Raw genomic sequence first — 72,089 nt, 5'->3', positions numbered from 1 at the left:
CAGAGCAGGCCGAAAAGGGAGGGGCCGTCCCATGAATCACTGCCCCCACACACACACAAAATCAATATTAGGGAGGTAGCTGTATAGAGCGGAGGGCTGATTCCTCTTCAGAGTGGTTACCGGTTCAGCTAATATAACACAAGAGTGACAACTTAGTAAAACTGAGAGACTTGATGACGTCCAGACGTCCTTCAGGACTGAGACTATAACTCACCACATTACTGCCCAGAGTTCAATACTCCGCTTGCTCACCATTGCCACCCCTGCCCTTCCGCTAGCTCCCTCTGCCCTGCATGCTCCGATTCTGTCTCTAAATTCCTTTTATTCTTTCTTAATGCTCACGACAGGATGAAGCAGGCAAAGCAAGTACAACCCCCAAATCTGGCCATGTTCCTGGGCCCCCGGCAGTAGTGTCTCTCTCCTTCCCCTGCCCCCCAAATTGTCCTAGTTAGAAGCAATGCCTGTGTTTCCCCCAAGCAGGGTCATCAACTCAAACCCCAACCAGACCCAGATAGAAGAAACTCACACAGCACAAGGGAGCCAGGGCGAAGATTCCTGCTTCAGGAAACTCCGCTCCAAGCGCTGCTCTGTAATTATCTTCCACAGTGGACCCCGGACTCTTAGGAGCGGCAGCTCTTCATTCTTCAGCCTCCAGCCTGCTCAGCAGCCAGCTTTCTCTGCTTTTTCCCATTTCATTATCATAGAAAACAACTCAAAACTCTTTTCAGGTCTACCAAGGAGCTAGTGAGTGGTACTTACTGGCTAACCTCTAACCTCGAAAACCAGTGACTTTGCCAGACCCGACAATTAGGGGAACTAAGATTTGAACGGCAGCCAGTAAATTCTCCTGCATTATTGATTTTCACTAAGCAGGTGGCACATTGTATTTTCTCAAACCCAGCAGAGATACTTGTTTTCTTAACACTCCAATCGATGTCTCCTGCATCATTCACAGGGCAGCTGTGAATCTGCTCTATGGTTGAGATATATTTAAGCGAAACATCCAGAGTTTGCATCAGCCAGCAGTATCTCTGCTAACTCCATCATTAGACCACACTTGGAGAAAGTCCAAGATAAACGTCCTGCCATCCCTAAGTCACTTTCCTTCCTGGCTGGTAAACATGCCGTCTGCCAAGGAGGGTAAGCTTTGCCTGCGGACTGCTTCAATGCCTTGGGGCTAAGAACATCAGTGAGTCAATGCCTAAAGAATGGAATTATTTGTGATGTTCCCCCCTTTTTGATTTGTTGCCTATTAACCACCTCTCAAAATGGCAAGAATTCCTTTGAATTAGTAAAGCCTGGTTAGACATCAAATTCACGTGGGGAAGCCGATCCCAGATGGAGTCAGTATACTGATAAGGGGGCATTCCCTGGGGCTGTCCAAGTAAACTGAGAAATGACTGGAAATAAGGGGAAATTCAAAAAGCTGTCTGATTGCTGTCTCTCTGCCCCAAACATCCACCTGCCCAAATCCCACAGGATAAACGATCTCTCTGAAGACAGGCTGATGTGTACCATGGTTTCAGAAAGTGTCCATCACATACAGCACAGTCCAGTTACATGAATATTCCACACTTGAATAATTGCCAATATGATAATCACTGTTTGCATGGCCTCTAGCCTCTAATAAGCATTTTAAATTTTCACCTAAACTTTCAGGTCTGAATTCAGCTTAAACTTACCATTTTTGTTCCAAGATCTCAGTTGTAAATGGTCTTCTGTGGCTAGTGGCCATCATATTGGGTAGAGCAGATCTACAATAAGAATCTTCTTTCAATGGTAATAAAATCGTCAAGGGAATGGGATAAGAGCAATGATCATCATTGCTCCTCTGTTTTCAACTACTAGCAGTTGTTGACATGGACTAAGACCCATCTAACCACTTAGAACTGCTACCTGGCCAACTTCCTTGTTCTAGAACCCTGGCATGTGACTAGCAACTGTCAGTGATTCAGTTGGACCAACAGATGCATACTGTTTCCTCTCCAAGTCATTGGGTCAGGGAGATTCTAGGTTGTTGAGTGTCTCAGAAGTCTCCCCACAAGGGCCAAAAGATGCTGGACAAGATGCTGTCATTTGTGTGTACAGAGCAGTCTAGTGGGTTTGTAAAGAGGCCAGCCTGTCTTCGGTTGATCAGAAAGTCAGAGTTGATTAAGTGGGCTCCTTGCCTCTTCCGCTCCTCCAGCAGTCTCTCTTGGGGAACCTCTAGTTCATTGCTACATCAACGGGGGAGGGGAGGGAAGAAGGGAGGAGGGAGAGGAAGGTGATGTCAACAGGTCCAGTCAATCTTCTTCCTCTCTTCACATTTTTGTTGTTGTTGTTGCTGCTGTTGTTTCATGACAGAGTTTCTCTGTGTAGCCCTAGCTGTCCTGGAACTCACTCTGTAGACCAGGCTGGCCTTGAGCTCATAGAGATCCACCTGGCTCTGCCTCCTGAAGGCTGGGGTTAAAAGCATGCACCATCACCACCCGGCACTCTCTTCACATTTTTAATGAAGATTTTGAGAAAATCTGGTGGTTGTTGTATTGTTTTGCTTTCACATTTCCAGACACAAACATAGAGAAAAGATACATAATTGTGTAAATCTAGAGTACTGTTCTAGGTAATCAAGACTAAATAATTACTGTTTTCTCTCTCATTTTACCTGGCTAGCGTCTTAAGCATTTTCTTTACAAATCAACACACACTCATTACTCTACAGCTTTCTGCTCACTAGACTTTGAAGCACCACACAAAAGATATTAGATATTATTAGATATTATTGAGTGTGTTGTTGAAAAATTTTTAAATAGCATGTTTTAGGCCTCTCAGCCTGTCACCAAGCTCCTGAGGCCTGTGACGTCCTGGACGTGTTGCGAACACTCCTGAAATTCAAGGATGGTGACTTGAGTTGTCCTTTTTTTCCATCTCACTTGGTTTCACATAGAAATGTGCACTGTGTGCTTAAATTCTGCACCTTCCAGAAGTGCTGTGAGTTGTATCAATGGGGAAAAGTCTTGGTGCCCAAGGGGGAACCCTGCCAGGCAAGGAGCCTGCTGGCTTCTGACCACTGATTTCCCACGCTCTCTCCACTGCACAGAAAACAGTGCTCTGCCTTTCTTGCACTCAAAGCCAAACCTTCTGTTTGCCATTGAAGCTCACGGCAGCACTCGGCTTCCACTGATGGTCTGGTCCTGGATGCAGGATGCCCTTCACATCCAGACCACGTTGACCTCTGTGATGCTAATTGCCTGTCTGTGCTGCCGCCCCTTGCTACCCATCATCTCGGATGGCCTCCTTGCCTAATTTTACTACTCTTTCAGAAACAATTAATTGAGATTGGCCTATAAAGTCTCCACATAAAATGGGCAATTATCGATTACTGACACTTCCACAGCTCCACCCCTCTTCGAGGAAAGGACGCACAGGCTGCTTCATCACCTGTCATAGCTTCCTGCCAAATACAGCTGCAGCTGCGGCTGATCTGCCTGAGCGCTCTCGCCATTGTCTGCCCTGAACTTACACAGGCAGACAAGAAGCCAACTCAGTCTGAACTATAGCAGATTGGCCTCCACTGTGCCAAAGCTCGTCCCAAGCGCCCGGGAACCCATTCTCGGGTCTGTGGGACATTGCCTGTAACTTACGGTAATGGTCAAGGAACAAAAGAGATTCCATTAGCACCTGATGAGCAGGATTCAGTCAGTCAGCAAATACACAAATGCACCCAAGCTGCACTTGGGATGCCAGTGAACAAGGCAGACAAGACCTTCAGGAAAGCGATTTCACCTTTGGGAGACGTGACCCACTTGTACTCATATAAAGACGCAAAACGTTAAAATTTGATCCAGGCTGCAAAGAAAGGGCAATAAAGAGCCGTTCTAGCAGCAGCAGCAACAGCAGCAGCACAGCACTGTCAAATGTACATGCAAAAATTAGAAAAAGCCAGGCTGAGTCAGGCATGGTGGCGCACGCCTCTGATCCCAGTACTCAGGTGTCAGAGGCAGGCAGATCTCTGAGTTCAAGGCCAGCCTGGTCTACAGAGTGAGATTCAGGATAGCCAGGGCTACACAGAGAAACCCTGTCTCAAAAAACCAAAGAAGAAAAAGAAAGAAGAGGAGGGAGGGAGGGGGAGGGGAGAGAGAGAAGGGAAGGAGAGGCAGCAGCTGCCACCAGGCTGGGGAGTTGTCTCAGTCATAAGCATGAGGTCCTAAGTTCTGGTCCCAGTACCTGAGTATAAGCTGGGTGCAGCAATATGTGTTTGTGACCCCAGCACTGTGGGGACATAGAAATAGGCAGGTCCCTAGAGTTCATTGGCCAGCAAGCCTACCTTAGCCAATGTATTTAGTAAAAGATCCTGCCTCAAACATAAGGGTGGTAAGTGACTGAGACAGACACCTGGCATTGACCCCAGACCTGCACGTGGTGGGGGAGGGGAGAAGGAGAGAACCACAACTCACTCCAGACCCCCCACCGCCATTTGCAGCAAAGTTGTCATGGCGTGTTCTTATAAACTTGCAATGTCCGTTAGGTGAACAGGACCCACGTCAGTTGTGCAGACTATGGACTTCACTGTCCCTTTTGGTGACCACCTTTAACAGGAGAGCCAATGAAGGTATCTCTTGGGAGGGGATATTGGAGCTGAAAAATCACGGTCAAGAGGAAGCAGCAGGCTTATGGTCCAGAAATGTTCCAGATGGCCAGGACCAGGTCAAAGCCTGGGATGAGGTGGAACCAAGTCACACTTGTCCTACCCTTCAAAGCAGAGTATTTTATTTACAGTGAGACCCCCCCTAGCCTCATTCACAGAGACTGATCAGTGAGGCCTGGGAGTCAGCATTTTTCAAAGCTTCCAGGAAAATCTAAGGGGCAGCTATGGATAAGAACACTAGCCCAAAGACAACCCCATGACTCCCTACAAAATATACAGCGCTCTCCACAGGACTTCAAACCGGCACCATCTGCTTCACCTGAGAGCTTGCTGGAAATACAAATTCTTGCCCCTCCCCCACTCAATCAGGAAATTCAGGGTTGATGTGTGCTGATCTGTCTTAATAAGCCCTCCAGGTGACACTCAGGCTGTGAAGGTTTAAGAACCTCTGATCAAAAGATTGTGTTTCTAGAAATGTGGCAATATTCCAGGGCTGGAGATCCCAGTGGTGGGAGGGATGGCCATGTCTTCCAGGAGGAGATGGTGGGAACTCTCAAAACGACACAGCAAGGCCACGGCCATTCCTCACTTACAAACATAAGTCACACGGGTTTTATCGCCAAGAGGTGCGCTCACAATAGCTTTTCAACAGTAGTCAAGGACTCTCACTGAATCAGCCACGTATGTCATGGTGAGTTGCCAGCCCAGATTTGCAGGATAGCAAGTCTATTCTAGGTGATAACTACAAAGCAAAGTGACACTCTTCCATTCTATCTTTTCTTGTCAAATGCCTTCCATGCACACCCCAATTTATACCTCTCACAGTAGACACCGCTATTCCGATTTTATAGATAAAATTCTGAGTTCAGACAGAGTAACATAGCCAGAGATTGGTTTTGTGGCTGCTTTAAACCTTCTGTCATACGTTTTCCCACCCAAGAGGCACGAATCTCAAAGCAGATCTATCCAGGCTGAATCTATCCAGGGTCTGAAGTTCAACTTCCAGGTATACCACCAGTGCCAGGCAAGAGCATACACACCCAACTGTGTGGGAGCAAAGACTCTGGATGTCAAGCTTGGGAGTGACCAAAGTGACATAACCAGTCCCCATATAGCCCAGCCTGAGGCCAGCATCTGGTCTATACCTCGTGGCTGTGGGGCTCACCTCCAGCAGCATATTAAAGTCACCTGGAACCACCCCGTGGGGTACTGTTTACATTGTTCCAGGGTAAAATACAGTTCTCAATATCTAGTAAAACCTGATTAAATGACTCCACAGTCCCCACCTTACCTGAGTAAAGAGAGGCAGTCCAGGAGACATGCAGGCCTGGCTTCTGGAAGGGCGTGAGGAAGTCCTAGGCGCACATAGGCTGCCTATGGCGGGAATTGATAGAGAACTCTTGGGCCCTCAGCTGGTCACTGCCTCGGGATCCTGCGGACCGAGGCAGGAGAGCAAGGTCAGCACAGAGAGAAAGTGGTAGTGGCAGAAGTGCCTGTGTGGCTGGACCAAGCGACTCCTTCCTGTGTCTCTTTGCACTGGAGAGGGATGTGTTTTGAGCATGCCTAAGTAGTGCCCAGGGCCCAGAGAATTAGCAAGTAGGACTCCCGAAGTCAGTGTGCACAGGTGCCCGCCATTGACATTTGGTTAGCAGCATTGTTCTATCTTCTGAAATACTGTGAATGCAACCGAGCTTGCCTTTCAGGGTCCCCATCCAATTCTTGCCCATTCCCTTCTCCTTCATCCAGTTCTTCCCTCTGCTTGCTTCTTCCCCACCTCTGTGTGAGAACACTTTAGAACATTCCTCCTGATTCTGAGAAGTAAGCAGTCCCCTAAGATTTGGCCCTTAGGGATGGATGGCAGAGAAGCAGATCTCCTGGTGAGAGCCTAGCACAGAAATAGTCACAAAAGCCCCTTCGAAAGTTGCAGCTCTCTCTCCCATGGAAACCTGTGTTTCTTAATTACACCAGGAGTCCATTAGGAGAGGTGTCTCTGGAGTTAAACACCTTAAATGAGGCTCCAGGAACAACCACTTTCTGCTGCAGGATTTAGCCAAGAGCCCAAGACTGCAGCTGAATGCAAGATGCTAATGAGAAACCTTTAGATTATACAGGTTGCCCTAGAATCTGTAATAGATGCCGCCTATCTCCAAGCCACTATGGGTAAGGAGGCCCAGGGCAGCGTTTCTACATGTAATTACACTCCCATTCTCACCTTGCCACTAAGGGAACATGAACTTTACTGCACCGTTCACCACCGGTTTTCATTTTACTTCACAAGCCAAGGTGCATCCCATCAGGAAGATGGAAGAGTTCAGCATCCGAAGCTGTCAGCCATTTCCACTTAGGAATTTAGTGGGGCTCCTAAATCATGGCAGAAGCTCGGCGTCTGACACCTTGCACCTCATGGGGGTTTCAAATATTCCCCTGCTCTCCGGGTATCTTGGTGCAGTCACACTAATAGGAGCCATTTAATGCAGTCTTGCGGAGGTAGAGGTTTGAAGGATTAAATTTCAACACACAGCTCCTTATCATAGAGAAACATCCCTTCATTGCAGATTTCCTGGATTCGACACATGCTCGCCTCCCTCCCAGTAGAACCCGCTGTCCCTGATAAAGGGTGAAGATTTAGAAATTTTGTTGCTGCTGTTTTTTAATCTCAGTTCCAGCTAAGATGGAGCCATGGGCAAGATCAATGCTAATTCCAGATTAGGAGTCATGGTCACCACACAAACACCAGTGAACCCTGTCCCTTGATGCTCAGAATGTCTGGCTTTAACCAAGGCACAGCCTTCTCCCACAAACCCTGGGTATATCACTACCTTCTCCCACCCACCACAACTAGTCAGAATGCAAATTCTCTTAAAGTTCTTTGTTAGAAGGTAGGGTGGTGGCTCATTTGGGTAAGTGCACTTGCTGCACAAGCGTGAGGACCTGAGTTCAAATCCCCAGAAGCCATGTAAAAGGCTGTGCATGGTCATGCATACACCATCACTGAGAGGGGCAGAGAAAGGAGACGTGTCGAGTCTGCTGACAGCCTAGTTCTAGGAATAGTGGAAGACCCAATATTGAGAGAATCAATGGAGAATGATGGGACAGGATACCTGATGTCCTCATCTAGCCTCCGTGCACTTATGTTCATGCTCAGTCCACACACACAAGTCCACATGAGTACACATATGTTAGTGTGCGCATCTGCATGTACACACACACACACACACACACACACACATACACACACACAATTCACAAAGTTCTCTGCTAAATTTCCCTGATCCTGTGCTCGTTTATCCGCATTACCTGCACTGGCTCTGGTGGATTAGCACTATTGGATACCATTACTATAACACCAAGGCTATCAGCTTATGTATCAGAAAGGTTCACTTGGGCTCACACTGAGGATGCTTCAGTCCACGTCTGGTTGGTCCTATGCTTTGGGTCCTGTGGGAGCACATCATGGTGGAGATGCACTGTGGAGTAAGCCCTTCACCTCCCGACCAGCACAAAATCCAAGAAGAGAAATCAGATGCTAATATGACACACCCCCATGACCACAAGACCTCTCCCTGGGTCCCACTTCTTAAATGTTGGTGGACCCCAGTCGGTGAGAACCATTTTTGTTGCGCGCTACAATCATCGCCCACGCCGTGTGTAGATCAATATGACGCCTTCCTCCACACTCTGAGTGTATGAGCCGGGATTGGGACGGGCTCACTCCTCTCAACCTGGATTAATCTTCATTTGAGCTTGAGATGAGTAGTCTCTACATTTGATCTAACGCTTATCCTGGTTCAGACCCTCATCATCACCTGCCTGATACATTTTTAAGAACTCATGAATGATTTATGGCTCTAGGTGAGGTTACTAACTGCCAAGTGGCTCTGTAATCCTGCGTGCCTCTTCTGTACGGCAAGCTTACCTTCTGCATTCCTGTTATTCATTGGCTGAATAATCAGAAGACAGATTTGGTTAGGCCTTTCATCGTGCCGAACAACTATACCTGTAACCAGGGAATTGTTGTTAATGATAAAGAAACAGATTTTTAAAGGGTCTGTAATCAACTCCTTCAGGGTTTCTTGGTGGTGTAACATGCGCTCAGATAGGCTCAACAGCTTTGCGAGGTTTTGAGGCAGGATGCGTGGTGTTAGAGTCGTGACAGGTTCAACAGTGAAAGGACCTTATTAAACTAGACTATCGGCGCTCCGCTGCGGGGTAACTGGAGTCCGGGGCGCTCGTATCCTTTTTCCTGCAGCTCTGATGTTTTTGCTCACTCCACGGTGCGCCTGCTGCACATGTGCCACTTGATGTGTGCGCTGCAAGGTGACTATGGAGGCTGTGCTGTTTTCACCTGATAGACATATGTGTACGTGCGCCGTACGTGCCCTGTGTGCCCTGTGGAGTTGGGATTTGGTAGGATTTCTCTGATAGAACGCTCCTGCCCCATAGGTCCAGTTCAGTCTCCTCCATTTCTCTATTATCCTCATATCTTCTCCTCTTCTGCCTCTCTTTTCTCACTCTCTCATACATACTCTGTGTGTGTGTGTGCTGGTTGTGTGTTGTTAGGGTGTGGTGTTGTGTATGATCCGTCATGGCTTGTATAGCTCCTCGTGCGTGCTGTCTTGTGTCTGTCTCCTCTCTTTTCGTTGTGCTTATGTCCGAGGATATTCTTAATCTCTCAGTATTATCTTGCACATGTGCTCCTCATGTGCAATTTGTCGTGCTTGACCTATTTCTTGCACTTCAACGCCATGATTTCCGCTCTCTTGTTCACCCCCTGAGTCTATAGTGTAAGGAATGTAGCTAAACCTCTGAAACTGCTCGAGCAGCCCAATGAAATGTATTATCTTATTTAATTCTTAGTAGTTCGCCCATGCGTCATTTCTGGCAACCGTGTTGCTTCTCCTTCGCCTAGGTTTCTCTCTTACTCTAGGGGACGGCGCTCTATGCAGCCACTGGGCTGGCTCTGGAACTCTCTTCTATGTAGACCAGCTGAGGCCTTAAACGCACAGAGATAGTCACACACCTGCCTTGTCTTGACAATTCTGCCATGCAATTCATCGTGCTTTATCAGTGCCTCCTCACGTAAGACCTGGTCCTGCATAAGAAGTCTTCTCTTATAGCTATTGTGCTGGGTATAGGTCACTCGGTCTAAGACTGTGAGCAGATTCTCCTACAGACCCAGGTTGAACCACATGGGCGTCCCTTCAGTACATACCAACTGCTTTACAAAACTGTCCAGGTATGATGAACACAGTGCTCATTAGATGAAACCACAAGCAACTATATATCGCAGCTGACCGAGCATGATCGCTCAGGGACAGTTCACTCCGTATCAGAGCAAGACCCATGCACTGTATAAGTTGTCTAAACGCAGTCACTGTGTGTTATGAGGTTATGTAATGAGGAACAACATTCTCCTGCATGATGCTGCACGTCCTCTGCGCCTTAGAGCCCCAGGCAGCCGAAGTCAGATGCAAAAAGGTGTGAGGGCACTGTCACTGTTGGGGGCTTGCCAGAAAAAAAATAGAAAACACAATGAACCTGTTTCTGCCCCAGACTGTTTAATTAACACATCCTTTCTAATTTGTATAGATCAATAGCAAATGCTAGGTTTTGTTTAATAATAACGAACGTCAAAACATTGTGTGATGCATTACATTAATTAGAAGAGAAGTGCTAAATCTCACCGATTTGAGCCACATATTTCAGGTATTTTGTTCTTAATTGTCTCTATAGACATGTTTAGCAGAGGATGCCCTAGTACTTGTTGAAAACACTGACATTCTCAAGCATTTGAATTTCCTATGTGCTCTCAACGTGACTATACTTCTCTCTCTCTCCAGATTCAGGAGGTGATATCTGATAAACAGTGGTGGAATCAAGAAAATAAATTCGAGTCCTTATGCTCCTTCATTAATTGTGATTATTGCACTCATCAATGTTGGTGTTTTCATTCAATTTCTCTCATTATACTTTCTCGTGCCTTATATTATATGCTTCTAGCTCCTCTGGGCTTCAAATGAGAGTACATTCAGTTTGAGAATCAGCTTTAGCACTATTACGAATCATGCCAACTTAGAGTTGTTGCAGGAATATGCGGTACTATGCACGAGTAAGGGTATGCACTTACTTTGTGCTGATAAGTGAGACGTTTTCTTGTTTGATAGGTTGATTTTTTTTTTTTATCCTCCCTTCCACCGGGATAGCGATATTTTAGACATTTTCATAATGTCTTTATAGTTCCTCTTTATGTCTCGGTTTTAAGGTTTCTTATGAAATAGGGGGGATGATTGATTCAGCGACTTGTTGAAACCCATAAGTAAGCCTTAGGGGCTTGATACCTTTGCCCTTTATAACCTAGATATAACCTAGGACTTTTGATTCCAAAGCCAGGGCTTTCATTTACTTAATCAAATTTGTTTACTCGGATTGAATGATTGTTGCCAGTAAAAACAGTCTGGATCATTGTTTAGAAATTGTGAGAATTATGCAACTGAAGGGATAACACAGTGGCTTTTTTTACTTTTCAGACGGGTTCTCCCATGTGCTTATTGCTCCCTGGAACTCACTTAATGACCAAGCTGGCCTCGAACTCAGAGCTCCTGCCTGTCTCCTGAGTGCTGGATTAAGTGTGACACATGCCTGGCTCAGTGACTTTTTATGTCAAAAGTTTTACTAGTATGTTGAGCACCATATTTGCTCAGAAGGGGACTCCATTTCTTTGCCATTTGTTGTTTAAAGAACAGGTTTATAGTACTGAATTTGGTGGTAAATTGAGGTTTTATTGTTACATTTGAGGTTAATGGATTTATTTGCTTTAGAGAATTTATACATTAAGCTCCCTGAGATACAAGTCTTCAGGACTATTATCAGTGCTGGGTTTTTTTGTTTTGTTTTATTTTGTTTTGTTTTTTCATAAGAGTAGTAATGTTGGAAATGCTTGCAATTCGTAGTAAATGGCAAACATGTTTTAATCTTGTCAATAATATGCAAACGCTACACTGATGGGTTACAGAGTACAACAAGTTCCTATTGTGTGTTTTTTGTGAAGGAATCTGTCTCCTTCGAGTGCATACTTTCCTCAATTCCTATAACGAGTATAATTTTTTTCAGAGACAGGATCTCACTATGTAACCCACTGGACTTGACTCACAGCCTCGCGTGCCTTAGCTCCAAGTGTGGTCCACAGACACACACCATCCCTGGCGGCTTACTTCTGTAACCACAGAGGACATTGGTCTTTGAATTTTCTCGCCACAAACTTCATAGTACATTATTTGCTTGTGTTTGCTGTTCTCATGTATTTTTAATTTTAAAGATTTGTTTTGAGGGGCTGGAGAGATGGCTCAGTGGTTAAGGAGCACCGACTGCTTTTCAGAGGTCCTGAGTTCATTCCCAGCAACAATGTGGCTCACTGCCATTAGTGATAGATCTTGGCACCTCGTGTCTGTACAATAATAAAAAATAAATCTTTAAAAAAAAAAGATTGTTTGAATTTGTATACATCTGTCTGCCTGTCTGTCTGTCATGTGAAGAGGCCAGGCTGGATTCTACAGGCAGGAGTACGCAGTGGCTTAACCACTGAGCCGTTCCAGCCCCTGTTACACTTAGGTCTTCTGTAGGTTAGACCTTTGTTTGTTTGTTTGTTTGTTTTTGAGAACATGGTTTACTGTGTAGCCTTGCTGGCCTGGAGCTCACTATGCAGACTAGGCTGGCCTTGAACTCATAGAGAACGGAACTACTTCTCGGCTCCCAACAATATGCTGGACGATTGTAAAGGCAATGTGTTGAACTCTACGAAGTGATGCCTCACCAGGGGCGCTCCTTATAAGTGATAGTGAAGCGTGTTGTTGAAGTCATAAGAACTGTTGCCTTCAAGCCACAAGAGGGATTATAAAATCTATTTAGATCCGACGACATTCTCCTTGCGAAGGCCTCAGGAAGAGATCGCAAAAAAAGGAACTCCAGGAAGCCCTAACATAAAATCCAGGATGGAAACCACCCACAATTAGCGGAACAGAGGTCTGTCTTCACATTCTAGAGCAACAACAAACCCCAGCTTTTTCATGGCGTAACCACTAAGTTTGCGCACTTTCGTCATCCCTATGAAACTTCCAAACCTTACTTGTACTCATTGCCTGCACAAGTTTTAGCCATACATCCAAATTTCTATTCTAGCACGCGGATGTCTTTTAAATTAAAAGGAAACCCCGTGATGGGGGATGCATCGAGAGTGGTATGCTCCTTGAGGGCCTCCACCCCTAGCTAAGGAGACATGAAGAGTTTGATGTCTTTCAAGATTGCAGTGGAAAAGATGAGCGAGTCTGCGTTAAGGTGGGACCATGCTTGCCGGGCTGTGATAGAAAGGCACACGTCGGTAAATGATGATGATACAGCAGGCCACAGAAACTGAAAGTCAGAGAGTGAACTAAATACACGGTAAGTGTTAAGTGTACACTAAGTTTAAGTTGCCGGGGAAGAACAGAGCCCGGAACTTGCCTTCTGCATTCGGGGAGGAGTTGGGGGATAGATGGAGGTAAATGCTAGTCAAAATTATCACCTCTGAGGGAACTCCTTACTCGAGGCCTGATTCTGAAAAGAACAAAAACATGCTTTCAAAAATGTATTTGTTGTCTAACTAAATCCTAAGACAACTAATAATGTTTTACCTGTTCACTTTGCCCAAGCCATCAACTCCTATACTTTCAATTGAATAGTGCTGGGATACGGCGCGTTTGGCAGTTATGGTTTCGCCCAAGGATCCTGGGATTATAATAGTCTCAGTATCGTGTAGCCTACTCGTGTGAACGCTTAGTGCTCTGGTTTCGTCCCTGGATACTGGACAGTACCCGAAATAGCGCTGTGGATCAATTCCGAAGAGCAGGATACGCCTATCTTTCGAATTCATGTTCTCCACAAAGTCCACTGTGGGATGCAGTCCTCCCGGGTAGTTCTGCTCTTCCCTCACGTGTGCCGTCCATATGCGTTCTACTTCCCTGAGGAAGAGGCCTACTTAAGCTGACAGCTACCAGGAGATTGTAGGATTAAGGTGATGATCGCATTGGCACCCAACTGCCGGTCACACTTTCCAGTCTTGTTTATCTCGCATTGTCTGTACTCGTTTAGCCTCTGATTCTCCTTGCTATGGTTTAGCAGCCTTCCTAGTGTAATCCTGGTTCACTATACAATTGTGGGATTCTAACAATATTATCACACCCCATTGTTTAATTGGGTCTTGAGTGTAGCTTAGAGTTATTTCCTCTTGCTCTATCTGCTTCTCTCAACAGTATACAGGAATCTATGTCTCTGTTACTCTCCGCCATCCAGTAGCTACAACAGGAACGTCAATATAGCAAGCCCAATCAAGTCCTAATTGGCTGCGTCGTGAGACTTATTATTGCTTACAAACTGATTATGGCCATGGCCAGGCTTCTTGCTAAATTGCTCTTTATAGCTTATGTGTGATTTCGATTTCCTAATAAACTTCTAAAGCTGTGATTTACCTTTGCCATGTGGATTATTCTCATTTGTGAATTTTGTTATTGTATCTGTGCTTACCAGTTACGTTGCCTTCATAAACATAGTGCGTGTATGTCCCTTGTTTTTCTATCTTTTGATGTACTTCATCTAAACACATTACTGAGCCTGTGTAAGTTCCTTCAGCTCCCTGTGGTCTGTGGAATGTCTGAGCACTTGAAAATTTAGGCCGCATTGGTGTGCGATGTCTGCTTTGTGCTAGTCCATCTCCCCTCCTTACCCACTGTTACTTCGGTACGGCTTTTTCATACATCCATGTACCTCCATGTTATTTGGATTGTTTTTCTTCTTCCTGACTTCTACCAAATGTGAATAAAAGAATATTTATTTAACCCTCCAACGTATCTCTTTTGTTCTTTGGCCACTGGCGCATGATCAGTGTATGTATTTTTATTTTTTATAATAGTTTGTAGCCCTCAATCAGTATCGTAGAATTTGATCAATGCAGGACTATGCCCACAGCGAACGGAACAATAAAAAACTTTGTATATGAATTCCCGTATTTTGCGTTGGTGTTATTTGGATCAAGTAAATTAATTTTTTCTAAAGTGCTTAGAGCTGCATTTACCTAATAGCATTTACTAAATAAAAACTATGTGGAAATTATTCTAAGGAAACAATCAAATGAAAATATTCACCAAAACATATTAATAGAAAAAAAGAAATGACATCACCAATGAGAGGTTGATTGGAATTTCAGGGTCAGAAATCAGACTGCATGGGATCACAGCCTAGCCCAGTCACTCACTCGCTGGGTGGTCAAGTGCCTTAATTCCTCTGTGCCTCCAATTTCTCATCTGTAAATTAAGGCAAAAGATAGTGCCAACTGCACAGTTACTTAAGGGCCTCTAACACTCTCAGTCAGCATCTAGAATACAGGATGCTCTGTAATTAAATGTCCATTCTTGCAGCAGGATGTTGCTATAGCTGCCGTGGTATACCTATGTACAAACGAACAAATGTCAGTCAGTGGGTAAAAGCATTTCCTCTACAAGCAAGAGAACCTGAGTTTGAATCCTCAGCACCCATGTAAAAAGCCAGACATGGATGTGTGTGCCTGTGACCCCAGCCCTGGGAGGTGGAGACAAGCAGATCCTACAAGTCTAGCCTGAAAAGGAAAGCCACCAGGTCAACAAGAGAACCTGTCTCAGGGCAATGAAGCTGCACGTGATAGAGGAAGCCACTGATGTCCTGTCTGGTCTCTGCATGTGTGTGCACGAGCATGTGTACCTACCTGTACACTCACACGCATGCAACACACACATACACCAGGTGGTATATACACCTGTAGTCTCCGCACCCAGGAAACTGAGGTAGGAGAATCAGGAGGGTTCAATGACACCTTGGCTGCATAGCAAGTTCAAGGCCACACTCTGGTGCATATCAAGACCATGACTCACCAAAAGAAAAATATGTAAATAGGTAAGCGAGTAAGTAAGCAAACAACTAAATAAATAAATAAATAACAAGACCTACAACAGCAAGTTTGTTGCTCTGTTTGAGCAGTCTGAACCTTACCAAAATCTAAGGGGCCAAATGGGAGCCGTAAGTTCCAGGAAAAAGATGTCTCTCCATATTTCACCCAATAGCACAATGCAGGTAACAGCAGCTCCCTGAATTCCTTAGAATCCCATTCTGGTGGGGTTGAACAAATGGCTAGGCATGTTGTTGTTTTGTTTTTGCTTTTGTTTTGTTTTGTTTTGTTTTGTTTTGTTTTGTTTTTGAGACAGGGTCTAGTGTGTAGGCAGGGCTGGCTTGGAACTCTGTATGTAGAACATGTTGACCTTGAAATTACAGAAATTCACCTGCTTCTGCTGAGATTAAAGGCATGCAACACCACACCCCGATGGGTGTGTGTGTTTTAAGTGCATATCTCAGTGAGTATATATGGTGGGCCTGGGTTGTTATTGTTCTCTTTCAGAGAAAATGATCCTTTTCTACCCTTCCCAATGTGCCTTTTCCTAAAAGCCAATCGAGTTTTGTTATGCAATATATATAGGGCTGGTCAGCAGTTCAGAAAGCAGACTGTGACAGAATATCAGATAGGCAGCATCCCACTAACACCCATGGATACATGCAAGAGTCTTTGGTAGAAGCTGGGACTTGTACATACAAAGCAAACCATCTCTGTACCACACATTGGATGCTGTTTCCATGGCTTTCTGTATTCACACGAATCTTCCTAAAATGTTTAAATGTTAGTAACTTGAAGAGGAAACACAGCCAGTGGCTATTTCTTGGTGGTAATACTGTAGATCCTTGTTTTCATTACAGTATACTCTGTAATGAATGCGTATAACCCTATACTCAGAAAATGTCCATTTAACCTATACATCATTCATCCACATCCTTGGTTATAGTCTATTAAAAAACAAGGTCAGTAAAATATCACATTTATTGAAACAGTTTGCAAGTGAAAGTTTTACACACCCTCTGCCTTCTCCCTCACCCACATAAGCCAGTGAAAGGTTTATTTCCAGCAAACAACTCAATTTCACCAGGTAGCCACATACATGCCTCTGGCACACTCATCGCAATAAGCTTCTGCCATGGTCCCGAGCTTCGAGAACCTCATTTCCAAGTTTCAGTTCTGCCACGTTGCCAATGTCCCTCAGGAGTGCTCAGGGAGGCCACTGTCTTAGTCACAGATTATTTTTACTCCTTACATTCCCCCCTGGGATGCACGCCAATATTTTCATATCTAGAGCAGAGCAGGAACACACACACACACACACACCACACACACACACACACACACACACACACACACACACACACACACTGCAGAAATACAGTCCAGATATTAAATACAGATCATACCCTCCAGACTGTCAGGCTGAGAAACGATTAGGGCAAGTGTACCGTCCCACAATCTCCAACGTGTTAAAATAATTTAATTGGGTATTTCATGGCACATTTTGCATTATTATGGCTCCCTTTGGAGGCAACAAATGATTTGCTTCAGTAATATAGAGTCCCAAGTAGTAGCATTATGTGATTAAGTAAGTGGAAACATCACCCATTAAATTCAGTTCAGTCATGCTTACATCCATCTTATTTCTTTCTTTATCATTTAAATTTTCCTGCCCGTACACATATTCACCTGAGACCATTTTTAAGTCATCTGTTTATGAGACTTTCTCTTCTTGCTTTTTATCCAATTACTGCTGACTTTCAAGTTTCAGGACTGCAATTTAATTCTCCTTTGTTAAGTGGATTGACCGTTAGGTTCTATAAGTCACAGGAAGGCCATACTCAATTTCCATATTTGCAGTGGTTCTCCAAAACATTTCAAAAGGCTTGTTTTGTGAGCCTCATAGCAATTCGGGTTTATTAGACTTGAGCATTTGATTGGAACATGCATAGCCATTAACCAGTGGTCTCAATCAGCCTCTCGCCGATTCAGTTCAGCTGTGTATCAGAGGGCAGTGGGAAATAACTTGAAAACTCTAGAACAAAGCTTCTTAACCTTCCTGAGCCATTGCCCCCTTGAAAACCTAACAAAAGGTGTAGGTCCTCTCCACAGAGCAAGTATAGATTTTTTTTCAAAGCTTTATTATTATGTTATTTTTAAAGGGGTTGCATATACATATCCTACCTAGTAGTTTACAAGGCTCATCCTTATGTTCTTCCTGTAGAGGAGTAGTTCTCATACGGGGATGATTCTGCCATCCTAGGGACACATTGTAATGTCTGGACACGTGCTTAGTTGTTATGAATAAAGAGGGTGAGATGCTGCCAGATTCTAGTGTGTAGAAGCCAGTGACATTCCTAAATATCCCACAAAGCACAGAACACCCTTTACAATGGAGACTTACTTGGTCCAGAACATCTATAGTGCGCGCACGCGCGCACACACACACACACACACACACACACACACACGGGAAAAACCACTCAGTCAACCAATGACTCAGCAAAATTTTACTAAATAAGTGCTGAGCCACATACAACAGCCACTGGGGACATAGGAGTTAGGCAGAGTTCCTGCCTTCTATAAATGTCACTTGTTAGAAATAAAGTAGATTAAAACAAAACCAATTTTTAAAAAAATTGTGCTAACTGAATGTGGTAACTCATGCCTGTAACTCCAGCTGCTCAGGTGAGGCAAGAGTATCCTGACTTTTAGGTCATCCTGGACAACAGAGGGAGACCTTAGCTACAAAACACTGAGATGAGTCACTTAAGTTACAATGAATTCAGTTGCCATACTTTAACCAGCTAGGGACCTGACTTACCAATTTTGTTTTTGTACAAAAAGAAATCCAAGGTTAGGCAGTCCCAGAAGTATAAGGTATCTCCCCACTACTGACATCAGATACCATTAATTTCCCAGCTCTGCTACTGTTATGCCTTTATTTCCATTTTCACAAGATGTGTACTGTTCCTTACTATACAAACTTGAATTCCAAACAGCAGAGGAGGCAGAATGAAGAATAAAGTTGTGTGTAGAGTCATTAAGTCTGTCTCTTTTTTAAATGGAAATAAGGACTTCCTGGAAATTCTACCAGAAATCTTCACCCATATAGCTCATGGGCTATAATGGGATCATGTAACCACATTGTAGCTGCAAGGGAATCTATGAAAATAGCATTTCTTTTTTGTTTTGAGATGGGTTTCACATTTTTCCCTAGTTCCCCCCAAACTCCTAGACTCATGCAATTGCTCCACCTTAGCCTAGCAAGTAGTTGGAACTGCAAGTTTATACCATTGCATCCTACGTCAAGGAGTGTTCGTTGATCATATTGTTATTCTAAAAAAAAAATCAGAATTCTGCTGATAAGAGATATAGAACTGATGAAAAATGAGGCTAATTAGTCTTATTAAATAAAAACCCAGAGTAATATATCAAGGGTGAAAGCTGAAAGATGAGAGAAGTAGAGCAGCCAACCACTAGAAACTTCTTACCTCTACGAATTCTCAGACTGAATGGCTCAAGATCCTGTCTCCACTCACTTTATATTCTGGTCTCCACTCCCTAATACTGGGATTAAAGGTGTGAGCCACCACCAAGTGCTCTGTTTCTCTTTTCAACTGGTTCAGTCTCGTGTAGCCCAAGGTGGCCTTGAACTCCTGATCTTCCGGCTTCCTCCTCCCAAGTGCTGGGATTAAAGGTGTGTGCCACCACTGCCTGGCCTCTATGGTTAACTAGTGGCTAACTCTGCCCTCTGATCTCCAGGCAAGCTTTATTTGTCAGAATACAAACACAATATCACACAACATAGAACAGATATTAGGAAAGTGATCAGCAATGGCAGCCTTTAGTGTGGTAGAATACAAGAACACAGAATGTAGGAACTACATGCTAAGGCTCAGAACATGTATACTAATACACTTGAGCAGTCAAGCACTCTCCTGGATGTACAAACAGACACTTGAAAAAAGGGGGAGTGCATATGTGTGTACATTTGAGAACAGAGAGTTATGTATGGAGTCGGTACCACAATAGTACAAGCAGAGGAAACTACACACAAAAAGACTGGAGTGGGAATTGTGCAGTATAATGAGAAATGATACGAGGCTGGAGAGTCACGGCATGCAGCTTATACTGCTGAATTTTGGATATTTCCCTGAGGGCAAAGGAAAGCCTTTATTAGATTAAAAGCAAGGACACCACACTATGAGAACATCCACTTCACAAGATCACTCTGAAACAAGACAAGGTAGAACAGACACTCTGTAAGCCTAGCACTTGGGAGGCAGAGGCAGCAGGATCACTTTTGAAGTCATCTTGGCGGCCTACGTAGTGAAAGAGACCCTGTCTCAAAAATTAAGTAAATAGGTGAAGGACTGAAAGAATAAAGAGCAAAAATAAAAACATACCATTTTCATTACAGTGTGAGGCACTCGTTATATGAGGGGTGAGGTTTGGTGCTAGGAGGCCAAGGCAGTGTCACGGAGGATGTAGAGTGGGTACCATTCCTTGCAAAATGTCAGCCTATTCACCCACCTCCAGCCGGTCAGCAAGGACGGGGGTTGGAAGGCTTTGTAGACCCAAGGTCACCGCCTCATTCTGCTATATGCAAGTGTGAAACACGAACAACTCCTAGTAGATAACTTCCTGAATATTGCAAGCTCTCCCATTTTCTTTAATCCTTGAAAATATGACAACCTTTGGCTAGATTTTTTTTCTTTTCCCCATAAATCTGCCCTATACTGTCTCAGTCACTCCGCACAGCTGACGAGGTCTGCTCATACTAGGTTCAAAAGGCTTCACCCATCCCCAAATACCTACTGACTATATCAATACTTTAGGTTAGCACACTAAGTAATGGGTCCCATTGTGCGGTGTTCATACACATGCCCTTCTCCTTCCTCCCTCTCTGACTGCCTGACCCCGTACTTTCCCCACCGCCTCCAGATGGCTCCCTCTCCCCCCCCCCCCAACCATTGGTCCTTCTGCTTTCTTAGCTCTGTTTCCTGTCACCTTTAAGATCTCTTCCTCCCCTTTTGCAGTCCTCTTTCTAGTTTCCTGACTTACAAATACAGATAAATAATTCTTACATGTATACAAGCATGCACATGCAGTTGAAACCTAGGGTCACATGTGAGGGAAGACATGCAATAATGTCTTTCAGTATCTGACTTATTTCACTTAGCATGATGCCATAACATCCAATTTCCTGCAAATGTCATGCTGCCATTTTTGGCTTTGGGTTTGAAGGTTGCATAAAATCCCATTGTGTGTATGTAATACATTACATTATCCTTACTACCAGACCAGAAAATTTTAATCTCGGAAGGAAAACACTTCAAGATATATTATAGGCAAGGATTTTCTGAATAGGACTCTAATAGCACAGGAAATTATCCCTAGAATTGACAAGTAGAATTACATGAAATTATAAAGTTCCCATGCAGCAAAGGAAACAATCATCAGAATGAAGAGACAGTCCATGAAATGGGAAAAAATAAAACCTTTGCCAATGGCACATTTAAAAGGGGATTGATATCTGGGATATATAAAGAACAGTACAAATTAAACACCAAAAATGAAAACATCCAATCAGCATCTGGGCTAATCAACTTTATTCCCCAAGAAATAAATACAAATGGCCAAAAGATGCTTGAAAAGGTTTTCAACATCTGTAGCCACCAGGAAAATGTGAATTAAAAGTGCTTTAAAATTCCATCTTACCCTTTTCAGAGCATTTACTCATTTGCGCTAAATTTCAAGCATTTCCCTACAAGCACATCAGCCACATAATCCAAGTCATGTATCTAAACTTAACTGCATACTTCCATTGAGTCTCAAGACTGAGCCCTTGCACTAAGATTTGGGAACAAAGCCTGTGAGCCCAGGCTATGTGTAGCAGGGTTCTACTCCTGCAGCGAGCTCCTAAGCAGGCTGGGTGTGAAGACCACAGGATTCTGGAGCTGCCAGGAATGTAGACTGCAGGCTGTGAAGGGAGCCAGCCTAGGACAGCCCATTTGGGCCGCAGGTGGCAGGACTGTCATGATGAGAATGTTCTGTCCCATCAAAGCCAAGATAACGACTTAAACAGGATTTAAAAAACACTTTTGTCCTTGTTGGTTTTTCCCTTTCCGTGATCCAATTTTTCCATATGACTCTCTCATTGTTTCTTTATGTCATTGCATATTAGAAGTATTCAAATTTCTTACTGCTTTTATATGGGCTCATGGTTAAGAGCTCGCCTGGAGTCTCGGAGAGGCTTTGAGTTTTGGAGTTATGAACAGTAGTGAGTCTATTAAGAGTACACAGGTGTTTGCAGGTTCTTTGCATTTTATTCAAGAACAAAATAAAAATCTCACACCAATTGCAAAGTAGAGAAGGAATTTTATTGAAAGCAACACAATAGGAAAGATCAGAATACAGTGCAAGAGAATAGTAAGAATACAAAGAAAGATGCTCAAGAGCCCTGGTTATTGTTTGGGGCTTCCTTCCTTCCTTTTTTTTTTTTATTTTTTAACCAACCAAAAAAAATTTTAATTTGTTCTTCTCTCATACATTACATCCCAACTACAGTTTCCCCTCCCTCTACTCCTTCCAGTTCCCCCTACACACTTCTCTCCCACAATCTACTCCTCCTCCATTTTCTTTCAGAAAAGTGCAGGTCTCCCAGGTGTATCAACCAAACAGTATAACAAGTTACAATAAGACTAGGCATATACCCTCATATCAAGGGTAGGGGAGGCATCCCAGTAAGAGAAAAAGGGTCCCAAGAGCAGGCAAAAGAGTCAGAGACAGCCTCCACACTCACTGTTAGGAGTCCCAAGCTATACAATGGTAACATGTATGCAGAGGACTTAGTGCAGACCCATAAAGGCTTCCTGATTGTCACTCCAGTCTCTGTGAGCCCCTATGAACCCTGTTTAGTTGATTCTGTGGGTGGTGTTCTCCTGATGTCCTTGACCCCTCTGGCTCCCAACAATCCTTCCTCCCCCACTTTTGTGGCATTCCCAAGCTCCACCTAATGTTTGGCTGTGGGTTTCTGCATCTGCTCCCATCAGTTGCTGGATGAAGCCTCTGTAATGACAATTGGGCTAGGCACCCATCTATGAGTATAGCAGGCTGTCAGTAGGAATCATTTCACTTATTTTATTTTGTTGCCAGTTGTTTTTGGTTCTATCCAAGGTCTCTGGGCTATCCAGGTTCTTGACCATCCAGGCAGTATCAGGCATGGGCTCCCTCTTAGGATGTGAGCCTCAAGTTGGAACAGCTATTGGTTGGTCACTCCCATTACCCCAGCATGTCTTGCAAGTAACACAAATTGTAGGTCGAATGTTGTGGGAATTCTGCCATTCAGTTTAATGCCCAATGGAATGGAGCGGGTTGGCCCGATGGGCGTGATCTTCTCTGGAAATAAGTGACCCTATAAGAATCGGAGGAGGATTGCACTCCCCTTTCTGGTAGAGGAAGGCTTCCTGATGCCACAGCTGGGTGGAGTTTCCCCATTTCTCCCTGGTAGATGAAGAAGAAGCAGAGGCTTACCTGCTTAGCTGCTTCAGTTGTGCCTCCTCTCTGTTTCCTGTCTGCCACCATGTGAACAAGCCACCACCGCATGTCCCTGCCACCATGGACAGAACCTCTTTGCTGTGCCTTCCTCACTGTGATTGACTGAAACCATAAACCTTTCTTCCTCTCAGTCACTCCTGCAGGCATTTATTCACAGTGTCATGAGAGTAAGTAGTACAGTACGCAAAACCGTAGTTACAGAGTAAAGCAAGCAATAGACTAAAAATATTCATTTCAGACAAAAATTGGGTGCATTCAGAGGGGTATGGCTATAGACTGCAAATATTTCTTTCAGGCTGCTTCTCTAATACCTGACAATCAAGTAGCAAATCACTTGTTTAAAAATATAAAAAGAAGCATTTATCTAGAGTGGGCAATAAAACTTTAGAATGCCTATTTGGCATTTTCTGATTCACTGTAATTTAAAAAGGCTTTATCAGTATATAAATTCTGTTCCATAGAACCCATCCACTGCCTCCAGAACTTTTTCCTTCTCCTTAAACTTACTCCCCACTTCCTCCCCTGGCCTAAGACAACTGTACTGTTTCTATCTCTATTAAACTCACATCAGCTGCTCTCTTCACATGGGCAGAATCACACACATGTAGTCTTACTCATTTGGCTGCTCTTAATCATCATAGTCTCTGGGGATCTTTCCCATAGTAGCGTCTATAGGTGAATATTTCCAAATTCTGTGAACATACCATATCGCATTTCTCCATTTATCAACTGATGAGACTATGGATTTTTTCTCATTTGAATCTGTTATAAATAATCCTATTCTAATTGTATATCTTTATATAAACATATAGTCTTATTTCTTCTGAGCATATTTCTAGGGGTAGAATTACTGAGTAATAGAGTCAACCATTTTTAACTTTTTAAGAAACTACCCAGCTATTTTCTTGGGGGCTACACTATTTTGTATTCCCAACAGGAATGTGTGATACTTGCATTTTTCCACAACTTGTCAACACTGGAATAGTACACCTTTTTATTATAACAATTTCAGGGGTGCATAGGGGGTCCTCACAGCAATTGAGACTTGAATTTTCTGTGATTATTAATGATGTTGAACATCAATATACATGCTGGTTAACTATATATTTTCTTTGCTGGAATGTTTATTCCTATCTTTCCCCAGCTTTTTTTATTTTTAATTAATTAATTAATTTTTCCCAGCCCAATCACAGTTTCCCCTCCCTCCTCTCCTCTCAGTCTCTTCCCTTCCCCAGCTTTTTAGCTGGATCATGTGTCTTATTGTTATAAGTTGTAAGATAATCCTTACATATCTTGGATATAGTTCCTTCATCAGATAAAAGTCTCTTGGCTTTTCATTTTATTCATAGTGTTCTCTGCATAGTATAGTACTTAATCTTGATTTATATTTTTTCCCATCAACTGCACTAACTGTGTTCTGAGACTTCATCTTGCTTTCCTAAAAAGCTAACTTGATGATATCTGCTCTCTCATTCAGGTGTTCACATCATTCCCAGCTAAAGAGTTATTGGTTGGACTGACATCTGCCATTATATTTGTTTTCCTAGTTTTTTTCATTCCTCTGTTCTTTCTTAACTATCCTTGAATGTGCTAGACACACACACACACACACACACACACACACACACACACACACACACACACACCACCTTGAAAGTGAGACTCTTGTTTCAGAAAGATGACACTTCAAAAATGAAGACCCATGGATATACTCTAAAAATAAGAGTTGCTGCTGCAGATTCTCACTTTCATGGGGTTTGTCTACACCCTGACTCTCCCATGCCATTTTGTAACCTCTGTTCCGGATATGTTAGCTTCCAATCATGCTGATGTGCTCTATGTATGTGATGTATGTGGTGAGCTTTCTTTTTCTTGCTACTCAAGTTTCTCTCTTTTCATTTTAAGGGTCTGACTATGTTGTATATATATAAATCATAATCTCTTCACCTTTAGCCTACTTGAGGCATGGGAGGCTTGCTATATGTATTTTTAAATTAAATTTGACATTTTCAGATATTATATATGTCCAAACATCTTTGCTCTATTTTATTCTCAGGATCCTCATCTCACATGAGTTGGAGAAAGTCCATGATTAATACCCCATGTTCTCTGAGGTTCTACTCAGACTTTGTTCCTTGTGTATACCAGTGCTGATGTCATATCCCTGGTGACTTCTGCCATCTTGAGTCTCTTATTGGTTCTCTAGCAAATTATTCCTTTCAGTTACTGTGTTTCTTCAGCTTCAGAATTTCTATGCTTCTACTTTTCACCACTGCTATCTAGTAATTTAAAAACCCTATTTGCTGACTTAGGATTGTCATACTTTAGTTGGTGCTATGGCTCAATGGTGGTGAATTCAAGGTTCCTGTGCTGTGGGATGTTCTGTTTTCTGTGAATGTGTTGCTCTGATTGATTGATAAATAAAACACTGATTGGCCAGTAGCCAGGCAGGAAGTACAGGCAGGATAAGCAGAGAAGAGAATTCTGGGAAGTAGAAGGCTGTCAGGAGATGCTGCCAGCCACTGCTGCCATGAGAAGTAAGATGTAAAGATACTGGTAAGCCATGAGCCATGTGACAAAGTAAAGATTTATAGAAATTGGTTAATTTAAGATATAAGATCAGCTGGTGAGAAGCCTGAGCCATTAGGCCATACAGTTTGTAATTAATATAAGCCTCTGTGTGTTTACCTGGGTCTGAGCTGCTGCAGGCCTGAGCAGGACTAGAGAAAACACCAGCTACATTCCTGTGTTGAAATCTAGTCCCCTTTGCAAGGTATTGAGAGGGTAGAAACCGAATCCAACCAGGGTGTTTGGAGATGGACCTTTGGAAAGTGATTGGTTCATAAAAGGTCATCAAGTGGAGCCCTGTTACTGAATATTCATGGCTTCTGGCTCCAAATCACTTTTATAAGTGTATTTTAATTAGACAGACTAACAAGTTTCATTATAACACTTTCACATGTGTATGTAATATACTTGAATTATTCTCCATGTCCCATTTCTGGTGGCTTTGTAAAAAGATAGAGGCTAGCAAATATAGATACGTGTGTGTGTGTGTTGTGTGTGTATCATGTATGTGTGTTGTGTGTGTATGTTTTTTGTATGTGTAGTATGTGGTGTGTGTGTGTTTTGTGTGTGTTGTGTGTGTATTATGTATGTGTATTGTGTGTATGTTTTTTGTATGTGTAGTGTGTGATGTGTGTGTGTTTTGTGTGTGTGTTGTATGTGTGTTGTGTGTGTGGTGTATGTGTGTTGTGTGTGTGGTGTGTGTGTGTGTGGTGTGCGTGTGGTGTATGTGTGGTGTGGTGTGTGTGTGGTGTGTGTGTGTGGTGTGTGTGTGTGTGGTGTGTGTGTGTGGTATGTGTGTGTGTGGTGTGTGTGGAGTGTCATGTATGTGTGGTGTGTGTGTGGTATGTGTGTGTGTGGTGTGTGTGTGTGTGGTATGTGTGTGTGTGTGTGTGGTGTGTGTGTGGTGTGTGTGTGGTGTGGTGTGTGTGTGTGGTGTGTGTGTGGTGTATGTGTGTGTGTGTGTGTGGTGTGTGTGTGGTATGTGTGTGTGGTGTGTGTGTGGTGTGTGTGTGGTGTGTGTGTGGTATGTGTGTGTGTGTGTGTGTGGTATGTGTGTGTGGTGTGTGTGTGGTATGTGTGTGTGGTGTGTGTGTGGTGTGTGTGTGGTGTGTGTGTGGTATGTGTGTGTGTGTGTGTGTGTGTGGTATGTGTGTGTGGTGTGTGTGTGGTATGTGTGTATGTGTGTGGTGTGTGTGTGGTGTGTGTGTGTGGTGTGTGTGTGTGGTGTGTGTGTGTGTGGTGTGGTGTGTGTGTGGTGTGTGTGTGTGGTGTATGTGTGGTGTGGTATGTGTGTGTGGTGTGTGTATGTGGTGTGTGTGTGGTGTGTGTATGTGTGTGGTATGTGTGTGTGTGGTGTGTGTAGAGTGTTGTGTATGTGTGGTGTGTGTGTGGTGTGTGTGTGGTATGTGTGTGTGGTGTGTGTGTGGTATGTGTGTGTGGTGTATGTGTGTGTGTGTGGTGTATGTGTGTGTGTGTGGTGTGTGTGTGTATGTGTGTGTGGTGTGTGTGTGTGGTGTATGTGTGTGTGTGTGGTGTGTGTGTGTGTGTGTATGTGTGTGTGGTGTGTGTGTGTGGTGTATGTGTGTGTGTGTGTGGTGTGTGTGTGTGTGGTATGTGTGTGTGGTGTATGTGTGTGTGTGTGGTGTGTGTGTGTATGTGTGTGTGGTGTGTGTGTGTGGTGTATGTGTGTGTGTGTGCTCTTTCTCTTGCCGTGTGATGCCCTGTACCACCCCAGAGAACACTAACAAGCCACAACAAGCCAAAATTAACCTTTTTTTCTGGTGAGGTAGCTCACAATAAACGCTTTGATATCTTTGTCTGCTAAACCCAGCATCTGGGGACATTCAGAGACCATTTCTATTAACTGTGGCTTCTTCCGAACACTTTCCTCTTTGTGTGTCTCACCAATACTTCTAAAACCCGAGCATTTCAGACAATACACAGGAACAATCCTGGATTCTGATGTTGAGTCTTTTGTCTGTAACTTGGGCTAGATCTGTAAGACTCTCCCGCCGCGTACTGTCACTGCGGTCCTCAGGTATGTGGGTCCCTATCACATCTGCAAAGCTCAGCAGTCAGCTAATGATGACAAAAAGGGTGTGCTCAAATGTCAAAAGTGCCAAGTCTCCTACCCCGTGCTGGTGGCAAAGGATAGGGGCCAGCATTTAAAGTTTAAGCCTGGCTTCTGCTTGCTGCTCGACCCTTCCTTCTATTTCAGCATCATTCATGTCTTAAGGGGTTGTGCTACATCATTTATATATTTTGGAAGGTGACAAATATTTTGAAGTGCTAAATTACAATTCTGCCTATATGTGTATGTATATGCATACACCCTTATCTATCACATCATATGTGTGTCTATGTATTTACATTCTACATCTCAGAATAAATGTGCCTGCCAAAACTCACTTTCTTCACTTGTCCTCATCACTGTGATTGCTATGATTAAGTTATATAACCTCTGGATTTATAATATGCAAAATTCCAGGGTTGGCCACCATGTGTTGAGTAACTTATGTTCTCTCTGGTCTTAGATGTGCGTGGACACAGCTTAGTATTAAATTTGCTTTCCCAAACATGACTGGAAATCAGGGTACCAAAGCCAGTGGGCCTCTCTCCAGGCTGGTCACCCAGGTGACCATCTTCCCTAACACTACTGGCTGACCCATTCCAAACCTAGCAAACCCCAGTGAGGATAATTTGATATGTCAAATTGACTGGGCCACAGGATGCCTAGTATCTGCTTAAACACTGTGTGTGGGGGGGGGGGAGAGGACGGGAGGGATGCTTCTGAATATGATTGGCATTCGAATTGGTGAACTGAATAAAGTGGACGGTCCTCCTCAATGTGGGTCCGTGTCATCCACACATATTAGGTTCTGAATGGAAGAAAAATTATGAAGGTTGCATTTTGTCTAATTGGTCCAGCTAAAATATTGATCCTCTGCCTCCAACACTCCCAGTTCACAGGTCTTCAGATTCAAATCAGCATCTACACCATGGTGGTTCATGGCTCTCTGGCCTTCAAACTGTACCGTGAACTTTCCTGGTTCTTTAGATTACAGAAAACAACCCAAGGGATTTCATAACTGCCTAAGATGCAACCAGTTCCTATGCTAAATCTGTAATCTGTCTGGAGAGTGGGGAGCAGGACAATCCCACATTGATGGCGTTTCTCTGAAGAACCCTAATGACCATACAACTCACCTCAGCTGAACCGGGGAGAGCAACGTTAGTCCAAGACTCCACAGACTGCCACGGTTCTCACTTGACCTCAGCAGCTATTCAAGCATAAACCCTTCTCAAGTTGTTGCATGAATTCCCAGAACCCTGAAATAGATGATTTTTGTCAACTTTTTTCTCCTTTATAGATGCTTTTTGGGAAGCTGACATCCTTACACAGGCATACCTGGAAGTCTTACCAATAATTCAATTTTAAAATTACCCCATTGTAATTACACACAGCGTGTAGTGACGGAATGATTTGTAAGGCTGTGGATGTCTAGTGAGTGATGTCATGACAGACTGATCCATCAACCGGGGCAAAATGGGAGAGGTCAAAACGGCTGATCACATTCACATTACCATCAGTCCCCAGAATAATTTACAAGTCCAAAGGCTTGTTCTAAGTCATTTATATATTTGGCAGGTGACAAATGTTTTAAAGGACTAAATTACCATTCTGGTCATATAAGTATGTGGGTGTACATACCTTATATATACACATATATCATACCGCATGTCAACACATATTACCTATATCAGAATGTGCATACAGCTACATACACAAACATGCGTGCTGGAAAGTTCTTTACTGATGTACTTGTTCTCATCATTGTGATTGTTGTAATGAAATGTATCAACTTCAGGTGTATAATTATTTCAATATCATTCACATCCCCAAATCTTAAGGTCTATTCTCCTCTGTGAGGCAGAGAATATTCCAGATACAGCATATTCATTTGAAGAATCAAATGCTTGTGTGAACTCAGCGAAAACCAAAGCAAAAGCCGTATTATTAAGTCTGAAGGGGATTCAAGGGAGACATCAACAAGATTAAATACCCAAACATTCTGACTCCATTCTGTGACTGCTTCTTTGGGAGTGAAGGATGCCAGCCACACAGTCTCACAACATCCCTAAAGTGGCCTCATTTTTGAAACCAGCAAATCGAAGTTCAGAATGGCTTCAATGCCGATATGTCATGCTTGATTGGGACTGGGTCACTTGGCTCAGCTCTGATAAGTGTCTCAGGGGAAATCTGGAAAGCACAGTTGATCTTTTCCTCACCTTGTGAGTTCTTCCTCGGTCACCTGGTACCTGTCTACCATCTTCCCTGCTAACAGGGTAAGCTTGGTGAGTGGGACTGCCCTGCATCAGAGCATCTGAAATGGTAGCGATGGGGAAGTTGGAGGAAGATAGGGTAGACGTACCCTTTGACATGGACTTCTCGAGACAGCAAGGTGAGGGTGCTGCTCCACTTGCTACCTTCCCAAGAAGTCTGGACCCCATTGTTTCTCTAGCTTCAGGTGAAGGGGAGCGAGGAAGTGCCTTCGCAGGCTGCTAATACCATTGCTCACTGCCACACAGCTACATGAGCTACACACTCAGTGCTCAGCGCTGCCTCCCAGTGCTGATGCTCAAATTAACATGAGCTTTCTTTCCATTTGCACATGCTGCCGAGAAAGGTCTTTGCTCTGAGGATCCTTCCACACTCACCTTTATCTGTTCTATTTATGCTTCACTTCTAGACATAGCAATTAACAGTCATACCTGTTACATGAACTAGGTCATATTCCATTTTACATCGAGGAACCAAGAACCGAAGGGTTAACAAGTCCTTTGGTCAGTCTAAGTCTGGATTTGAGTCATTTTATTCTATTCTCAACACCCTTGTCTAAGCCACTGAGTCACCTGCATGGAGTTTTTCTCTTGGAAAACAGTCCCTTTGTACCACTTTGAGTTAAATCAGTTGCCATGTCAACAGAAAGAAAGATGCCATGACATCGGAAACACCTTGCGGCATGGAGATGACAGGAGACCCAGGCTTGTATTTTATTTTCAATGCATCTTTAGCAGGGCTTTCTCATGGTTAAAAATGAGGTCCCATAGCAAGGAAATAGACCAAAACCAAGCCCATACATAAGCAACTGCCTACAAGCAGTCATTACTTTGTTCATTCATTTATTTAAGTATAGGTTGAGCACACACTAGTTGTAGATATTTTTTGCTGGGTGTGACAGAGGAGCTGTAAACACAGTAACCTCCCCAGACCTCATCAGGGTCGTTGATAGATGAGCAAGCAGATATCAGTTGCCATAGGTTCTCCGATAAAAGAACCATAGTCTTTTGAGCAAGAGAGATGGCTCAGTGGGAAAAGCACTTGCTGTACAAGCTTGAAGACCCGAGTTCGGATCCCCAGCACCCATGTCAAGCCAGACACATGGCAGCACACGTCTGTTATTACAACACTCCTACTGCAGGATGGAGGCGGAGGCAGGAAGATCCCCAGAAACAACTGAGTCAGCCAGCCTGTGGCGAACAAAGAGTGGCCCTGCCATAAACAAATGGAAGGCCAGGACCAACACTTGACACTGCCCTCTTATCTCCATACATGCTGAGTAGAATGTGCACATTTCACACACACACACACACACACACACACACACACACACACACACACACACGTTAAACAATTATTACAATCTTCTATGAGGATACTGGGGGAGAGGCTCCCCAACACCATCCTGAATTTTCAGAATGAGCCTTCCAGAAGTTCTGTGGCTATAGAGACCAGAAGGAGCTGTCCAGGTAGGTTAATAGTCAGTCCTTGAGACAGAGGAGGACTTCTGGAAGCAGGCCACTTCATGAGCAAATCTGAGAGTAGAGCAGGAATAAATGGCTATTCGAAAAATAAAAGTAAGTTTTCTATAGTTCCTGTTAAGCATTGCCCCGGGGACTAGGGGTGAGGCCTCTCTGGGTCAAACTAGAGAAGGTTTTAGAACAAAGAAAGCAGAAACAAAGATGGGAACACCCACAGAGTCTCTGGAGTGATGCGCGGGAGAGCAGCAAAAAGCTGGGGAAGCCCTCGGGCCTGTCCAGCCGCCTTTGCACAAACAGTGCTGTGTGTGCGGCATCCTGATTCCAACCTAGCTTTCCAAGTGAGTCAAAAATATAAAGGGATGACGTGCCATCTAATATGGCACCGAAGATGGCCTTCCTCGCCTCACCAAATAAGACTCACGCATAAAAATAGCAACAGTCATAACAGAACACACTTCTCATTCAAGGGACAATAAAGTGTCCCCTGGGAGCTGAGAGAATGGTGAGTGGTGGCCAGGGGGAGAGAGAAAGTGGCGGCTTGAACCCAAGTCCACTTCTGGAAGCCCCGGTGTCCCTCCAGCTTCTGAGACTGCCAGGCAGTGTGGAAAAGTAAGGGCTTGGGCTGACATACAAAACAGGAGGAAAGATCACCACTGTAAAAGGACTGCCCAGAACCGGGAGGGATGAAACCCTTTTATGGCTGCCGTAAACAGAGCAGGCTTGGCGGATGAGTTTATTTGGCTGGTCAGCATCAGCAGAGAATCCCTGAGCAGAAGAGCCGCCCCCTGTCCAGGGAACATGTGCCCATGTCTGTCTCCCAGGCTAACACATACACGCTTTTCCCACCCTAGCTTACACCACTTTCCCTATCTTTTGGTGACTCTGTTTCCAGTCCCCAATAAATATGAGGACTACTTGTCAAAACCCACTCCCACACCTGTGGCCCCACCCACACTCAAACCCCAAGAATGTTTGGGAGATAAGTTCTAACAGCCTGATGCTCTGTGAGTGCAGGGGCCATACTGTCTTGTTCATTGTTAACTATGTAGTCACGTTTTTCATTGTTAAAATAGTAACTTCTTAGTTCGATACAATGTTGCCACTGAGCATCCAGGTGCCTGTCTCTAAATCCCAGCCTTTGGGAAGTGGAGGCAGAGGGAGACGTTCAAGGTCATTCTCAGCCTCATAATGAACCTGAAATCAGTCAGGCAACATGAGACCCTGTCACAGATAAATACATAAATAAATGAAATTCATTCACAATTTCAACTTAAAAACCAACACTCATCCTATACCAACTCCCGGGGATTTTCTAAAGCTGTTTCTTATTTCATCTTCAGAGCAGCTGGGTGTTCATCTCCACAGGCAGGAGAAAAAGAAGTTGCCCAAGGCCATGAGGATGGTCTCTGGTGAGACCTGGATTCAAGCCAGGAATCCTGTCTGGACTCCCACATCCTCTCCCTTGTCCTCATGGGGACCTGCTGATGTCTCTGGTGTCTAAGTTTTACTCTGTCCAATCAGAACACGTTTTTATTCTGTCCTGGTACCCACCTTAGTATTATATCATATATATTATATCATATCATAAAGTCTAAAAATAAAGCTATTTGGATTTTGAAAGAAATGTGAGCCAATTGCCCTGTACAGTAGATAATCTTACAAACAAGCGGTAAGGGCTGGGGAGGTGGCTCAGGTGAGTAACTACTTGCTGCACAGGCCTGGGGACCTGAGTTGGGACCCGAGTGCCCACGTAAAAGCCAGGCGTTGCTGGTGCATACCTGTTACCCCAGCACTGGAGGGAGCAGGGGATAGATACAGGCAGATCCCAGGGGGTTGCTGTCCAATAGCCTAACTGAAGTGATGAGCTTCCTATTCAATGACAACCCTGTCTCAAATAACAGTAAAATAAAATAAAAAAGGTGAGGCACAATAGAGGAAGACACTCAAAGTTGACTTCTGGCCTTCGTGTGGGCACACAAAGGCCAGCATACCTATACACACATATGTACACATATGCATATACTATGTCCACACACACACACATACACACACACACACACACACACACACACACACACACACGTGCCAAGAATAAATAAACAACATAGTAAAATACAACAAAACGTTTTATAATTTCAGCTCCATGTCAAAACCTTGAGCCCAGAGTTCACTTCAGGGTAAAGGAGGAAGTAACTGAGTCATGTCAGTCCCCAGCACGGTTCCTTCAAACGTGCCCATTCACATGCAGGTCGGGCGGCGGTGGCGCACACCTTTAATCCCAGCACTCAGGAGGCAGAGCCAGGTGGATCTCTGTGAGTTCGAGGCCAGCCTGGTCTACAGAGCGAGATCCAGGACAGGCACTGAAACTACACAGAGAAACCCTGTCTCAAAAAAAGAGTGTCCATTCACACATGGTGGCTAGAACTGTGTCTGAAACAGAACAAATATAACGCTATTTCTTTACACAAAACGTGTAATTGATGGGTATAAGGCTTTACCATTTGGGAAAGGATAAAAGAAAAGAGGGGAGGAGGGAGAGGAGAAAGAAGGGGGAAGGGAGAAAATAACAATGAAATAAGTAAGGGTGTGCCTGTAATCCCAGCAGCTGGAAGGCTAAGGCAGGAAGGATGCTCCACATTTAGGGCCAGTCTGAGGCTATAGAGTGAGTTACAGGCTGCCTTTGGCTACAGAGTGAGACCCTGCCTCAGACAAACAAGCAAATAAAGAAATAAAACGATGTGGCAGGAGCTGTGTAAAGATGTTACATCACCATGTGGCAGCTTGCGAGTCGATATTCTCCCAGAGGCCAATGCAGAACAACTTCCTCACTCGCTCTTCAGAGCCCATATGTGGGGGCAGGGGAGGGGCAGTGTTTCAAGGAGAAAATGGCACTTTAAATAAAGCCATATTTTCCCATAAGAGAGGAGTCACATTGCTATAAGGAGAGTGACTATACTTACTCCAGGGAAGGACTCCAGTGACCTCTTTGGGCAGGTGAAATGAATTAGTGGTCCCCAAACTGGAGTCGTATCTAGATTGATACAGTCAAAACAGAAAGCTGGAACATGAATAAATAATGAAGAAGACAGGTTGAGGGTTTCCTGGGTTATCCGAGCGGTGAGGGACACGGAAGAGACTGGGCAGAGAGTCACGTTTGTTCAAAGAACCCAGGTAGCCCCCTCACTGTCCTCGAAGCCAGTAAAAGTGTAGGGTGTTAACTCGGTTCCTGCCCTGCTGTGTGGGGACTGACAGGTCCATGGGCTCAGCACCGCTGTCCGCCCCAGCATCTCCCCTGCACCGAGGACCCAGCAGACACTCCACACATTGCTGCGTGAATATGAACCCAGGAGGAGGAGAGGAAACGACGGAGTAAGGGGGTCCAAAGCCATGGAAAGAAAAACCACAGAAGGACTCATGCATGTGTAGGAAACTGAGATGTGGCAAAGAAAAGTGATATTTGGTGCACAGAGTGACATGTCCACTCTGCCCTCCATTGTTCCAAGCCAATGAACTCTGCTCTTTCCAGTGAAAAGGCTCTGTTCTCATTGTGACGGTGACAAGAATTGTGCTTCCCAGAATTCTGCCTCTTTTGAAAGAAAGGTCCCTTCAAGTGTAGAATGGCCAGGAAGACACCAACATCCCGTAAGTTCTTGGACATATATGGAGGAGTCGGGGTATGGGCTCAAGGCAATATAGAGGGCTGGTAAGCTTAGAAAAACCTCCAGCTTTGCCCTCCCCAGCAGTGAAACGTGACAAATTAGAACTATTAGCATCTCATATACAAGGGCAAGGGGCCCTCCAGACCCCCAGCCACCACCTGAGATGGGTCAGTATCATTCCCAGCATAAATTCAAACAAAGGGGGTTTAGAAAATAGCACCAGGACTCTTCTAGAAATAAAACAGGCTATAAACACATCTTTCCCTGTGGAGTGATGCACGAAGTTACTGGGCCCACATTCTAATATCAGCAAAAGCTATTGATTGATTCTTATTAAGTGCCCACATGCTCCTGGTGCTGAACAAAAGGTTCAGTCCCTCTTATAAAAGCACTCGCTCAATGAGAGTATCAACATTAATACACACACCGAATGGCAGTCCCTAGATGACCCTCAGAGGCCACATCATTGAAGACCTTGATGATTCAGAAAAAAAGCCATTGCCGGTACAATTCCCCCCTGATGCGATAGATGAGGGGCTCAATATCCTGCCCTACAAAGGATGCTGCAAGTCAAGCATGCCGCGCTACCCATTGAAGGACACTAATTCTTTAAAATACAATAGCAAAGGTTGGGGAGATCGCTCAGAGGTTAAGAGTGCATACTGCTCTTCCAGAGGACCCCAGTTCAAGTCCTAGAACTCACATCTGGTGACTCACAACGCCCTTCTCTGGTCTCTGCAAGCACATATGCAAACATACGTATGCCAATAAATACTATAAAAAGCCTTAAAATATAACAGATTTCCAAGAAGTTACAGGACACAGGTGTCTTCCTGACCATCCTAAAGTTGAAGGAACCTTTGTTTCAAAACAGGTAGAATTCCGGAAAGTACACTCTTGTCACCACTGAAGTCTCCTACGGGGGAAGGGTAACATCTCCCTGTTCCCAAAATGTGGCAAATACAACTACAAATTCCAGACCGAGACAGAAGGGACCTTCATAAGAAAGAAGAGTTCATCCTCAAGACAGGGAGAATTCAGCCTTTCCAACGCTTCAAATGTTTGGCAACGGACGTGGAGAGACCAGTGGTGGGCATGTGAGGTAGGCAAGCTTTATGGTGTGGGTGCCACTGCTCTGGTGGGTGTGGTGGCATGTGAAAGGGTTGGTAATAAAGTTTCAATTCAGAGCTGGGCTCCTGCACTGTACATCATTTCAAGGAATAGTCACAGGAACCATTTATATCCAGGAAGTTGGGACGTCTCTTCCATCAAGGCGTTGGCAATTTGCAGTGAGGGGGCTGTCACTCTCCACAAGGAGATGATATGCCCATTGATCCCATTTCTCTTTCTGCCACGGGAGGAAGCGGAGAGTAATGTTGCCCAGCCTGTGGAGAATGAATCAAGGGTGGCACACACACCAACCCTGCCCCAGCTCTGCCGTTCTGCCTGTCACCCTACTCACCAGCAGCTGATCAATGACAATATGTAAATGCGCATCCAAGACAACCACCCCTGTCTGCCAGACTGGTGGGAGCCCCTCCCTCCAGGACCCCTTTGTGTATCTGTGACAGACCAGCATGATGAACAGGCTTCCTGACGCTTTCCATCTCATTAGAGGACAATCCTTTGCTCAATTCTTAATGGACTCTACAAATTGCTCACCCTCCCTCTGGTGCAAGATTATGATAATTTTATTATTCATCCCAGGAAGGAGTTGCCAAAAATGACAACATGATCAGCACCCATGACAGGTATGAGGAACATCTCCCATGACATCTTAGGAAGGGGACCGTCTGAAATGATGTTTGATCCTTAATTAGAAAGAAATGATTGGCTACTTTTCAAGCAGAATTGGGAAGCCACAGCATATGCACTCTCAGCTCTGAGAAGCCAGCAGGCTCCCCAGTGCGGAAGGCGAGCACCAGGAGAGCTAATAAATGCCAGACAAAGCCCTCACTATGGCAGCTGGAAGATGCAAGCCGAGTGTTTGCCATCATCCACTGACATTCAGATCATGAATCAGAAAATGAGACACAGAATTCAGACTTCACACCAAATGATGTAGACAGATCATCGAGTCTCATCAGTACCAATTCCCTTGTGAGTCAGACTAGAGAAGAAAGCGGTGGCCATGACATCTTTTCGATTCCAAGGTTCTACCTATAGCCTACACTGTTGGCCACCAACATAGCAATCGTTCACTCTTCCTTTTACCCCATAGGCAGCACCACCTGTCAACAGATACTCGTTTTCCTATTTCCTTTATAACTAGGTAGGACACAATCCTACAATGAAACACTAGTAGACACATGCAGGGCTTGGGAGGTATCTGGGGTTAAAAAACACAGAAAGGAAGAAGATGGATGGGTAGGTAGAATGTGTTCATCTTCCCTTTGCTTCGCGCTTTGGACTCTGCAGACTCAGAGTGTCATTAAGATCTGAAATGCTTCCTCTCCCCGCCCCACAAGCTCACATATAGAAGGAGACTTGGTGCTCCCCACAACAGTGTTTCAAAGTGAAATCTTCAGGAGGTGATTGGACCTTGGGACTCTAATCTTATCAATGACTTAATCCATTGATAGGTTCATCACTATTGGAAGGTAGGTGTTGGAGCGTAGTTGAAGCAGGTAGGTCACTGGAGCCATGCCTTTAAAGTGGATACCTTGTTCCTCACCTCTTATCCTCCCCACCTCCTTCATCCCTTCCCTCTCTCACCCTGTCTCTCTCATTTCTAGTTGCCATGGGATGAGCAGCCTGGCTCCACAACCTACTTTCCAGTACAATATTCTGCCTCTCAGAAATAACTAAGTTAAATGACCATGGACAGAAATCTCAGACATCATGAGACCAGATAAATCTTTCCTCCTAAAAGCTGATTTTTGCCAGGTCCTTTGCCACAGCAAAAGAAGTAAGACCGCACAGACATGCATGTGATGCTGAAGCAGTAGTGTCTGGACCATGAGGGAGACGGTAATCTAGTTTCCTTATGGACCTGCTAAGCCTGCCCCGCGATTCTCCACATCTCATTTCCTAACTTCATGTTAGGAAAACAAGTGCACACCGAGGAAGCCACTTTCCAGGGCTTGTTTTTTCCTTGCAGCCAAAGCATCTCAACGACGTGCTGCCCTGGGCTCACCCTGGGCCTTCTGCTTTTCATGTCTTGTGTCTTGAATGGCAGCTGCCTCTCTGACTCTGATGGACGCGACACTTGACCCCCAGGAAAGACTGGAGGAAAAGGCCCTGTCCTTCCTGAACACACAAACAGGTGGGGAAAAAATCATGGAGTTACACCCCTCCTCCCCTATTAACTATATTTTGCAGACTTATATGGTCTCTAGTAGCTTAGACCCTCCAACCACCAAGATGCTCTTAAAGTATTTGCTTCCATATTATAATTAATCCATTCCATTTAAGAGAGAAAATGCTGTGAGGTAACACATTTATTCCTTTTTTAAAAGTTGTACATATATGGAGGAGGCAAGTGTACATATCAGCATATGAGTGCAGGTGACTGCAGAGTCCAAGAGAGGGAGTCAGACCCCTAGAGCTGGAATTATAGGCTGTTATGAGGTGCCCAATGTGGGTTAAAACAGCAATCACTCTTAATAGCTGAGCAATTTCTCCATGCCCTTTAAGTAACTATCTTTTTTTAACTTTTTTAATTTTTATTTTTTATTTAATTTTTTTTTCATTTTACATACCATCCACAGTTCCCTCTCCTTCCCCTTCTCCTACTCTCCCATCCACTCCTCAGAGAGGGTAAGGCCTCCCTTGGGGAGTCAACAAAGTCTGGCATACCAAGTTGAGGCAGGACCAAGCCCCTCCCCTCTGCATCAAGGCTGAGCAAGATATCCCACCATAGGTAATGGACTCCAAAAAGCCAGTTCATGCACCAGGGATAAATTCTGGTCCCATTGCCAGGGACCCCACTGTTGTTCGAATCTTATATGGTCTTTTAATAAAAAATCCAGAGCCAGATATTGATCAGAGAAGCAGAGCAAGCCACAGCGAACCTCACCTCACCAACTGCTCAGCTGACCCTGTTTCCTCAGACTAAAAGTCTCTAAGTCCTCACCCAAAAGGGTGTCAGCTGGACTGCTTTAGTTCCTGTTTCCTCGTGCCTTATATATCTTTCTGGGATTAAAGGCATGTGTGCTTCCCAGTATTGGGATTAAAGGTGTGTGCCACCACTGTCTGGCTCTGTTTCCAGTGTGGCCTTGAACTCACAGAAATCCAGGCGGATCTGTTCCTGAGTGATAGGATTAAGGGTGTGTGCCACCACTGCCTGGCCTCTATGTCTAATTTAGTGACTGGCTCTGTCCTCTGATCGTCAGGCAAGCTTTACTGGGGTACACAATATATCACCACACCCCACAAACAGATCAAGCCACACAACTGTCACCCACATTCAGAGGGCCTAGTTCAGATCCATGCAGGTTCTTCAGCTGTCAGTCCAGAGTCTGTGAGTTCCCACCAGCTCAGGTCAGCTGTCAGCTTTCCCCATCATGATCTTGATCCCTTTTGCTCATATAATCCCTCCTCCCTCTCTTCAGCTGGACTCCAGGAGCTCAGCCCAGTGCTTAGCTGTAGATCTCTGCATCTGCTTCCATCATTTATTGAATGAAGGTTCTATGATGACAATTAGGGTAGTCACCAATCTGATTACAGGAGAAGGCCAGTTCAGGCACCCTCTCCACTATTGCTAGAAGTCTTGTCTGGGGTCATCCTTGTGGATTCCTGGGAGTTTTTCTGGCATCAGGTTTATCCCTAACCCCATAATGGCCCCCTCTATCAAGATATGTCTTTCATTGCTCTCCCTCTCCATCCCTCCCCCAACTTGGCCATCTGGATCCCTCATGCTCCCATCCCCCATCCTCTCCCCTCCACCCTCCCTCCCAGTTTACCCAGGAGATCTTATCTATTTTAAGGAGCTATCTTTAAAGATGATGTTCAAGCTTAACATACACAAAAGTTTTACAAAATAGCATTAGCAAAATATCACTAGAGAAGAATGTGAAATCTCCTTGAAGAGATGTTTAAACATTTCTTCCTTCAAAAATCTAGGCTAGATCCAAGAGATGCAAAGACTCTTAGGAGGAAATCAGCATCTCCCACTGGATCCCAGAAGCTATGACTTCCACTAGCTCGACACTTGAAAATGTTCAACTAACCAGTTCACACAAGAATGAATGAATACCACTGCTCCCATTCTGCATAACTCTAACATAAGGTCTGCGTTAGCCTAATTGCAAAGTAATTTTCACTCAGGCAAGAATCGCAGGAGCTGCTTTCTGGCAGATTTCATATCTGATTACTTTCAGAGACCAAAGGGGACAGTTGGGAGCTGAATTTATGGTCACTGGGTACCCTCTGAGCCCTGGATCTACATCAAAGCCATGGGGGCTGGAAGCAAATCACTATGACAACCATTTATGTGGCCAAAATGGAAAGGCAAGATTTGATGGGACAAAGTAATGCATACACCTATAACTCTAAAATACATGGCGAGGTTTATGTTTGGATTTGTTGTTTAAGACTGAACCCGGCACCTCCCCTGCCTCTAGCTGTGTGTGCATGTGAATAAGAGGGGCCATAATGAAACCATGAATAATAAGTAAAGGACGTCAACAGGAATGCTACAGGGGCCCAAAATACCCTAATTCATATCCACACACAGCATACACAAGCTTCGCGGGCGACTCGTCTGCCCTTCCCCACCGTTTGTTAGACACTGTCTCTGCCTTGAAATACGTTCTGCCAAAACCCACACAGCAAAATATTCAAAGCGCCTGGGTGCCGCCTGTTTAAAACAACAAGGAGGACGAGTAATGGGTTTATTTCAATGCAGGTTTGGCGTGTCTGCCAGTGATAAACCCTGAACTGCCTAGGAGGAGGTGACAGTCTCAAAAGCCCCTTCAAATATCACCTTCATTCTTTTGGCTACCCTCTAGGTATCGCTTAAGCAGTAAGTACTTTAAGGGAAAACAGGAGACCCCCCACCCCAGGGCAGCCTATGCCTCTCCTCTGGCTTAAGTTTCCAAATTCAAAATCTCATCTGAAAAAGGGGAGTCTTCCTCTGCAAGCAAATAAAATAGATTAACCAAGATGCTTTAAAAAGACTTAGAAATATGTATGTGTATACAAATGCATACACGCACGTAATAACAATTGATAAAAGAGGCCATGAATTGAAGAAGGGTGGGAAGGAGTAAGTGGGAGAGTTTGGAGGGAGGAAAGGAAAGGGAGAAATGTTGTAATTAAAATACAACTTCAAAAAGAAGAAGAAGGCAAAGTTGTTCAGCGGGTTTGAACGTAGTTTGAGTGACTCAAACAAACCGATTACGTCTGTGTGTGAATTAGACAAGCAGTGCCCACTGCAAGGGCACCCATTACTGAGTTGATTCTATTGACTGAGTTGCATCTATTGATGTACCTGGTGTCTTTGCTGGCGTTTCTGGGTGAGGAACTACACCACTTTTCTTCTCTCCCTTCCCTACAGTAGAAAAATGATCCTCAGTCAGGGCTGCAACTTCCTCGAAGCCCCGAAGATTGCAGCCATCAGAGGATCACCCAGAGCATGAGTTGCCTCAATCCCCACTGCACGTAAGCTACACACTGGAGTCTGTCCCTCCCGCCAACTCCCACCGGGTTCCCGAGGCACTGGACAGCCACGCTGTGCCCTGGATCTCAAGAGAGCCTTGGGGAGCGAGCGTCTTCTGTGCCTGAGGTTTCCTTGGCTTACAGGTCAGACTCTGTCTTGGAGACAGTACTCAAGTGTCCTTGGTGTCCTTTCTCCACGTCCAGGGTGACCAGGCACCTTCCCCTGAGCCACTGTCTTGGAAGTCCTACAGACAGGTTTACACAGGGAAGGCAGCCTCCCAAACCCAGCAGCCATGTTTATGCTGAGTCAAATGTCCTGCCGGGCTTTCCTGTTGACTCTGGGGCTGGGGACGGCTTCTGAGCCTCATGGAAGGTGTTCCTATTCCCTCTCTTTTTCCCAAACCAAGGATACACAATGGTGATAAACATGAGCCCCTCCCCCACTACCACCATTCCCAGCTGTGACTGCAGTAAGGCCACCTCTCCTATTTTCCAAGGGAACTCTCTGCATCTCTAGTGACTGGAGCTACAAGGCCAGAGCCTGTCATTCACGTTCCATAAGGATTCCAAGGTGCTGCAGAAACTGCCTCACGCCAGTCCTCACACTCCTCAGTGAGGCCACCTGTCTGTCTCCTAACCACTGGCTCCATCACACATTTTATTATAACCACCACTGCATGCCATGGATGACTAGCATTGCATTTTTCCACCAACAAGAACTCCACACCACACTCATACCTAGGGATCTTGGGAAATCAATCCCCAAGTCTGCCTTGGAGTATCTGCTTCCTGGGACTCTTGCTGGTACCAACTTTTACATCATTCAGGGTCAAGTCAGGAGGTAGAACCTGGTGTGTTATACAGAGTTCTCATCATTGTCAAAATAGCTGACAGAGTGACATAAGGGAGCAAAGATCACTGGGTTCACAGTTTCAGAGGGTTCGATGAATGGTTTCTTAGCCCTATGCATTTGGACAGAGAATCCTGGCAGTGGCAGTATATGGTAGCAACTGTTCTTTGCTTCTTAGCGGATGGAAGCAGAGAAGGAAATGCCTTTTCTCCCTTTCCCCTTTTACTCTGTCTAGGCCCCCAGGCTGGGGGATGGCACCACTAACAATCATGGCCTGTCTTCCCTGACTCAGTTCATTGACTCTGGAACTTCTGTCATAGACGTACCCAGCATGTGTCTCCCTGGTCTCCTAGCTGATTCTAAATCCAGTCCTGGCAATGAAAGTTAACCATCATGCCTGGATTTGGGTTGGAGCCATTTTGTCTCCTGTGTAATTTCACTTCATTGTTATCTTTCTGGGGTATTTATTTCCTAGTCGGACTGAAACAGGGACGGACTCTACTACCCATTAGGCTTGAGCCCAGATACATAGCATAGGGGCTGGAGATGGGAAGATAAGGTACAGGAGACAATGTGTGTGCACTTGGTCCTGTGTTTATCCTAGCTGGGTCCGGGAAGGGCCCGCCTGGGAACGGTAGCAGTGAGACCAATGGCATTGGCAGCACCAAAGGAAATCATAAATCCCGACAGGCCAAGCAAAGGCTCCAGGCCACAGGGCCCAAGTGAGACAGGTGAGGCTCCAGCAGCTGCCTTTGTCCCAGGGACTGTATGTTGGATAGTGTACTCTGAGTGCTGCCCACAGGGACAGGGAGGGCAGGGGTAGGGGTCACTATCTTGCCTCCCGTATAGAGCCAGAGACATTGAGTTAGGCAGTATGAACATTCCCTAGCCACTGGAGCCATTTCTAGACCTGAACAGGAGGGTACAGAGGGGCTGTCTGGGTTGTGGGGAGCAACAGCACCAGATTCCAGCCTTCCTCGGTGGGTGAGCACAAGGCAAGGTCAGGGTCAACGATACGCTCATGCAGACTGGGAAAGTTAGAGTCCACACTCCGTGTGATGACATACCATAGCTAGAGAGTAACTGAGGGTTAATAGTCAGGGGGTACTAGGGATGCAGGATAGCCTCCCTGAGCTCCATCCATACTGCTCAGCCCAGTCCAGCTAGGACAGAAACAAAGTAGGCTGGACAACCCAGACAGCATCCCACCTTCTAGAAGCCAGGGCCAGCCAAGGCCTGGAGGCAGGTGAGTAGAGAGAACCTGGAGGGACACAAAGAGGGGCAGAGACTTGGGCTAGGTCCCTCCCCCGTGACCAGCATCAGCAGAAGAAGCGATGTGACAAGAGACCATGGGGGCCTGCTGGGCCAGAGCTGCCCTGGAGTAAACGGGAAGGAATGGCTGCCTTGGTTGGAGGCCCTGTTAGGGCTTCCATTTGGTGTGGGAAGGGGTTGAGGGTGGGGCATGTGGGTCCTGTATGTTTGTTATCCTTCCTGCCTCCTGGAAAACTCAGTTCTTCCATTATTTTATAAGGCTAAGATTCCACTTCCCAACAGGTTGTCGGTCTTCTTATCTGTGAAAACAGACTTGATATTGTAACTGCTCAGGCCAGCATGCCCCAGGCTCTTCTTCCATGGATGCTAGACACTGGTATTCCTCCATCAAAGCACCCTATCATGAAATCATTCTTGTTCATCTGAACCCCTTTTTTTTTTGTATGTTCTCTGGGTGTGCCTCATTCCTGAGATTTTTATCCAGTGCTCCATACACTCCTTCTCCATTGCTTCTTGAAGCTCTCTAGATCACATGTCAGATCCAGGACTAGGAGACAACCTTGGCCAGTCTCTGAGCAGTCGGAACACAGTCACTTCTGCTAATGCTGGGGGAAACTATAGGCTGATCCCATCCTCCCCATCACCACCTGCTGAAGCAACATGCTAGGCTGATCTTCAGGAGTAAGCCACCTGCCAGACACTCTAGTCCCTCCATCCTGGCAGAGCCTCGTGAGAAGCAGTCAGCAGGAACAGAAATGTGGTTGGTAGCATCCCAGCCTTGGCAACACAGAGCAGAATATGGAAGGGTGGGGTTGAGGCTGAAACGATGGCTTAAGAATTGGCACAGGAGCATGAGATCATTATGAGGATCCAAACAGAGCAAGATTTTAAAGGTGAGAAACGAAGAGACGCTCCAGCCAAGAGATGAGACTAACAAAACAGACGCCCAAGGGTTTGCTGGTGCTCTGGCCTGACTTGGGACTCATGGGAGCAGAGGAGAGGTTCTGGAGCCTGCCCTTCCCTGGTTACTGGGTTAATGGTTCCTGGGAGAGAGGGAAGAGAGACAGGAAGAAGCAAGGTTTTCACAGTGGCCCACGCTCCTGTAAGTAATCCTGATGAAACTAATTGGTACACACACACACACACACACACACACACACACACACACACACACACACGAGAGAGAGAGAGAGAGAGAGAGAGATGCACATGCACTTTCACATACAAGTGCCAAGGTCATGGAAGACAAGAAAAGATTGAAGAACTCAGATTGGAGGAAACCAAAGAGAAACAGCAATGAAATGCAATGTGGGACTTTAGATGGGAGACCGAGACAGAAAGGGGACATTGGAGGAAAAGTCAGTGAACTCTGGATAAGAAACAGTTCAGTCCATAGGATTGTCCTATGTGTTGTGCATATCTTGGTCATGATAACTGCTCCACATTAAGTAAGGAACTATTATTAAAGAGTAAGAGAATTCTCTGTGATATTTTCACAACTTTTCAGTAAACCTAAAATGAATCCAAATTTTAAAAAAATTTAACCCATAAGTCTCCTTACACGAGTTGAAGTCCTATGGGACTCCAAGATCAATAGGTAAGTCTAAGCTGTCTTTTTTGGTAAATAAGGATGAAGGAGCCACAGTCATCTCACCGCAGACAGGTAGGAGATGGATGGGTAGTACTGAAGAGAGATGCCATGGGAGGAAGGTTCATGAGACAATGGGGCCCAGTGAAAGGAGGTGAGAGGTTATCAAAGACCAACACTGTCAACTCCCCTGGAGCCAGGGACCAGCCTGGTTTATAAGACAGAATAATAGGCCTCCTTCAGGGAACCCACACCTCAAACAATACCTGTTCCCAGAGCCCACACCTACGTCACCATCCCTCCTCCTTCACAGCCACATAAATCAATCATCAGCTCTTGACTGTCTCGATTCTCTTCAGCCCACCCCCACTCGCATTCAGATTCCCTTTTAACCGTAAGACAACCAAAGACAATTGGCTACACACCGTCTTCCTTCTTCTCTTCTGGTAAAGGGGATTCCCGGTGTTTAGGAGCTCAAGGCTCCTTCTACCTCACCCGCCCATCCAGATCAGAGGTCACCGTCAAAGCTACTCTCGGGTCGATGCTACCACAGCATCAGCCCTTGTGGGCACACAGGTCCACTGAGCGTCACACCACCTAGGCCTAAACTCAGCTAAGTCTTGTCCCCTGCTTTTTAGAAACTTTTTTTTTTAAAAGAAAATCATTTTGCATAGAAATTTCGCCTGAGGTTGGCACCTCTCATGGTATTATAGGAAGATTCGCTTCCCATTGCATTAGGTTAGGCAACAGAATTCACTATTTGGTAGGAATCTTTGACTTTTCCAAGAGCTCTGCAGGAATTATATAGTAGTCTTATTTCTAACATGCATTTGTGAAAGGGAGGACTTTTAACTGATCATGGATCTCAAACATCATTTATTATAGTCCTAGTGTATGCATAGTCCTTACATAAATGAGCAGACCAGACTCAAGTACAAGATACCTGATAGCAGGCCTAGGGTATGTGTGGTTGACAAATATGAACTAGTCCTAAACTGTGATTGAAAGTTAACTTTAGACCTATAGGAGACATATGAAATGTTTCTATACATACTAATGGATTGTTTTAGTGAGCTACAGAAACTGACACTAATTCTGGTAGGTGCTGAGGAAACTTGCTGAACTAAACCAGACAAGGACCCTGTCCACTATGAGTTTACGATACAACAGGCAGATGTGACTCATACCTACCAATAAATTCATAATTAACCAGATACATGTGCTCAGAAAATAGACCCAGAACCTGGAGCCAACTATTGGAAGATGATGGTGTCAGGAGGGGAAGATAAAGAGGTGTCATGTGGGACAAAGAGGAACAGAAATAATCGGGGCGGGGGGGGGGGGAGTTAAAGTCCAGCAGAGGAGGTAGAAGCGTAGCTCAGTGCTTAAAGATATGGTGAGTGTTCTCAGGTGACTGTGTCACAATGGAAAAGTTTTGTTTTGTTTTTTAAGTGCTAGGGATAAGGCTCAGTGGGAGAGTATAGCCCCAGCATCCATGGAGTCCTGGGCTCCATTCCCAAGCTGTAAAGAAAAGAAGATCAGTGGGGGCAAATGAATAAGGAAGGAAGAAATAAATGGGAAAAAAAGAAAAGAGAATGAAATAAATTAAGAAATGTCACCTACTGGCATATACTTCTACACTGTGCTCCACCATGGCAAAAGATTCATGAGGATACCACAGACCTTCCATGCCAAAGACTTGGTTATTCTGTTGAAATATCCCTGTAGGTCCTCCAACAAGTCAGTCAATGAGTTTTAAAGTCCTTAGTACCCTGTGTTGAAAGCCTTCCTAATGGGCAAGGGAGATGGGTCTGTGGGTAAAGCCTGCCACACAGTATGACGTGTCCATTAGTTTTATGTCAACTTGACACAAACTAACGTTGTTGGGGAAGACAGACTCTCAATTGAGAGGATGACCCCATCAGATTGGCCTGTGGGCAAACTTGCGATGTGTTTTCTTGATGGATGTGGGAGGGCCACTCCTGGGTGGTCCTGGGTTCTATTAAGAAAGTAGGCTGAGCAAGCCATAGAGAGTAAGCCAGCAATCCTCACTCCTCCATGGGTTCTGCATTAGCTCCTACACCCAGGTTCCTGCCCTGAGTTCCTACCCTGACTTCCTTCAGTGATGGACTGTGATGCAGAACTCTACACTCTCAAAATAAACTCCTTCCCACGTAAGTTGCTTTTGGTTGTGGTGTTTTCTCACAGCAATAGAAACCCTAAGACACATGGGGATCTGAGTTAAGATCACCAGACCCCACATAAAACTGGACACATTAGTATATTCCTGCACTACCTCCCATGCTCCATCAGTGAGGTAGGAGGTAGAGACAGGTGAATTCCTGGAAGCTCACAGGCCAGCCTGGTATGCGAAGTGGTAAGCAAGAAAACCTGTCTCACGCCATACGGGAGATGAGGACAGACACTCAAGGCTATCTTCTAACTTCCCACAGTGTGCCATGGCATGTGCACACCTATATTCACATACATGTGAACATGCATATGCACATACAGAGAGAGACAGAGAGACAGAGAGAGAAAGAATAAACTAAAATTTTAAAAGGAAACCCTCCTAACATCCTTGGTCCCTTCCTGCTCTCCAGCCCCTTGCTCAGTGAGACTTACCCAGCATTTTGCAACTGGAATTGAATAGTACACTTATTTCATTTGCTCACTTATCTATCTGCCTTCTACACTCGTTTACTTATTGGTTTGTTTACCATTTCCTCTAGGAGATTAACAACTCCTTGAAGACAAGCATCCCACCTATCTGAAACACGCTTACTTCTCAGCACTTAGAACAGAGCACACTGTAGAGGTGCTAGCATTAAAAACTCAGGAGAACAGACAGGAGGGTCAAAGGAAGGACAACCTAGAGACTTTGACAGTGCAGTAATTATGAGGACAGGCTCTATGGCTGAGCTGCCAGGGATTGGCCCCCAGCTCGATCCACGGCAGGCTACCCACCCATCTGAGGCCTCGGTTCAATCAGGAAAGGGGGATACAATGGCTGATCTAAAAAGACTTTCGAAGCAGGAGTTCAAGGTCAACCTTAGCTACATGGAGACTCTGAGGACAGCTTGATCTATGTGAAAGCCTGTCTCAAAAAAAAAAAAAAAAAAAAAAAAAAAAAAAAAAAAAAAAGACTTTAGCCAAGAACATGAACTTGTATATGTAAGAAAGACACTTGGTGTCTAAAATACAGTAAACATTCATTAAATCTTACGTTATGAAGCAAGCTATTATGAAGCCTATTTGTAGCAATGCAGTCCAAGAAGAAACATGACATATCCCTGCACACAATGAACGTGTTCTTCCACCTCCAGACATCTAGAATAACAACCTCTAAGGAAGCTGATGCCACTGACTGGTTTACAAGCTGGGAAGGCCGCTTGTGATTCTAAAACCACGTGAAAGGGATTCCTGGGGGTATGAGGTAGTGGGGAGGTGAAGTCCACCTGGGTGCCTGGGAATTTTCAGCTTGCAAGCCTCCCTTGAAGATGTCTGTTTCCCAGACAGACACACTTGCCTTCAGTTATCTTTAGCTGCACCAAGCAAGTCAGCATAGATCTTCTCACCATCGGGATGTTGATGCATGCCTCGACAAATTAGGAATCTTCCAGTATTCTATACCCTTCTTCCTGTAAGTGTGCTTCCTACAGCTTGCAGCAAGAAGCTCACGGGCAGGCGTTACACTCCAAACTCCCTCCCACAGACTTCCAACAGCCAAGGCAATGGGCATGTTAGGAGTCCGCTTCTCATTTCTCAGCTCATAACAACTGTTGTACATTAGAAGCGTCAGAAGCAATAATCGATGCCCAGTGTCAAAATTTCTTTTAAAAAAAGATACAAATACAGTGGCTACGGTATTTATATTTGGGGAAAAAAAGTATTTCTGATGTACAAAATAATAGGTAATAGTAAGCCTTCTTTTGAAAAAAAAATAAGATCTGGTGTAAAACACTGGTTCCAATCTCCTTCTTGGCAAGGATGTTTCCTGCTGCAGTCTAGTTATAAACTAGTCTTGAAGGCTTTGCCAGAAATATTTAACTCAAAACCAGGTTCAGTACAAAAGAGGCAAAGAACAAAGGCCAACAAAGCCAGCAGAAATGAAAATGTTTGACTTTCCAGATTTTGATAACTTTATGCATCTAGAAACAGAAGGAAGTGATAAATGGGTACAATTAAGAGACTCCATGTGCCATTTATTAAAGATTGTGAGACACGCGGCCGTATGGATTTCTAGCTTAACCAATCACAAATTTAATCAGAACAGTTAACACTTGTCTCGATGGTGCTTCAGAGATTTCAGCTATCGACTGGAGCATATTTATGTGTCCTTTCATGGCGATCCATTTTAAGAATCTTTGATTTCTTTTTTCAAGAAGGGAGGGGGGAAAGACATTTAATTGTGGCCTGGATATCCTAATGAGAACATAAGCTTGAAATCATATCTCTGTTCCAACCCAATGAAGTAGACACGCAATTTATAAGAATTTAAAAGAATTAATCACAGCTGCAAGAATGTGGTCCACAGAGACATTTAGCCAAATAGTAATGCAACTCACTCGGCTAATTCTGCTTGTGTACAGAGAAATGTTTATTCCCACTTGCAGTAGAAGATGAACACTAGAGTTTTTCAAGAATAAAAAAAACAAAAATATTATAATACCAATGGGCATTTGTCAAATACTGACTAGGTGCCAGACATTCCACTGAGAGCTTTGTATGCCAGTTCTTTATTTTTTAATTATGTGTGTGCATATGTATGCACACATGCACCACTACATGAATGTGAGTTCCAGAAATTAAACCCAGGTCATCAGGCTTAGGAGCAAGCGCTTTTACCACCTAAGACACCTCTCTGTGCCCCAAGTCTCACTTACCAAGGACAACTCCGTGCCATGGAAGTATTGTGGTCAGTTGGGTCACTGTCATGCCCTCTCATTACCACGTTGATTTTTTTTTTAATCAAAGCTTTGCTAGGTTGTATAGAGTGTTTCTGCTCATTTGCAGCAGGCCTAGTCAGGTGACTTTTTGGCCAATTGAATGCCAATAGACAGAGCTTCCTTCCAATAGCCTCCAATGGCTTTGAATAGCTTCCTTTGGCCTCTTTTTCTGTCCTCTGCCCTAGCTGCCAGGCTCTGGAGGTGATCTTCTATTATAGAACTTAGTTAGCCTAGCAGGTGTCCAAGCGTTTGACATAGTGACAGGATATCACATTTGGGAACCACTCAAAATCCAGTTATTTTTAAAATCACCCAAAACCTCTTGTTTTAAGTAAGTTTATGAGTTTGTGTTGGGTCTCATTCATAGCTGCCCTATGCTGCATATGGCCCATAGGCCAAGGGTTAAAAACACCTGGAGAGCTTAGATGAACTACCCAACCCTCAGGTCGTGAGCAGGAAAATATTTTATGGTATACATCACTGAGCTTTCTGGATTGTTTAATGTATAACATCATTGTATACCAGGCTGACTAATTAGGGATACTTGCTTATTAAGGTTGCTGTGACAATGTACACAATCTGTGTGGCTCAAATAACAGAAACTTCTCATCTCACTGTCATTCAAAGTCAAGATATCAACAGGTTAGTTATTTCCAAGGGCTGTGAGAAAGTGCATTTTGGGGGCCGTTCCCCTTAAGCTTTTGATGTTAACTTAAGAAAGTTAGCTCTCTAACTATCTTCCCAGCCTGCGAGCCTCAGGGTCTGATATTCTCCTTATATAAGGATGCCAGTCATATCAGGTTAGGGCCCTAAAGATCTCCGTTGAGCATCACTAACCTGAAAATCCATTCATATTCTGAAGTGGTGGAGTTAGAATCTCAACATGTGGTTTTTGCCGAGGCACAGAGCAGTGTCTGAGTTTAGACATCAGCATGACTCTTTACCCTTAAGCTTTGTCCGAATTACCTGAAATGTCCTTCAAGGCTGATGGGTTGCTAATGGGCTCATGAGTTATTCTCAGACAGACACATGCACACTCTTCTTATGTACACGGCTCACCATTTAAAGCTTCAATTTCACTCAGCCGAGAACCAGGTACTGCAGAGGGTCAGGGAGAGCAGCATACCATTTCCTATGAGTAAGGAGTATGCACACAGTGACATGAGGGTGACAGGCAGACCCAGCCACCTCACAGCTTCTCAAAGTCACGGCTGTGACCGGTGCTATTCTGAAGGGAAGTTTCAGAGTTCTAGGAAAGTGCCAGGATTCAGCAGCTGTAACCTAGTCAGAAATGTCATGGACAGCTAAGTATATCAAGAAATGAGCCACATGCTGGGGAAATGGTCTAGTCAAGGGCCTGAGTTCAATCCCTAGAGTGCATGTTAAATAGCCAGCCATAGTGGCTCATACTTGTAATCCAGCACTGGGGAGGAAGAGACAGCCAGATACTTTGGGACTCACAGGCCAACCTGCCCACATACTTGTCCAACCCAGGTCCCTGTTAGAGACGCTGTCTCAAAAAAACAAGGAAGTCAATGTCTGAGGAATGCACTGGAAGTTGACCTCTTGCCTCTACTGCACTCAGTCTCAAACACGTACATGTAACACCTCTACACACACACACACACACACACACACACACTTTTAGTAGGGGCTAGGCAAATAGGTCAGTAGATAAGAGAACATACTGATCTTGCAAAGGACCCAAGTTCAGTTCCCAAGACCCCCATTCAGAAGCTCACAATATCCCCCACCCACCACCCTATAACTCCAGCTTCAGAGGATCCATCACATTCTCTGACCTCTGTGGGAACTTGCACCCTTGTACAAATACCCACACACAGACAGACAATACACACAATTAAACTTTTAAACAAATGAGCCAAGATCTCAAATGTAAATAAGAGCAAAGTCATGGGAAAAGAATATTCTTCTGGAAGGGAATGAGCGTATGCAGACTGGCCAGCACAAGGAAGCCCAATTCAGTCACGAAAGTAAAAAGAAATTCAGAGTGAGTCCATTTTCAAATCCCAAGGGGAGGCGATAGGAGATATAAGGGAGATAATATGTAGCAGGACAGAGTTTACCCCCTATATCCTGTTCAGCAATCTGTGAGATTATGTACCTTATCAGTTGGAAAACTTGGGCCCAAGACCAAGCTGCTTTCGTATAATGGGAGAGCAGAGGATTGGTCTGATGCATGTCCGGTGACAGAGGCCAAGCAAGATCCACCACAATGTGCTGACTCCCAATGCATAAGAGAATGAAGACCATTATTTAGCAGAATGGCTACTATGGTTACCACCAATACCTAGGTCACCAGATGCTTCTCTGGGCAATGTGTCTTGTGACTACTGAGATATTTAATAATATTCTCTCTCTTGTTTTATGTCTTTGTGCAAAAGGTATTATAATGAATCTCATAAAATTGCCATTTTTACAGGCTAAAGAATGGTCCACTATTAGCAGCTTCGTGTTTTAACTTAGTTTTTGGTAGTGCAAACAGACATATGAACTGCTGGATATGTGGCAGCAGCTTCCAGATGAAGAAGTGAATGAAAAGCTCCTGAGTCCTCCTCCCAAGAACATGAGTCCAGAGATGGGCAAGGGCATCTGAGACACCTAAGAGCCAAATGTCCTTGAGAAATTATCTACTGTCGTGTGTGTGTGTGTGTGTGTGTGTGTGTGTGTGTGTGTGTGTGTGTGTGTGTGTGTGTGTGTGTGTGTGTGTGTGTGTGTGTGTGTACATGGAAGTAGGTATACAAGCATGCATGCCTTTAAAGGCAAGAGGTCAATACTGGGTATCTTCTTCTGAACCTGGGACTCACTGATTCAATCAGACTGGCTGGCCAGCACCCAGCCGTCTCCATCTCCCAGTGCAGAGATGACAGGCATGTGTCACCAGACCCACCTTTTCACGTGAGTGCGGGTGATGCGAACTCAGGCCCTCACGCTTGTGTGGCAAAGCCCTTTACCGGCTGAGCCCTCTCTCCAGCCTCATAGAAATAATAGCCTTTTCCTGTCCAATACGCTAAGCTCCGCAGTGCGTGCATCTGTGCTGGACAACGATTCTCAGCTCGGGGGGTGGAAGAGGGCCAGAGAGATGGCTCCGTGTGTAGAAGAGCTTGCTCTGGAAGCCTAAATACTTGAATTTGATTCCCAGAACTCACGTAAAAAGCCAGAGGCAGTGGCACATATCTGCAATCCCAGAATTCCTGCAGTGAGATGGGAGACGGAGATGGGAGAACCGGTTGGAAGTTCCCAGAGCAGCTGGCCTGGAGTACAAAGCACGGTGGCATGAACAACAGGCAACAGGCGAGGTCACGCCTCAAAACAAGGCGAAAGAGGAAAACTGGGCCCAGAAAATCTGTCCTCTCACCTCCACACACGTGCCATGGCGAGTCACGCGCACACACTAATTTTTTTTTTAAGTGGGAAGAAAATCAGAGGAAATGCTTCTTCCGTGCCTGCGACAGGGCCTCACTCCCAGGTCCGTGCACCATTTATCACCAGCCTCCCACAGGACAGTTCTGAGTCTTGATAAACTGCTGCTGCGCAGCGGTGCGCCTTTCTTGAAGAAAACCCAAACTTCCAGACCCATGGGCAGGATGAATCGCCTCATTGTCCATTACCCTGGAGCCCAAGGTAGCCAAGAGGTGAGGCCGTGAGCTGGCCTTTCCCAGGGTCACCGGGCGCTCGGCTGCGCTGCTTCCTCTGAGCCAGGTAAACCCTCAGCCTGACAGCTGGGCACCTGCATGTTTAGCTTGGCTCTCAGCAAAGCAGAGTGGAGGCTGGCTTCCAACACAGCTTAAACACAATTAACTTTTCATTTGATGCAGTCTGCCTCTCTCCACTCCTAATGTTCCCTTAGGACCCGGGATCCAATAAAGTCCAGCATGTGACTAAGAAACCCAGGCAGAGAAACTGACCGAACATTGTTCAATGCTATATTACAAACCTATGGGAAAGGAGTTTAATTAAAGGCCACAGCAATTCTTTGGGGAAATGTTTCTTTTATTAACCGTTCCTGTCGAATAAAGCGGCTTTAAACAAACCCTGACTGCCTGGAAATTGTGTATGCCTCGGATTTCTTTTTTCTTCTTAATCTCTTCTGCCTTTTTTTTTTTTTTAATTTGGTCATTAGGTAAATCATAAGTGTCTGAGACCCAAGAAACTCAATTTATGTATGCTCATTCCACATTTATAAATACGAGCAGATGACATTTAAAACGCGCAGATCAACAGGGAAGGTCCTGAGTGTGAAATTGTTGTTCAGCGAAAAGTAATACCACAGACATATAGAGGAGCTACATTCGGATCAGGTTCAAGGCATTCTGGTGAAATGTATGCACAGCCTCCATGTGGGTGAGACACTTAAAAATGCAAAGAAGCTGCAATTCCTCATTGCCAAAGCGTAATAAAAGCCCTAGTTAGTGTCAGTGACATGAAAGCATCCATTGCAAAGGGGTGGGCAGGCGGAAATCGGCATGGAAACACCGCATCTGATGAGGCAAAGCAATTGGATTTTTAAGTATAATTGGAGAGAGGAAATACCACTGAAGAGCTAAGACGGGAGCATATGAATTTTTAAAACTCAGGAAAGTTGGATTGTATATATAAATGCAAAACCAACTCATGATCAGGAGTGCTGTCCCATGGGGGCGGTGCCGAGGTCACAAAGGGGTAAATGTAAAAACATGCATGCCATATTAGTTTCTCAAAAATGCCAAGAGACTATGCAAAGAAATAAACATTCTGTCGCTGTGGGAATGCAGCAACGGCCCACCACTCATATTTTGTTAGCAATGAACACTTCCTTCCATCCCTGTGCATATTACACGACCCTCCTCCTGGGCAGACATGTTCTGGGGAATCCCCTTTTTGCCTAATCCTTGGGGGAGAGGGGAGTTCTGTAGGAAAGCGAAGATTTTTCAATGCCAGCTTTGGCAACTCCCTCATCCCACAGGATCCTTCAGAAACGAGACCATCAGATGACAGAGTCTATTGTGCACACTCTTGATCTCAGCAGGTCACATGACTGCTTTGACCGTGTGGTACGAAGGGGTGACACCAGGCAGTTATGCACAGAGCCCTTAGCCGGCCTGGCAGCTTCTGTTTCCTGCTTCTTGAATGTCGGCCTCCCTCTAAAAAGAGACCATTATACTTGAAGGAGATGAACTAACTACATGGAGAGCCACCTTGGAAGAGATTCAACAGGCAGACAGGCGGGCAGACAGGCAGGAAGTTAGGAGTCAGTCAGACAGACGGACAGATGACAATGAGCATTGTAGCCCTGAGCATAATTGGAAAGGGCCATGTTTGGGGGAAGGGAGATTAAAAAAGACTTTTTGTGTAGATGTTAAGCATGAAGATTAAAAGAAAAACTTGTGGGAAGGAGAGATACATGAGAGCGTAGGTGTGTCTTCTCTATGAGACAGCCATTTTGGAAATCAGTCATCCAGACCTGCAGGCCCAACTACTGGGTTTCAGACCAGATTCAAACTACCCCAAACAAGTGTTTCCTAAACCCCTGGCTCACGAAATCTAATGGTTTGTTTTAGGGTACACCTTGGGACGTGTGTTAGTCAGCAGCAGGTAACTAGAGTCCATTCTATTGTCAGTTGGAACACATGCAATTTTGCCCAGGTAGAGTTCTAAGACCCTTTTTATTGGAAATTTTCAGTCATGCAACTTTTGAATACTTCTTCACCAATCTCAGGGCTACCAAACGACCCCAGAAGTCACTGTGCCTTTTGCTAGTGTGCTGAGAACCAAACTGCACCGAGGACCACCTGCCTTGAGGACCACCTGCCTTGAGGAACACTTGCATGTGGACACTTGGGATTGTTAACTAAATGAATTCCTGCACCTCCCTTCAAACCTGCTGAACACTGATCTATGAGAATAAGGCCTCAATACCTACATCAATGCCTCTTGACCACAATGGGGCCGTATTCTAGAAAATCCATTGTGACTTGAAAATGGCCTAAACTGAAAATGTATGTAATATACCTAGTCTCCTGAACATAACAGCTAAGTGACAAGGACTGCTGTGGCTGTTTGAGAACTCCTCTCACAATGTCGTGGGCCCCATAGATTGCTTCATGACTGACAATGGAATTACATTCTGGAAAGCCTATCACAGGTTGAAAATAGCCCGAGCTGAAAACGAATTTACTAAAACTGCCCCACTGAACATGGCAGCTTAGCAACAAGATAGGCGGAGGGAGCACTTGGGAAATCCCATCATGATGGAATGGGTGACTGACTGGTGGCTGTCACTCTCTGCTGTCACTGCCCCGCATCGTGAGCGCACATCAGAGCATATATCTCAATCCCAGGAAAAGATCCAAACTCCAGAATTTGAAATCTACTGAATATGTATCATTTTCACACCAGCCTAAAGTCAGCCCAAGTTGAACCAAGTAAGTCAGAGACCGTGTATTTTTAAACCCCTCCCCATCACACATATGTTTGGACTTAATTGCCCCTCCTAAGTTCTGAGCTGATTTATTTTCAAGGCAATTTCCAAAGGAAATCCTGGAAGAATTTTAGGAGCTGTGGATTCACAGACCTGTTGATGTCATGATTTCATCCCTTTCAAAAGACACATTGTTGGGAGCACACAAACATTGGGAGCGTCCCTTGTCCTCACCTTCTTTGGCTAAGCAAACAAGTTACCTAGGAAGTAACTGTTTGCTCAGACCTTGAATCTACCAAGCTTTGTTCTGAAGAAGGAAAAGAGGAAGTGAAATGCAAGTCACTCTGTCTCAACCAGGGATAAACGGTGGTGATGGCAATCCTGCTTGGTGGTGATGGTAATACCTTGATGAAGAGAGTGGCCCCCAACCTCTGGACACTGAGTCTGGTGAGGAAAAAGTCAGTTACATCAACAATGTTTCCTAATATATAGATGGGATCAGAGAGCTACAAAAGCAACATTCTGCTCCTCTTAACACCTGAGGCCTGCGGATCTTGAGCAAGAGGAGGGCTGTATTTGCAAAGCAAATCTGATGGGAGCTTTCTATTGTCAATGAGAACTTCTTCCTCCAGGATGGACCTACCACAGTATACAGTCAAGGCCTTTCACAACAGACGGGGAGGAACAATGGCTTACAGAGATGCCCAGGGCCACACTTGTGCAATGAGCTTGGTAACAAACCCTTAATGACATAGATTAATTGTTCAGTGACTCCTTGTCCACATGACGACACTCCACATTTCTTGTGCAGAAGTCAAATCCAGTAAGGAAAGATAATGCCCAGGTCATGCAGAGCACGTGCGCCCCCAACAGGCTTTCAGCATCCCCTGTGAAGATACAAGTCTGTGGGGACTTTTTTCAGGACTGGAAGCTGTGGGGGATAGGATTGCTCAGAGTTCGAAGCAGGGAAAGGCAGCAAGAGGGAATCTTCATGTTCCTGTGCGGGGCTTATGCTTTAGGAAGCACATGTAAAACATGTTTCTGCTTCATCGTAGCCAGCCAGTGTCTGACCATAATCACTAGGCCTCAAGTGAAGAGCATATAACTACGGCACTCAGGCACCGCTCAGTCCAGAGGGCATAAGACAGCACTATGACAAAAGTCAGCACCAAGAGCTGTACCTGCACCTGACCCAGCTGCACGTGCCCGAAGGACTCCGTGTCCTACCACGGAGACACTTGCTCAGCCTCGTTCAGTGCTGTTCTCTTCATCCCCAACAGCTAGGAAATGGAGACAGCTTAGAGGTCCATCAACAGGGGAATGAATCTCTAGTCAGCTGTAAAGAAAAATGAAATTATGCGGTTTCCAAGAAATGGGTAGACCTGCAAAGTATTGCATTAAGCAAGGTAACTCGGACCCAGAGAGATAAACACCTCACATTTTCCCTCCTATGCAGATCTTAGCTTCTACTTTTTTTTTTTTTTTTTTTTTTTTTTTTTTTTGGTTTTTTGAGACAGGGTTTCTCTGTGTAGCTTTGCACCTTTTCCTGGAACTCACTTGGTAGCCCAGGCTGGCCTCGAACTCACAGAGATCCGCCTGGCTCTGCCTCCCGAGTGCTGGGACTAAAGGCGTGCGCCACCACCGCCCGGCTAGCTTCTACTTTTTATATATGCATCTCTCGCTAAGACTGGGGGGAGGGGAGATGCCGGAAAACTAGAAAGGGGCTGGAGTGGGGGAAGAGCTGGGCTTTAAGGGAGAGCGGCAGGGAGTGTAATAGAACGTGTGATATGAAAGCAAAAGGAAGAATACTGAGGATGGACGGGTCTAGGCTGCAGTGGGGGATGAGAACATGAAGGAGAGGGGAGGGGAGGAGAGGGGTGCTTTAAGGAAACCCAATAATACATCACAGGCTAATGTGGGGTTTTTTATACTGAAAATTTTAGCTATACAAAATTGAGAGTATCTTGTTTGACATTACTAGAGATCTAAAACTAAGCTAAAAATAAGCACAAACTGGACAAAATACTTTTTAAGGTTCAAATGGTAATTTTGTTAGATATCTTACTACAACAACAACAACAAAATCACACATAGAAAGCTCAGCCCCTATTTGATGAGGAGGGTTGGTTCTGCTTGGGGTTACGTACTCTCAGACTGGACTGGAAGTGATAGAGGTTTAGCCCATCTCAGCATTATTTGTCCAAATATTTCCATCTTTCCAGGCCTCAGTTTCTTCATCAGCATGCCAAATCAGATTTAGTGACATGGAGAAAGCAGATGCAGGCTGGTGACCATGGTCCCTGAGCTTTGGAACACCCACGCGCGTCACTTATATGTGTGGCTCTCTCTAGTAGCACATACCCCTGTTTTAGGTGTATACTGTCCCTGCCCTAAATGCCCTTCTCCTTCAATGCCTGTGCTTTGATCTAGATTAAAAATTATCCGGTTTTTTTTCTTTCTTTTTTTCTGGGCTTTTTATTGTGTTTGTTTGGTTGTTGTTTGTTTTGAAATGCTCTCACAAAGCCTAATCTAGCTTCCAAATCCCTGTGTAACCGAGATTGTGGCACCATGCCAGAATCCTAAAACGGTTTCTTTAAAAACTGACTGCCTTATACTGGGGGTGGGGGGAGGGGGGTGTTCATCCATAAAACCCTTAATGCTCTAAGAACCAAAGAAAAAGAAGGTGGGTCTGGAAAGAAGGGGAAAATGAAAGGAGGAATTCGACTGAACTGGGTGTGGTGTTGGGGGGTGTTTAGGTCCTAGGAACGGTGTGACACCCAGTCTTACTTCTAGACTGTCATGGACAGCAGTCACACTTCAGGAGAGATGGCCCATGGGACACAGGAAGACAAAGTTCACAAGCCTCCAGTCTCCTCGTTTGGCCCAGCGCCCCTGCCTTGATGACTTGGCAAGAAAGCCAGAGCCCAGGCAGAAATCAGGGCTGCCATGCAGTGTGCTCCAGCAAACAGAGTCCCGGTGCGAAACGTGTCATCCAGACAATGAGCAGTGGGTGCGGGTAAGGCAGGAGGGGTGCAGCCTAACAGTGCCTGAGGTGCCACCCTGCAACTGAAGAGCCTCACTCATCACTCACCCCACAACCAGGCTCTGCTCCAGCACGAAACATGCCCCCTCTTCCTCCCACTGACTCCAGAAGAGCACATTTGCCTTGAAGGACAATGATTTCTAAAATAATAATAATAATAATAATAATAATAATAATAAATGAGAAAAGCAACCTCTCAGATTCCCAGGGGGACAAGCAGCTCCACATCTCCATCACCTCCTGCCGGCTCCAGGGATGTGTTCTCTGTCCAAAAGGACAAGACCAGATTCTCTATGCTGGAAACTGCCATGAAAGCCGTCCACCACTATGTCACCTCCCAGGCCAAAAGATAACTGGTGGCCTTTTGTTTGCTCAGACTAGGACCAGAGAAAATTGCCATGCAGCTTTTCTGCCTGCCTAACAAGGAGGGAGAGCGGGGTCTGGGTGGCTGTTTCATTAGGACCACCAAAGAATTTTTATTAGCAACTTCATCATATTTAACTAGATCCTCGAGTAACGCGGGGGAAATCCGTGTCAGGGTGCTGTCAGTCTCTGATGGATGCTTTCATTCTTGAAGTGTTATTATTGTTCTCCTTATGTGGTCAGGCTGCAATGGGGAGTTCGAGCTTATTATACTCCACACCCCATCTGCTGCCATGCCCTGGAGCTAGGAGCCTGTGTTCTAGCCCCACGCCGGTCTCCACAATTACACAGTTCGGCTGAACAGACGGGATGGACGGCTGCTTCCAGGAGGTTGTCTACACTTCTTTGACCTTAGCAAATCCCAAATTCTTCACGTGGTATGGATTAAGAGCATTAAGGCGAATTGGAAAGAAATCAGTTAGCGTATAATCTGGCAAACTAGGGTACTGACCCTTGTTCTTTGCTGAGTGGACTCTGTTCCTTCAGCAGCAGCCCTCAGAGTGACTATGGCACCAAAATAATGATGCATGCCATAGGTCAGCCTTGGAAAAGTCAGGAAAGTACAGCTTTGAAAGGTTCAAATGTCTCCTGTCCATATGTGGCAGTTCAGATGTTCTCGAGGATGACTATACATCCCCCACACTCAATTGTTGGGGTCTTCTCACAATGTGATATTAATATTTTTCAACATTGAAAATCCAGGTTCCCAGCCCTTTAAAAAATGAAGTCCTCTTAGACACATTGGCTAGTCAGAATCCAGTGGAGATGGTGATATGTATTTTCTGAGATTCCTTCCTCACAAAATGTGATGTGGCTTCAGTTTGGAACACAGTGTCTGATCCTGTCACTTCCTCCTTCCTCTTCCTCTTCCTTCTCCTCTTGCCGTCACCTCCTTCTCTTTCCTCTTCCTCCCCCACCTCTCTCTCCTCCATCCCCCCTTCCTTTCAGTACCTGCTTAGGCAGCCCTGAACTGACTCCCGGAAGCCTCCAGACCATAGAAAAAGACTAGATGGAGAAAGATGCCTCAAAGGCCCAGCCACACCCCAGCTCTTTTATTCTCCCTAGCTCAGACACACCCAAGAGCAAGGCTTCTGATGATTCCAGCCTCCTCTCTATCCCAAAATCCGCCACAAAGAAGAGATGAGTTCTCCCCCTTCAAGTCCTGCCCAGGTGTCACACTCGAGAATAAAGTGGTAGCAATTTTGAGCCACTCAGGGCAGTTTTTTACCCAGCGCTAAATGGCCGAAAGAATCCTATCCACTTCAGAGAGACTGCCATTACAGCCCCAGCTTCGATGACCAATAGAATTCTTGGTCATTCCCAAGCAGCGAAAACTTGCTCAGACAGGAGAGTTTGTTCCCATTATTGTTTTTATAGATGATGAGTTTGGAATGCAGAACTAATTTTCTCCAATGGAGCGAGCTATCTGGGTAAGCCAAGCAATAGAGGCCTGTTAAACTGTGGTCCACCTGTGAAATGGCTCTTCATACTATGGGCCCCCAGTGAGGGAAAGGAGGTTTCATCCTTTAGCTCTTCATGGATAAACTGAATCTCAGTGATTTTTTTTTTCATGTCTGTGTGTCCTTCTAGCACAAAACTTTGGTGTAGTCCAAACAGTAAATGGTAAAAAGGTTAAAATCGGGACACCACTGTGCACTCTACTTGTTAGGAAAAGTGTGGTAGAAAATTTAGGACTTATGTGTTAGTTGAATAGAACAGGTTAAACATATATGGGCCAAGAGAAAGGAAGTCATGTGCCTCCCAGCATCTCTTTGCCTTAAGGTAACTACACTGAAATGTAAGACTAGACGTTTAGATCCTCACCCACAAGCCAGAGAGCATCAGCAGTACTAGGAGCTTAGTACTACATACTCTCAGAACCAATCACAGCCCTCAGCATCAGGGCTGCATTTTTCTAAAGCTCCTTGGAGAACACGTGTGTCCATCACAGTCAGTGAACCAACACCTTAAGGGCCAGCCCTCCCCCTCCTTACAATCGGTGTGTTCTTCCAGGGTGGCCCTTTGGTGTGTCAAGGTGCTGGCCTAAGGACAGTCATGTGGCTCCGGCATGCATGCTGAGAATCAGATGGAGGCTTCTGTTAGCACAAGGCAGAGAAAGGACCCCGTCTTTGAGATTGCTGAGCTGGTCAGATGAGAATAAATTGAGGCTGTAGATGGGCTTGGTCGTCAACATTAGACCCGCTCTCTCTCCACTCCTCTCTATGTGTATCTAAGAGAGATTGGCATAGAAGTCAGATGATAAAGATGGACAGAGTCAGCCTCATTACTGGAGAAGGAAATATGACTCAAAGTCATAATCATACTCCCTACCATCACCCACAAAACTATAAGTATCAGCCACATGGGGGCAAATCCTGCCCCAGATAGCTTATAGTATGATGGGTTCAAAATAGCATCCTGAAGACAGATCCTGCCAAAAAGAGGAGGCAGCTTGATCACACATGCCCAGTGGTGTGTTGAGGAGAAACCAAAGCTTCCTGCCTTCGTAGGAGAGAAACAAAGAGTAGCGAGAGAGCCACTTGCTCCACCCACAGCCAGTGTGGCCGCCAGAGAGGAAAATGAGCCTGAGAAGAAAGACTCTATGCTACTTGGAGCCAGAAGACAGACAGGGAGATTCTGGACTTGGTGTGAGCAACTGCGACCAGCCAAGGCGGAAGTTACAGAAGCACAGGAAATCCATTCCTGAAAGACTCTTGAGTTTCTATCAGTTGCTGCCAAAAGGCCAAGTGCAGATAAAGCAGCGGAGATGCCCTCCTGACACCAACGCAATGCTGGATCAAGAGTATTTCAGGCTTGCAGACAGAAGAACGCTTTTTTGTTTTTGAATTTTTTTCCTTGCAGAAGTGACAAGCTTGGCAAAGAATTAGTTTGTTTTCTGTTGCTATAGCAAAGAGCATAAACACTTCTAAATACAAGTTTTATTTAGCTCATGTGTAGGAGGCTTAAAATGCAGGATCCGCTGGCTCCATCTGCCCATCCTCTACTAAAGGCTCTCTCGATTCTGTCACAACATGGCAGGGACTCAGAAAGAGAAATAGCGACATGCAGAAGAGGCCACGTCTATGAGGTGGCCTCTCTTCATAACAACGTACCTCAAGCAAAGTAGCTCCCCCTTCCAGAGACACCAACCTCTTCTGAGGGCAGTGTCCACAGGGATCTAATTACCTCACAGTAGGCCCCATCCCTCAAAGCTCACCACCTCAGCATTGCCACTCTGAGGAACAAGTCTGCAGTATAGGAACTTTGGGGCCCAGAAGTGAGAAAGTTACTATAAAAACTCAAAAGTGGGGGCTGGGGAGGTGCCTCCAGTTGGTACAGTGCCTGTCACCCAAGAATGGGAACCCGAGTTCAGATCCCCAACACTCACATAAAAATCTGGGCGTGGTGATATATGTCTATAATGTTAGCACTGGATCCCAACCAACTTTCTTGCCCAGTAAATGAGCTTCAAGTTTGCTGAGAAATCGTGTCTCAAAAAAAAAAGGTGGCGAGTGATCAAGGAAGACACCAGACATCACAGACCTTTGGCCCCTACACACATGATCACAAGTATATACGTGCACCTACATGAACACGTACACTTTCTATACACAGACACTGCACACACACCTGCCCTCAGCAGTTCAAGGCCAAGACAAAGAGGCAGCTGGAAGGCAGGAAGGTTGAGGAAGGGAAGGCAAAGCCAAGGGGAGGCAGAAGAACTCAACCATAGGAGAGTATATGTCACATCCAAAAGAATGCTGGATGTGGAACCCCCAGGAAACCGGGCAATGGAAGGACAACATGATTGATGAGCACCCATATAAGAGGGGAAAGGCAGGAGAGGGCTCTGGGCTGAGAGCAGGCTGGGATCTGAGCCCAGTGTGGCCTAGAGCAGAAGAAGCCAATAACTACAGTGGGGGCGGGGGGAGTTAGCTCATTCAGCTTCCCATTGACTAGCCCTAGTCCTCCCCTGTTGGCCCAGCCTCTGGGGGTCTCGAAGTGAGGCAAGGGGAAGGACAGAGGGAAAGTGTGGTCTGTTATAGGTAGCCTTGAGCCGGCGGGACTGAGGAAAGGGACACCCGAAACACTGGAGAAGGTGACAGAGCCCCAGAAGTCCTCAGACAGACACGGCTCTTTCCCCCAAACAGTGGCTTTGAACACAGCATCCCGACATAACAAATATCAGACACCCTCTTTTACTTTCTAAAAGAAAATGGTAGATCTCCAACCATAGACAAATTACCAAAATCCATACATCACCCATACTGCAACAGAGAGGAGGAAAAACAAAGAGAAGAGTGGACAATAAACTTTGCAGGTTGCTGGAAACATACTTGATGTTTTACCATCAAACATACGATGGTTTACCATCGTAGACCAGCAACTAATGGCCTTTTCTGTAAAGAACCAGAGAGATTTGGTTTAGGACCTGTGAGCCACATAAGAATATTAAATATTCTTCTTTTTTAAACAATCATTAAAGTATACGAACCAAAAAAGTAAAAGAAGCATTCTTAGCTCAAGGACTCTACAAAAACGTGCCACAGGTGAATAAATCTGGCCCACAAGCCCTGTACAACAGTGGATCACAAGATGGCAGCAGTTGACATCTACTTACAGGGAGAGTCTTCACCTTGGCGCTTTGGAATAAGTGCTAAGTGTGTGATGCTTCACCTTGTGCAGAAGCTGCCTGCGTTGCTTCAGCCTGGGCAGACTCACACGGGTGTGCTCTATCAGGGGCGCAAAGCCACAAGCAGTCACTTCTAGTGACAGAATTCAGTGGTGAAGAGTTCTTAAATAAGCTCCAGATGCACAGGCTGTGATATTATTTCAAATTTCACTGAGCTTATAACCATGACGTCTCTGTGTATCATAAAGCCAAACGACGTAGCCTGCACCTTTGTGGGGGATGATGTCAGCTTTTGGACACCTGTAAGAGGAACTCAGTTTCACTCTCAAGAATTTGTACATTGGGGACCAGGATGGTGGCTCAGTTGGTGAAATGCTTGCCATGAAAGCATGAGAACCAAGCCCCAAATCCATGAAAAAGAGAGAAAAGTTGGGTATGGAGGTGTGTGCTTATAATCTCAGCACTGGGGAGGTAGGGATACAGGGCGCTCCCTGGCGCTCATAGTCAGCCTAGCCTCTTTGGCAAGCTTCAAGTCAGTGAGAGACTGTCTCCCAAAATAAGATGGATGACTCCCGAGGAACAACACCTTAGGTTGACCTCTGACCTCTACACAAAAGAACACATGAGCATACCCAAATGTGCATATGCATACACACAAAAGAATGTATACATGAACCATCTGAATGTCGTATGTGGTACAGAAATTATCTCTACTGTATGGGTGTGCCCAGTGCATTGTGGAAGTCAAGCATCTCCGAGCCATGCCCACCAAGGGCCTGCAAGGGCTCCTACAGTTATGACAACAACCACAGACACCCCATAAGTTTCCAAACACTGCCTCTGATCATCTGAGGTGTATCTAGAGGCAGAGACAAAGTCAGATAATTTTACACAAATATTTTTAACTTCTACAGTTTGTCCCAAAGCCTTGGGAGAGGACAAGCAAGGGAGAGGCCCAGGTTTTTGTGTTGTTGGCTTCCTACCCATCTGCCTCTGCCTTTCAGATGGAAGCTTCTAGTGCAGGAATGTGTGAGGCTAGATACTACCCCTGCACAGGTGCCAGGAAACCCCCAACAAAATATCTGCATAAACCCACCATGGGCTCAGAGTCAGGACCAACTGCATAATTTGGGGAACCCAGATACAGAATGAAAATATGGAGTGTCTGTCTAAAACCATTCAGACCATCAGGACTACAGAAGAGCACAGAATGAGGTTAGGGAGTTCCTGCACAGTGTCCCTGCATGACCCACGTAAGGCACCATCCCCCAAAGCCTCGCGTGGAACTGCAGAGCCATCTTAACAAGCTTATGTTCCTAACAAGGGCTTCACACATGCTGTCTTCCTTGGCTTTAGCCCAGAAATTGTCCTAAGCTGAAAGAACGATGAAGTTTATAGAAGACACGTGCTGTGGGATGGTCTGTGTGTCAAATTGCTCTGATTGGTCAATAAATAAAACACTGATTGGCCAGTGGCCAGGCAGGAAGTAGGTGGGACAAGGAGAGAGGAGAATTCTGGGAAGCGGAAGGCTGAGGCGGAGAGACACTGCAGCCACTGCCAGGACAAGCAGCATGTAAAGACGCCGGTAAGCCACCAGCCACGTGGCAAGGTATAGATTTATAGAAATGGGTTAATTTAAGATATAAGAACAGTTAGCAAGAAGCCTGCCACAGCCATACAGTTTGTAAACACTCTAAGTCTCTCTGTTTACTTAGTTGGGTCTGAGCAGCTGTGGGACTGGCGGGTGACAAAGATTTGTCCTGACTGTGGGCAAAGCAGGAAAACTCTAGCTACAGACACGGGTCAAAGCTAGGAAGAAGGAGGCGAATATGAACAGGTCTTCCTACTGGCTGCCCCAGCCCTAGGCTGGGACTCAACAACTCTGAACCTTCCGGCTCCTTTTCCTTATATTAGGTAGATAGGTGGGCTGTACAAAAGGCTATTCTAAGCCAGGTACAGATGTTAGCACCCCTAGGCCCAGCTTTCCATCATGAGACCTGAGTTTTATGAAATGGCATAGATATTTTGCAATGAGTTTTAGAACTATGGCCCAGTCAAAAGGGGAGGCTTAACTCATTCCTGCCCAAAGCATTTTTTTTTTAATATTCCCATGGGAATGAGAAGAATTCTGCAAAGGCAGTGGCAGCTGGCACACCAGTGGAGACCCATATGATTAGAACACGGCGTGGCCAAGCCACACACCAATCTGCATTTAAAGACATAGCCTGGACTGAAGTGATTGCTCAGCAAGACCTGGATTCAGTTCCCAGCACCCACATAATGGCTCACCCTTGTCCCTCACTTGAGTCCTAGGGGATCTGACACCCTCTTCTGCTTCCTGAGACACCAGGCATGCACGAGGTGCATATACGCACATGCAAGCAAGCACTCATATACATAAAATAAAAATAGAGAAACCTTTAAAAAAAAGAGAAAGAGAGAGAGCCTGTGCATGTTTAAATGGGCTGCAAAGCAGGCAAGAGAAAAGTATAGAAGGGACTTTGGGACTTGTCTTATCAAACTGGAAAACTTCTGCAAGCATCCCAGCTGGAATTTTCTAGAAACTGAATTTTTTTATCCAGGGTACATTTTTACTAGGCATTTTGGTAACAAATTTGTCACTTGAAGCATAGCTTATTCAGTGTGGTTTTTTTAATGTAAATAAGTTCCACTGTGGTGGCTATTCTTGGTGCCAGCTTAAATTAACTAAACCCCAGATGGCTGGGTATACCTGTGAGTGAAATTTTCTTAATAAATCTTGTGAGGTGGGAAGATACACCTTTAATCTGGGCCACATGTTCTGGTGACAGACTCTATAAGGGACATGGAAGAAGGACGTTTTTTCCCTTGGCCTGGTTCTTCTTGCTCTCACTGGCCAGTCCACTCCTTCACTGGCATTAGAGCCTCCTTCTTCAGGATTCCAGCGTACACTGAAGACCAGTTGAGATATTCAGCCTCGTGAACTGAACGACTGCTGAATTCTTGGACCTTCCATTGGCAGACAGCCATTGTTGGATTAGCTATGGAACAGGCTCCCCCCGCCCCCAAGACCTTACCACAACTGATACATAATGAAGAACCCTTCAGGCCTTGGAACCCAACATGTAGGCAGCAACACCTGCCAAAAATGAAGACAGAGACATAATCCGTCAAAGTCCCTAGGTCTGGAAAAGGCTCTAAACGTCCTAACCTTGTTGTTTTTTTGTTTTTTTTTTTTTTTTGTTTGTTTGTTTGTTTGTTTTACTTTGTAGTTCTGCTTCTGGCTAACTGTTCTTGTTAACTAGGTGTGTCAACCCAGGATGTGGTTTTTGTGCTTAAAAGCTCACCCTGAGAAAGGCTTGGAACTGCACTTTGGTCCCCAACACCCAGGGTAGTCACAAGCCAGCTAATAAAGACTTACTAGTGGCTTGAACTTGTGTGTGAGTGGTCTTCTCTAGTGGATAACTCAACTGCTCTCACAACCTGTAAGACATTCTAATAAATCCCCTTTACATATGTATAAATATAGTGTGAGAATACTCAAAGAAGATAATATATATACTATATATTATATATATTCATTCTCTATATTCTGTTCCTCTAGAAAGCCCTGAACAATATGCCCACTGTGCTCTTTTTCAAGAGTCATCCTTCCCTCTAGTCTCCGAGGGATTTCAAACTTCATACACATTAGCAGTGAAGGTTTTTGCTTTCTCCATCATGAATAGATCCTGAATAATGAGCTGTTCACTGCAAACTGAATGGCCCTGCTCATTTACTCCTGGAGATTTCTCCACTAAAAGCAGGCAGACACCAGAAAGACTCTTCATGGAGTTACCTATAGTTGGAATTTCTTTGGGCCATCAACTAGCTCCCAAATAAAGACATGGAGACTTATTGTTAATTATGAATGCTTGGCCTTAGCTTAGGTTTGTCCCACTAGCTCTTTTAACTTAATTTAACCTGTTTCTATTCCTCTACATTTTTGTCTCAGGACTTTTTAACCTTTCTTTCATTCTATATTGTCCTACTTTCCTGCTTCCTCTGTGTCTAGCTGGCTGGCCCTTGGCGTCTCCCTGGCATCTCCTTTTCTTTCTCCCTGAGCCTAAATTTCTCCTTCTACCTATTCTCCCTGCCCAGAAGTCCCACCTATACCTCCTCCCTTGCTATTGGCCATTCAACTTTTTATTAGACCAATCAGGTGCCTTAGGCAGGCAAGGTAAAACAGTAACACATCTTTACACAATTAAACAAATGCAACACATCTATGCACAGTTAAACAAACATTCTGCAACAGTTACCACGTCTTGTATCCTTTTCAATAGACCAAAAGAATTCTCCCACATAGTCTAAAAATTGGCTGCACCCTCTGTGTGAACAAGTATTCAAAACTATATTAACATCTCTTCTTCCTAACCTGTCTCTCGTCTTAAGAAGTCTACTGATGGTAATGTATGTGGGAGGTAGCCCCAGGCCTGAGATCCTTCATCCAGCACCACAATAAAGATGTGGAGTTGCCCCCATCAATCCAAGATTTACCATGCTCAATGAGAGTTCAGATTTCTTTTAGTTTTTTGCTAGTGTTTGCCAACACCAGCGGGATTCAGGTAACTATACCCACCAGTTGTGTTTGCCTCGCAAAAGAACTAACAGCCTGTAAGTATTGTACACAGCCACGAGACTTCCTGTGAAACATAATCCTTAGGTCTCCCCATAGTCTAGCTCATTTGAAGGCCTGGTTTTAGCAGAGCTGTGAAACTCTCAGGATTGAGTTGCTGTGTTACGGCACCTCACTGTTGGAAACACGAGGAATACTGTCATGTCACCAGTCTCCTGATCACATTCAAAATGACACTGTCATAGAGCTTAAGCAATGTGCTTCTAGAGCCTGGCTTTTCTGTATTTCTCTGATTTTCTTCTGTTCTTGTTTCCTCAAGATATGACCATGCCTAGGAAGATGCTTTTTTTTTTTTTTTTTTTGGTTTTTCGAGACAGGGTTTCTCTGCGTAGTTTTGCGCCTTTCCTGGAGCTCACTTGGTAGCCCAGGCTGGCCTCGAACTCACAGCGATCCGCCTGGCTCTGCCTCCCGAGTGCTGGGATTAAAGGCGTGTGTGTGTGTGTGTGTGTGTGTGTGTGTGTGTGTGTGTGTGTGTGTGAGCGCACACAGTTGAGGGAGTGGAGATGAGAGGACATCATCCTTCAGGAGTTAATTCTCCTTCCACCATGGGTTCCGGGACCCAGACTCTGGTTGTGAGGCTTGAGGGACAAGCACCTTTAGCCCCGCCACACCATTTTTGGCTCAACATGCAATTCTTTTTTGTGATGTTTCAGAAAATTTGGCCTGGAGAGAGGACTCGGCAGTACCACGGATTGCCATGCAAGCATACAAGCCCGGTGACCTGAGTTCAATCCCTGCATCCCACAAAGTGGAAGGAGAGCACCAACTCCCAAAAGCTGTCCTCTGACCTCCACATGCATGCCATGGCACATACGTGCCTACACTCACATGAACACACACCAAATGAATAAATAAGTTTAAAATAAAGAAAATTTTGTGCTGGCCTCAGCATTTTCTGTCCTTAGGCTTTGGGGTTACCTCAGTAAGCTATTGGTTTAGCAGGGCTCTCTGCCTTCTTCACTATTTTTAATGCTGGTTTGACGGTACTTTGAATAAACACGTCTCAATTCCTAATCCAAGTGAACTCACTTACTCTTCCTTAAGTATGTTTTGACATATTCCTTTTAAAGACAGAGTTCCGTACAGCCCAAGCCAACCTCAAACTTGTTTTCAGCCAATGTTGACCTTGAACTTCTAGTGCTTCTGTCTCTGCCTCCTGAGACTCCAGATGTGCAGCAGCAACCCCGGCTTGTGTGTACTGGTGTTCTAACCCATGCCTTGGGGGTGCTAGGCAAGCATTCTGCCAAACAGAAGTTCCCATTTGTGCGCGGCAGGAGCCTGCAAGATTTACAAAACAATGTTAACAGAATCTCTAAGTAACACACCCTTTAGTAGCCGGTTCTCAACCTCACCTCCCCAAAGCAACCAAGTCTTAGCTTAACTTTCTGTTCTTTAGGACACACATGGACACACACAAACATCCACACAGAGAGGGCCGGGGGAGAAGAAGGAGGAGAAGAATTTATCCCAAGATGGGGAAAGAGCACACAGCACACAAAGCAAACAGCATAAGTGAAAGAAGTTGAGAGATGAGAAGTGGGTAGGACCAGGCAGGGAGCAAACATAGTTACCAAGTTGTCAGCAAAAGCACAGCATGAATTACAGCTCCTGGAACAAAGAGAATAAGATTGAAGCAGCGGAGATATTTCATCATAATCTACATAGACCACTGAGTTTATTTGGTAGTTAAGGAGGTAATGGCTTTCTTTCAAACTCATTTTAAAAGTTCTTTTTTTAATGGTGGCAATAAATGTTTTTTAGTGCTGGGGCTATATTCACTAGAGTGGCCACACGGCCACATTCAACCCTTGCAGAGGATGCTTAATGAGGTGGTTCCAGTTTAGCTAAAATATTCTGTGCTGTTTCAACAATTTCATACTTAGGAGAACTAACTCACCAGGTACAGAAAGAGCGGGAGAGCAAAGAGGGATTTCACCCCGGGGGTGAGGCACCCAAGGGTTTTTCTTAAGTATGATGGCAACTGTTTCTTCCCCATAAGGTGCTAAGTGGCTTGTAACTTTAACTGGGGCATAAAAACAAATTAACAGAAGTAATGTATGAAATAAGCTTTTGTCAGTATCCAATTACAGCATCAAGTTATGCTAAAAAGTTGATTGATGTGTTTTAACACTGAATAGCATGGAGCCAAGGGGCTAAATGTGGGACAGAGTTTCAGCCATCCATTAGCCCTAATGTAAGGCCAACCACAAAGGCTTCCACATGCTGTCTGTCTGGCTTGAGAAGACCCACGGCTTCTCGGGGGCTCCATAGCTAAAGCAGACTTTGTTTTACTATAACATTAACTAATTATCATGTAAAGAAATAGCGCGTTTTAAAGGCTCCCTCTCATCTTGGAGCGGGGAGATGGATCAGTTGATAAACTGCTTGCTGCACAGGCATGCGGGCCTGATTTCAGATTCCAGAACCAACAGAAGAAGCTGAGCGTGGCAGTGTGCATTTGTAAT

The sequence above is a fragment of the Peromyscus leucopus genome, chromosome 3 (genome assembly GCF_004664715.2).
Source record: "Peromyscus leucopus breed LL Stock chromosome 3, UCI_PerLeu_2.1, whole genome shotgun sequence".
Classification (NCBI taxonomy): Eukaryota; Metazoa; Chordata; class Mammalia; order Rodentia; family Cricetidae; genus Peromyscus; species Peromyscus leucopus.
This window is presented reverse-complemented; position numbering follows the sequence as displayed.